The 55,300-nt window shown below is 50.9% G+C and overlaps 2 protein-coding genes across 2 annotated transcripts; one reads left to right on the top strand and one right to left on the bottom strand.

Annotated features, from left to right (window-relative positions):
• Window positions 1-23,707: 23,707 nt before the first annotated feature.
• Window positions 23,708-31,189, top strand: EIF2S2 (eukaryotic translation initiation factor 2 subunit beta). Its single transcript, XM_075571912.1, has 9 exons — window positions 23,708-23,889; window positions 26,234-26,414; window positions 27,445-27,545; window positions 28,051-28,189; window positions 28,288-28,391; window positions 28,900-29,048; window positions 29,530-29,586; window positions 29,984-30,069; window positions 30,706-31,189. Exons 1-9 carry the CDS (start codon window positions 23,875-23,877, stop codon window positions 30,879-30,881), a joined length of 1,008 nt encoding a protein of 335 aa, XP_075428027.1. The 5' UTR covers window positions 23,708-23,874; the 3' UTR covers window positions 30,882-31,189.
• A 5,121-nt stretch (window positions 31,190-36,310) lies between these two features.
• RALY (RALY heterogeneous nuclear ribonucleoprotein) lies at window positions 36,311-50,725 on the bottom strand. Its single transcript, XM_075571911.1, has 6 exons — window positions 50,657-50,725; window positions 45,404-45,451; window positions 41,585-41,745; window positions 40,807-40,920; window positions 39,559-39,704; window positions 36,311-36,805 (listed from the first exon to the last, which is right to left on the bottom strand). The coding sequence occupies exons 1-6, from the start codon at window positions 50,719-50,721 to the stop codon at window positions 36,764-36,766; spliced, it is 576 nt and encodes a 191-aa protein (XP_075428026.1). The 5' UTR covers window positions 50,722-50,725; the 3' UTR covers window positions 36,311-36,763.
• Between the last annotated feature and the right edge of the window lie 4,575 nt (window positions 50,726-55,300).

Below are 55,300 nucleotides of genomic sequence, written 5' to 3'. Positions count from 1 at the left end.
ACACAAGACCACCGTATTTTTCTTCTCCGACCGCTGCCAAAACAAAAACTGACCGACAAGACTTACAAGACTGACAGAAGACGGGGACACGGGGGAAATTGAGGAGGGGAGGGGAAGTGGGATAGGAGGGAGCGACAACGCCGGAGGCAGCTGCTGTTCCAACCGCCTGCTTTTCCAGTATGTGCTGGAGTTTCATTGTAATTGTAATGATACCGGCCTATGTCTCTACCTCTCAGAGGGACCACGTTATCTGTGGTTTCTAGCCTACCGTCCGTCGTATGAGACCCCTACCGTCCAAGATCCGTTTAGTCACTGGAGAACGCGTCTTCTCACTATGATTGCAGTATAGAGGTACTGTCCACTCCCGGGATGTCTGTCTGCGCCAACCATGGTGACCAGACTTTTACAAAATTTGTTTCCTGGAGTCGTTGACCAGACTCGTCAACCGTTCCATCCGGCAAACAAACCAAATTCTGTTTCTGATTTTGGGTATAATTGAAATATCTTGTTGCTTCCACTCCTAGCTGATTTTATTGATCTTTCCTCATCCAATCAGCTCCAAATGAAAGTGTAAACAGGCCAGAAGTTATGAGAAGCCTTGTTAGCGGTCTCAGATTCTTACAGTGAAACTGTTTCTCGTACTAATATGCCATGTGGCAGAACAGACACATCATATTTAACCCCATAATGATTTTTAGCTTACGTACATTTATCCAGTATTATTATGTAGTACAAGATTGTCATTTTAGTTGACGCACACTCACATCATTTGTTATGTATTACAAACTTACATCAGTTTTAATATTGTTATGTATTACAAAATGATGTCATATTCTGCGACGCGCAAGCCCCCCCCCCCCATAAATGTATCTCATACCGTATTATCTGAGAGAGAGAGCTTTTTGTTTTGAAGCTGTCTCCGTTGTGTGCACCTGAAATAAACTTATTTGATAACTGAATTTTTGTTGGAACATTTTGACAGCTTTAACATAGCAGACTGAAGAGAGGAAAGTATCATAAATGTATCAATTCGCACATGCACTGGGAGTTACAGATGCAGGGAAAGCATACAACCAAATGTAAAGGGCTGGCAGACAGAGCTGCAAAGGGGGGGTGGGGGTAACAGAAATTAACAAACCTGTTCCAGGACAGTCGTCCTCATTGAGTCTTAGTTGGGGTTCTGTGATGGTAGCTTTGAGCAGGTGCGGATTTCCCTTTAGGCCAGGGCCTAAGACGGCAACATTTTGGGGGCGGCACAATTTGGAGGCGGCATGCATGATTGGTGCTTGCTGGCTGCGCATGCGCGGCCGGCAACGTCACATGGCATCACGTTGCCATGGCAATGGGACTGTGCAGCGCTGGAAGAGGAGGGCGGCGCCAGGTAAGTGCCAAGGGCGCCATTTTTTCCCCCAACCTGCCACTACCTTTGAGGGCTTCCAGTGCTGGGTTGTCCGTCACAACCTGTGGAGTTCCATTCAGGGTTAGCGTTTCCTTGTACTGGAAGATATTCTCTGGGTATTTGTGTCGCACGTTCCATTATTCTGTCCATTTCTCCGGCATAGTGTCCTTGTTCGGAGTTTGTAGATATGTATCTCAGACTTGTTCATTAGAGCAGCGGTGCGCAAACTTGGGGGGGGGGCGGGATGATTTTTCTGGGGGTGCGCGGGCGATTGCAGAGGCCCCGGGCTCTTCGGGGATCGCGTGAGGCCCCTGCAACGCTATACTTGCCGAGGGTTCAGGCGCTCTGTGACGCGTCGCCACGGCAACGCGGCATCAAATGACGCAGCGGCGTCATGTGACGTCACATGACCTCGCAGCGTCATTTGACGCAGGTCTGCGGTAGGGAGAGGGGGGTGCGAGCATCGAGGCAGGGAAGGCAGGGGGGGCGCAGCAGAAAAAGGTTTGCGCTCCCCTGCATTAGGCATACCCTGTGGTATCGAGATGCCTGGCTGTATAGGACAGAGTTTTTCATGTGTCTGGGGTGGTTGCCGGATTTATTGCTGAAGAGCAGGCCGACCTGTTTAGCCGTTCCAACATCCGTGTGTACAGCCCAGGAGTTAGCCGGGGAACCCCTTCCCACCGCTCTCATTAGTCAGGGTGTAGAGCTACATCCCAGACAAGGAGCGGAGTTTATAGCTCCTGGAGCCTCACACACACTCAGCCTCTGGGGCCAGAGGGTGAGATTTACAAACTACGAAATAATACATTGCTTTATGAGTATTTTAACGCCCAGGAAGTTGAAAGGTTTTCCACATGTGTTGCGTTACACCACCTCTGTCTCTTTTTTAACGACTCTCTTCCACAGTACTTCATCTTCCTGAAGGCACATATATTACAGGGGAATGGTGGGGGGGGGGGGGGGGAACGTGTGATGCTCGTCTCTATACTCACATCGCCCTCTTTTTCTACTTTCTCGCTGAAAAAAGTACCCTTAACCCAATGCGAGACAGCGGAAGATGAAAGATCGCCGACATTTTTATTAACTAGATGCAGTTACAAATGTGTTTCACGAGGACCAGTGCGTATAGCTAGGGCGCGGTTATAAGGGGTAATAGGAGGAGTTATAGGGAGCAGTTATATGGGGTAATAGGAGGAGTTATAGGGAGGGGTTATATGGTGCAATAGGAGGAGTTATAGGGAGTAGTTATATGGGGTAATAGGAGGAGTTATAGGGAGCGGTTATAGGGGAAGTTATAGGGAGCGGTTATATGGGGTAATAGGAGGAGTAATAGGGAGCGGTTATAAGGGGTAATAGGAGGAGTTATAGGGAGCAGTTATATGGGGTAATAGGAGGAGTTATAGGGAGAGGTTATATGGTGCAATAGGAGTTGTAGGGAGCGGTTATATGGGGCAATAGGAGGAGTTATAGGGAGCGCTTATATGGGGTAATAGGAGGAGTTATAGGAAGCGCTTATATTGGGTAATAGGAGGAGTTATAGAGAGAGGTTATATGGGGTAATATAAGGAGTTATATGCAGCGGTTATATGTGGTAATAGGAGGAGTTATATGGCGTGGTTATATGGGGCAATAGGAGGAGTTATAGGGAGCAGTTATATGGGGTAATAGGAGGAGTTATAGGGAGAGGTTATATGGTGCAATAGGAGGAGTTATAGGGAGTAGTTAAATGGGGTAATAGGAGGAGTTATAGGGAGCGGTTATATGGGGTAATAGGAGGAGTTATAGGGGGGGTTACATGGCGCAATAGGAGGAGTTATAGGGAGCAGTTATATATGGGGAAATAGGAGGAGTTATAGGGAGCGGTTATATGAGGCAATAGGAGGAGTTATAGGGGTTGGTTATATGGGGTAATAGGAGGAGTTAGTAATTTGTTATACAGCACACGTAATATATAATGGGATGTATACAATTCTGTATCTTTCATTTCGTCCCTTCCCGGAAGGAGATGGTGCTTCATGGTCGGAGAGAAGGGACACTGGGCTGTTTATTGGGGGAATAGAAACCACACATGGAGTTACATTCTGCATAGCCTCACAGGCCCAAGGGAACTATGGGTAAGTTGAGTTTAGTGATACTCCGTCTCATCATACAGATGTGGAGCGATGCGTTGTTGCAGACGCCTCTGGCAGTAAATGGGTTAAGTATAGCTGTTTTCCCAAATCCTTCATAATCTGAGAGCCATACAAGAGGGGTCCGTGACCTTTAACCCGGTTAATATCCTGCCTCTGATCCCATTCCAGCCTCTGGGCAGTGTGCAAGGCCAGTATTTCATTCTTGACACTTTCTTTCTAATTGGCCAGTCCCTCTGAGGATCAAAGTGAACTGATGGACGTGCCATGTGCCATGAGTTAAATGGAGGCCATCGTCACCATTGGAATCGAAGTGTTTGATATGTCCTTGATGTGACACCGCTTTCTAATGAAAGACACACAGTCCATGTATGCGATGCTGCCGCTCGGTGAGTGTGGCCGCCATTCGGTGACTGAGATTATCTTTCATTGCGCGAGACCAGCATCCAAGGAGAGAGACTGCCTCCCAAGGAGAGAGACTGCCTCCCAAGGAGAGAGACTGCCTCCCAAGGAGAGAGACTGCCTCCCAATGAGAGAGACTGCCTCCTAATAAGAGAGACGAGTGAGACTGTCAACCAATGAGTGAGACTGCCTCCTAATGAGAGAGACTGCCTCCCTAGGAGAGAGACTGCCTCCCAAGGAGAGAGACTGCCTCCCAAGGAGAGAGACTGCCTCCCAAGGAGAGAGACTGCCTCCCAAGGAGAGAGACTGCCTCCCAAGGAGAGAGACTGTCTTTCAATGAGAGACTGTCTCCCAATAAGAGAGATGAGTGAGACTGGCTACCAGTGAGTGAGACTGCCTACCAATGAGTGAGACTGCCTCCCAATGAGTGAGACTGCCTCCCAATGATCAAGAATGTCTGCCAATGAGCAAGACTGCCTCCCAATAAGATAGACTGCCTCCCAATGAGCTAGACTGCCTCCCAATGAGCTAGACTGCCTCCCAATGAGCTAGACTGCCTCCCAATGATCGAGACTGCCTCCCAATGATCGAGACTGCCTCCCAATGATCGAGACTGCCTCCCAATGATCGAGACTGCCTCCCAATGATCGAGACTGCCTCCCAATGATCGAGACTGCCTCCCAATGATCGAGACTGCCTCCCAATGATCGAGACTGCCTCCCAATGATCGAGACTGCCTCCCAATGATCGAGACTGCCTCCCAATGAGTGAGACTGCCTCCCAATGAGTATCTGTCTGCCAATGAGCAAGGCTGCCTGCCAATGAATGAGACTGCCTCCCAATGAGGGAGACTGGCTGCCAATGAGTGAGACTGCCTTCCAATGAGTGGGACTGCCTCCCAAGAGCTAGACCATCTACCATTGAGCAAGGCTGCCTGCCAATGAGTGAGACTGCATCCCATTGAGTATCTGTCTGCCAATGAGCAAGGCTGCCTGCCAATGAATGAGACTGCCTCCCAATGAGCATGGCTGCCTGCCAATGAATGAGACTGCCTCCCAATGAGTGAGACTGCCTCCCAATGAGTGAGACTGCCTCCCAATGAGTGAGACTGCCTGCCAATGAGTGAGACCGCCTCCCAATGAGTGAGACCGCCTCCCAATGAGTGAGACTGCCTCCCAATGAGTGAGTGAGACTACCTTGCATTAAGTCAAAGAAGTCCAAAATTTAAAAGAGGCCACCTCAAGCCTCCCCCTTTTGGCTCTCAAATGTATGTTGCACAAAACATTTGTTGATGGGTGTAATTGTTTTTCTTAAAAGCCCAAGGAAATACGTTTGGGATAATTTAAATTGTCCATAAATTACATTCCAATTCATATCATGGAATGTTGGGAGAATTAATACCCTAATGACCAAAAAGAACATACTGTAGTAATCCACCTCAAAGGACGTGGGGCAGATTTATCCAAGAAATACACCTGAAACGAGGCCCCCACGTGAGAGCAGACAGACCTGTTTAGTTATCTACAGCCCAGGAGTTAGCCGGGGATCCCTTCCCACCGCTCTCATTAGTCCGGTGGTAGAGATACATCCCAGACAAAGAGCAGAGTTTATAGCTCTTGAGCCTCACACACACTCAGCCTCTGGGGCCAAGGGATGCGATTTACAAACTGAATCCTTAATAATACATGGCTTTATGATTGATTTAGTACTCAAGAAAGTTGAAAGGCCGTCCACATGCTTTGTGTTACCTCACCCCTGTGTCTGGAAGACGGTACTTCTCTTTGAACTACTCTCTTTCACCATCGTTTCATCTTCCTGAAGGTACATTCGCATACGCTGCTCCTCGCCACACTGACCGACTCTCCCTTTTTCTTCTCCTTTCTCCCTGAAAAAAGTTCCCGTGACCCAAAAGCGAGGCAGCAGAGGCTGAAGGATCGCCGCATAAAAGTTTCACAGTAACCGGTGCTTATGTCCGGTGTGAAATGCTTCATGGCCCGGGAGGGAACTGGTTAGGAGTTAGGTTAAAAAATCTCAACGCACTGATACACCCAGTGTTACATCCCAAATCCAAGATGGAGGCTTCCTTGTCTCATACACGTACGTACAAAGCATAGGTGGATGGTGCTCAAGTGCTTGGTCTATTATAGTCCTTATAAAATATAAACGGAAGATCATTTGTGGTGTCCATAAACAATCATCCTTATTGTCCAGAAAAATCAATATTGAACCCTGAAGGGGTAGGATGTAATAACCCTCCTCCTCTCCTCAATGGGATAGCCCCTCCAGAGAAGCAAAAATAAAGCAGTAGGTACTCACAGTAATTTCACCACGAGGGTCTTCCAGTGTGCAGCCATCAATGTCCAGAGAGTTCCAAAAGAAGAAGGGATAAGCGCTGTGCACTTATCCCTTTCTGCTTTTATTATACACTCTGTTCTGCCCCATAATCCTCCTCTCTCATAACCTCCTTCCACTCTTGTCTGAACACAACCTGGAGAACTGTTTGGCTTGTATCACCTGACTTCCTCCCACCTGTCACACCTTTACAGATCCAATTTAAAGACTCCATTCTTCAAACAAAGCCATTGTTACATCACCCTTCCTTTTAGATTGTAAGCTCCTTGTAGTAGTCCTTTGTACCTTCTGCACCCTGTATATACCCTCACACTCAGTATACACCAAGCACCTTTCCCTCCCCACCTTTAAGTCAACCCTTACAATTCACCTTTTACATGAAGCATTTCAACAGCCTGGACTCGTGGCTACTGTTCCCCACTCAGTCACTCCTACCAACCATCAAGTCCAGGCACTGCCATCTACTGCACCTACACATCTAGGCCAGTCACTGCCATCTAATGCACCTATCCAACATCAAGGCCAGGCACTGCCATCTACTGCACTTACCCACCATCAAGGCCAAGCACTGCCATCTACTGCACCTACCCACCATCAAAGCCAGGCACTGCCATCTACTGCTCCTACCCACCATCAAGGCCATGCACTGCCATCTACTGCACCTACCCACCATCAAGGCCAGGCACTACCATCTACTGCACCTACCCATCAAGGCCAGGCACTGCCATCTACTGCACCTACCACCATCAAGGCCAGGCACTACCATCTACTGCACCTACCCATCAAGGCCAGTCACTGCCATCTAATGCACCTATCCACCATAAAGGCCAGGCACTGCCATCTACTGCACTTACCCACCATCAAGGCCAAGCACTGCCATCTACTGCACCTACCCATCAAGGCCAGTCACTGCTATCTACTAGACCTATCCACCACCAAGGCCAAGCACTGCCATCTACTGCACCTATCCACCACCAAGGCCAAGCACTGCCATCTACTGCACCTACCCACCATCAAAGCCAAGCACTGCCATCTACTGCACCTACCCATCAAGGCCAGTCACTGCCATCTAATGCACCTATCCACCATAAAGGCCAGGCACTGCCATCTACTGCACTTACCCACCATCAAGGCCAGGCATTGCCATCTACTGCACCTACCCATCAAGGCCAGTCACTGCCATCTAATGCACCTATCCACCATAAAGGCCAGGCACTGCCATCTACTGCACTTACCCACCATCAAGGCCAAGCACTGCCATCTACTGCACCTATCCACCACCAAGGCCAGTCACTGCCATCTACTGCACCTACCCACCATCAAGGCCAGGCACTGCCATCTACTGCACCTACCCACCATCAAAGCCAAGCACTGCCATCTACTGCACCTACCCATCAAGGCCAGTCACTGCCATCTAATGCACCTATCCACCATAAAGGCCCGGCACTGCCATCTACTGCACTTACCCACCATCAAGGCCAAGCACTGCCATCTACTGCACTTACCCACCATCAAGGCCAAGCACTGCCATCTACTGCACTTACCCACCATCAAGGCCAGGCACTGCCATCTACTGCACTTATTCCCTCACCCGCTGTATCTATAAATCTCCCTTGTAAGCTTGTAAGCTCTGCGGGGCAGGGATTTCCTTTCTTATTGTCTGAGTTTGTCGCCATTATGGTATTATAATTCCCTGCACTGTATGCTCTCTCTTGTAAAGCGCTGAGTACACCGTGGGCGCTGTATAAATGAAAGCTACACATACATATAGTGACATACATCCACGGCATCCTTAATTTGCCTTCATGCCCTCCGTGTACTGCACTGCGGCATATGTTGGCCCCTTAAATTATGAATTCAATCTACACGAGAAAAGGAGAAATGTCCACAAAAAAAAAATAAAAGAAAGGAGGAGGATTGAACCACTGAACAGACATCTTTTGGGGAATGTTGAATTACTCCGAGCCAATGCTTTAGTCAGTTCATAAATCACAAAGGTATTTTAATTTGATCCACGTGTAACATACTTGAAAGCAAACGTCCCTTTCCCGTTAATTCTCAATGTCTTCCAGAGGTTAACCGTTCCTGCCGGTGTTACATGCCCCATGCACACCCCGCTGTCCACACCCACCTGACTTAAACGGACCCTCTTATTCCTGACTTAAGTTGCCAGCATGGTAATAAATATCATGGAGTGAGTGATCAATCCGTTGGCTTAAAATGCTGAATCCCATTTGATGTTGCGCTCAGACAAGCCTAAAGTGTCTGGCTTTGTAAGAGACATGTGCAGAGGTAGAACCAGGGAGGCGGATTTGTTGGAAATTAAACCATGGCTTTATTCAGCCCGTCACTTTAACCAATGCAGAAACCACAAAAAGAAATAAACAGCCCGTCCCTGTGTAAGGCTGAGGCCCCGGTCTCTCCGCTGTAACGCGTGCCCGCGCTTTTGGCGGCGCGTTCAGCCGATTCCCCGGTCTGCAGCTCACTGCAGGAAGAGAGACCGGGGGGGCGTGACGGGGGCGCGGCCATGACGTCACCCGGCAGGTTCGCCCTCATTGGCTGAACCGCCGGGGGGGCGTGCCTAATCGCTCGACGCGAGTCCTGCTCTCAATTCTATTGAGAGCAGGAATAGCTCTCGCGCGAGCGCTGCGGCCCCCCCTCGCAGCGGGCCCGGCGCCATTGCGGGGAGGGCTCTCGTGCGCGCAGCGTCCGCAACAGTGGACGCTGTAGTAGGCAGCGGGGGCAAGGCCTTAGGGATAACTCGCTTCCCCAGTCTGTATCTGCAGGGCTGGGAGAAAAAGCCTCTTACCAACCTATCACCCCAAAGTCTAAAGAGGTACCTGTAAGCTGGGGCTCTCTGTGTCAGGCTCTGAATCTGGTTGGTGTCCGTTGAGGGATCAGCTTCTGGCGAGTTCTAGGATCTGCTGCGCCATGGAATAGAGAGGTCTGGTTCCTGGAGCTCTCTGTGTCAGGCTCTGAGTCTGGTTGGTGTCCGTTGAGGGATCAGCTTCTGGCGAGTTCTAGGATCTGCTGCGCCGTGGAATAGAGAGGTCTGGTTCCTGGAGCTCTCTGTGTCAGGCTCAGAATCTGGTTGGTGTCCGTTGAGGGATCAGCTTCTGGCGAGTTCTAGGATCTGCTGCGCCCTGGAATAGAGAGGTCTGGTTCCTGGGGATCTTGATGTCCGCACACTGTCCTTCTGTGTGCTCAAGGCAATCATCTCCTTCTGGCAGCACAATTGTGACTCAGGAGTCTCTCAAAGCAGTTTCCAGCAGGAGGCTTTTCTACAGGTATCATTAGCCAGGTGAAGACTGGTTAATGGTCTTTAGCTTCAATTAACCAGCTCCCTGCTGGATTCTGTTGATCGAATTCCAGGGGAGCGTCGCGGATACCCAAAAAAGAAAATGATGGATAGTGTAATACAGTAACAATGTGTCAATAAATTATAAGGGGTTGCCAAATTACTACTCACAAGCGAAGTAGAATTAAGAGCATTGAATCTGTCTGGAACTGTGAATCATCCCAGTCAGGTGCAGTATAAACGGTCAGCAATCTCAGGAAAAAGAGAATACAGCCATGGTGCAGATAGAATAACAATATTTATAAATAAAGGTCACAAATGGAGGCTCGTTAGCCATCTTAGAGGAGGAAGAGAAGCAGAGGGATTCTTGGTGGTGTCCTCCGTTCCGGCGAGCTGTGACGACACGATCCGGAAGTGACGTCGCGGTGTCCAGACGCACGCGAGAGCTGTGAGCAGTGTGTACCGGGCGGTGAGAGCTTGCGACACACTAAAGACCCAGCTGTATACTGCCTTCACTTTTAAGACCTATGTAAGCCTCCATTTGTGACCTTTATTTATAAATGTTGTTATTCTATCTGCACCATGGCTGTATTCTCTTTTTCCTGAGATTGCTGACCGTTTATACCGCACCTGACTGGGATGATTCACAGTTCCAGACAGATTCAATGCTCTTAATTCTACTTCGCTTGTGAGTAGTAATTTGGCAACCCCTTATAATTTATTGACACATTGTTACTGTATTACACTATCCATAATTTTATTTTTTGGGTATCCGCGACGCTCCCCTGGAATTCGATCAACAGTGCACCTTCAGACTCTTGAAACAGTCTTTTCTGCAGGGTCGAGTGATAAGTGGGTTTTCCCTTTATATTCACTGTTTATTGTTGTTTACACTCACTGAATTTGTATCATTATTGATTTATTTATTCACTTCACTGTTTTATTGATATATTCACTTCACTGTTTTATTGGGTTTAGTAGAGCGCCATCTAGCATTTGTTTTAAATTCCCTGCTGGATTCATCAGACTACTACAGGCTTATATTAAAGACTTATTTAGACAGGGGTTAAGTCCTTGTTACAGGCTTCAAATAGAATGGCAGCCTTTCAGGCCCTCCCCGTTCACACCTGTATTTCTCTCCCCCCTCTGTCTCCCACTCTTCCCCCCCTCTTCCTCACTCCCTCTCCACCTCCCTCTCTTTTATCCTCTCTTTTCTCTCTCTACCCCCCCGCCCCCTCCGCTATCATTTCCCCAACTCCCCTGGCCACACACTAACACAATTCCCCCAATACCCATACAACTCCCCCATGCACACACAATACCCCTTCCCAATACAAAATGACCCCCCCAAAATACAGACACCACCCACCCAGATACAGATACCACTTCACCCCCCACAAGTATACTTACCACCCCCACATAATACACTTACCACCCCTCACACACACTTCATACTCCCCCCAAATACACTTCCCACCCTCCACAAATACGCTTACCAGCACCACCCCTCCACTACAACACTACAAATACAATTACACCCCCCCACACACAAATACACTTATACTTCCCCCTCCCCCACAAATACATCTACCTCTTGTTGCTGCCGCTGGGCCCAGGTTCTCCCCAGCTGCTGCCTCGTCCCACGCCGGGCCCCTCTCTCCCACCAGTGCGCGCCGGAAGCTGAGCTTGACTTCCGGGTGCACACAGGTTGGAGAGAGAGAGGCCCGGTGTGGGAAGAGGCACCAGCTGAGAGCCGGGGCCACGAGGTGGCCACCAGAGACCTGACCGTCCGGCAGCTGGACGCAGAAGGCCGGATCCAACTTTCAGCGCAGGCCGGACCCTCCGCAGCCACCGGGCCCGGACACTTGTCCCGACTCTCCCCCCCTGTTGGCGGCCCTGACAACCATACACATTACAAGGACCAGCCTCTTAAAAATGAGGCTGGCCCTCTAAACAGACGTCTTGTCCTCAATACTATTCAGTGGAATTAACCTCTTAAATGTCAGAAGAACACTCTTACGTAGATCTGTTACTCAAAATACTTCCATGGGATCACCCCCTTTCACACATATCTGTTACGCTATACACGTGTAGCCATACATTTCAATGGTCTGCAGTTGTCTCTCCTGCTGGCAGCAAAGCCTGGTAAGTTACAGGAATGCCAGCAGTAATCATGGAGGTTTGCCCTCACACCCTGGTGAGGTGCCCTATGTATGGATGGGAGTGGCTACATGCTCTGAGTCCACAGTTAGTGACATCAGAGATGTGCCTGCCTCCTGAGGTATATAAGGCACAGCACTGCCCAAAGTTAGTGTTGATGCTTCGAGGTGAAATGCGAAGCAGTAAGTTCTGAGAGAGAGTTATGAGGATGGTGGTGGAATCCATGTGCCCACTAGTGCAGTAACTAGTGGCACTGTTCTATACCCAGTAGTATCCAGCCAGAGAAGGCCAACTGTGTCCAGGGACCTGGCACAGGGGTGATCTCCCTGCGAGGGAAAGGGGATCCCACTCCATTGGGAGGGCGTACCTTTTAAAGGGGACACGGAGAGATGTGCGGCTGAGCTGCTAGCTGTGAGGGGCAGCTGGCCCATACCATCATGCCAATAAAGATGCCCTGTTTCACAACAACCCCCATGTGTGAGTGTGAAGTTACTCCACAGAGGAAGTCACCACAGAGGAGTTCTTCATCAGAACCATCCCCATGCGGACGCAGGGATCCTGATGAGGTGGAGGCGCTGCACTGGATATAGGTAGGACTCGCAACCACTACCTCAGCTACCTGTCTGGGTTGACAATCCCCGAATGCCATCATGCGGGAGACTCAGGAGTCCTGTTGCCTACAGGTGCACCACCAGACACGACCACGTAATGGGGGCTGGTTAGACCACAGGGGCCAATATGAGATTGGGGGGTCAGACTAGTAGGGAATACCCGTTACACACGTTAATGGGATCACCCTCTTTCACACATATCTGTTACCCTACACACGTTAATGGGATCACCGTCTTTCACACATATCTGTTACCCTATACACGTTAATGGGATCACCCCCTTTCACACATATCTGTTACCCTATACACGTTAATGGGATCACTGTCTTTCACACATATCCGTTACCCTATACACGTTAATGGGATCACCCCCTTTCACACATATCCGTTACCCTATACACGGCTTTTCCCAGGGTCCATAACTAGTCTGCCCCGGGGCGCCAGGATGTTTGGTGTGGAAGAGGGGTGTGGGGTCTAGTTTGCCAAGGTGACTTTGGGGTGCTGTGCCATATACTATGTCAAAGTAAAGGATTCCTGTTGCTGCCACTGTTTGCTGATATCTAGATACAAAGGATGAAGGTTAGTTGTATTCTGGGACATGACCAATCAGCTGACATATGATTATTGTGGTTAATGTCTGACTGCTAAACAAAAACAACCTAAAAACTTCCTTTTAATGAATTCATTTTATTATTAATAAAAAAATTTCACGGGACATAGTTGGTTAAAATGACGCCTGCGCATGGCGGCTGAGACCCACCCTGCTGATTTAGCTCTCTTTACGTTTTATGTGCCTGAAAAAGAATGACGAGATGTACTCTTCAGTCAACTGAGGACGGCAGCGCAGCGCCGAAGTGAGGAATCTAACCACCAGGCAGACAGCTGGTATCCAGGACACCATAAACATCAACACAGACCGTGGACAAACGTTTCCGGGATCGCGATGACGTCGGACGCACCCCGTGGAGGACAGCTGGTAACCCTGACGACCGGATAAACAACGAGAAGACTGCGCAAATTTGTTTTGGTATAGTAATCGCTTAATTGGGAGTGAACACATTGTACCATGATTTTGGATAGGATTGGGAGAAGAGAGATCGGCCTGTAGTTTGAGACAGTGTTTTTGTCCCCATTTTTGAAGCGACAACTCTGGCAGTTTTCCAGGTCTTAGGGATATGGCCTGCAGACAGAATAGAGTTGACTATTGAAGCAAGCGGTTTGGCAATGGCTGGGGCACCAAGTCTTAGGAACTGAGATTGCAGTAGGTCAGGTTCACATTGGCTGCTTAGTTTTACTTTAAAGAGCGCTTGTGTAATTTCCCCGCCAGATACTGGGACAAATTGAAAGTTGTGGGCAGTGTTGGGAGGGGGTGGGGCTATAGGGGTACTCCCAAATTGAGCTTCATGTTTGTAGTTCAGGTTGCGTTTCGCTAATAAGTTAGTGGCACACCCCACAAAGTAATCATTGAATGCATTTGCAATGTCAGTGGGATTTGTCAGAGTAATATCCCCCTTAGTGATATTACTTGGATGTTGATGGTTAGGAGGCTGGAGTATGTTGTTGATAACCTTCCAGAAGTTTCCCGGATTTGATGTATTTTGGTGGATATTGTCAGAGTAATATTGTGCTTTTGCGTGCCTTGTTTGCCTTGTGCACATGTTCCGCAGGCATCTGTAGTTATTAAGATCCTTGCTGGGGCCAGTTACTTTGTAGTTTTTTCACAAGGCATCCCTGAATTGTAGAGCGCAATAAGGTCAGTTGTAACCCACAGAATGTGGGCCCCCGTACTGTACACTTATTCTGCGTATTTGGGGCATGGGTATCACAGAGTTTTAAGAACTCTGATTGGAAATAGGCGAACGCACAATCGGGTCGGGTATTAAGTCGATTCTGTGCCATGGGCAGTTGATAAGATCAGCCAGAAATTGCTGTGGGTTAAAGTTTCTAAATGTTCTAGTGATCAGAACTTTAGGGCTTGATTGGGTGGTTTAATTTTCCTTACACAGTACACTATTGCCTGGTCACTGAAAATGTCAGGAAGGATGCCAGAGGATTGGATTCTGCTGGGACTAGAGAATAGAATCCAGTCTGGCAAGGATTGGTTGTGAGATTTTAGGTTTGTCCGTGTGGGGTGGGAAATTCGTTGGGTTCGATTTGGTGACCTGAGTTGTTTGTCTGGATTTTGTTGTTTTTATGGTCAAGCCAGTTGTAGTTGAAATCCGCACGAACTAACAGCTCACTCTTCCCGTTCAGAGAGGAAATTGAGCCAAGAAACTGGGTGATATCAGTCAGGGACAGTAGAGGGGCTTTAGGGGGACGATAGACGTCAGCAATAAGAACAGGCTTATAAAAGGGGAGGCAGATTTTGCCAACTAGGATTTCAAAAGAGGGTGGGCTTGGGGGGCTATTTAACAGCATAAATTGTAAGGTGTCTTCAATATAAAGTAACACCCCTACTCCTCTCTTTTATCTATCTTTCTTAGAAATGGAGTATCCCTGAATGGCGATATTTGCATCGAGGGTTTTAGGATTTAGCCATGTTTCTGTGAGAATGATGGGTTTGGGTTTATGCATAAGGCACCATGCCCTTAGTTCATCCAGTTTGGACAACAGGCTCCGGATATTTATATGGGCGACAGAAAGCCCTTTTTGGAATGTGAAAGGTGTATTCTCGGAGGTATGGGACAGAGTTGAAAAGGGATTGTCTGGGTTAAGTTCAATATCACCTGCTAAAGAGAGTAACAGTATAAATATACATTTCAGTAGTTGTTTGAAAGTTGTAAATGTTTAATGTTTGCCATTAGAGTGAGTAATAGTTGGTATACTGGTTTTCAGAGTTCTCCACCAACATTCAGTTGCTAATGCAAGGCTTTCGAGTAGTCCAGGGTGTATGATGATACTGGGTGTGGGCCAGGAGGGAGGAGTTTGTAGTGGATAGAGTGAGTGACATCTCCACGAGACCACAGTAAATAGCAGACTTGAGGTAAGTAAGTTAATTATCACAAAGGTAGGTAACTTTGCATGAAGCTGTGGTTAGCCAATGAGTGTGCGCATAGAGCATACAGATCCGTGCCTTTTACTTGCCACTGAAAGTGTGCCGCATTTAGTGGTGTTTGGGTCTGTTAAGGGATTGCAGAGGGAATTGGTAGAGGCAGTTGTGTGCAGACAAGTGTTGGGAGAGGCTGCAGTAAGTAAAGTGTACAGAGGGGTTCATTGTGCAGGCTAACAAGCATGGGATAATAGTGTGGTCAGAAAAGCTCACCGTTTGTTGCCAGGTGTAGATGAATTTGCAGTAGGATCCAGTCCCCATTCCAACTACAGTCTAACTACATATTCACTTAAAGATTGTTACTACTGTCTAACTACATATTAATTTAAAGATTGTTACTACTGTCTAACTACATATTCACTTAACGATTGTTACTACTGTCTAACTACATATTCACTTAAAGATTGTTACTACTGTCTAACTACATATTCACTTAAAGATTGTTACTACTGTCTAACTACATATCCACTTAAAGATTGTTACTACTGTCTAACTACATATTCACTTAAAGATTGTTACTACTGTCTAACTACATATTCACTTAAAGATTGTTACTACTGTCTAACTACATATTCACTTAAAGATTGTTACTACTGTCTAACTACATATTCACTTAACGATTGTCACTTTAAGAGGCAATGCTCAGCCCTGCAATGCTTCCCTTAATTGCTTTCAAGTGTATACATCTAAACAGTCACATGACCTCCCCCAATAAATCTGCCCGTTACAAGCCGGACAATTAGCAGGACACAATTAACAAATCAAGTGTCCTAATCTAACCTACTCATGAAAAAGGGGATCCAACGCGCTACGGATTTTATCAAACTAATTTATTGCGCCACACAACGTTTCGACCTAAATAGCTAGTCACTTGAGAAAGACCTATTTAGGTCGAAACGGTGTGAAGCGCAATAATTAGTTTGATAAAATCCGTAGAGCGTTGGATCCCCTTTTTCCTGTGAATTGGAATATTTTTGACACGTACTCCTTGAACCAGCAGCACCGGTAAACTGTATGCATTTTATTTGGTGTGCAGCATATCCCTTTGTTTACACTAATTTAACCTACCACAGATCAAATATAGGCATGGCGGGGGCGATTCTTCTAGACAGGGGGGTAACAGGAGATTCAGTGGGTTAAACATACCTGTGGGTGAAGAGACAATGCAATTAGTTCCATAACTCATCAGCTGAAATTATATTTTGCATGGAGAACAATAAATATATATATATATGCGAAAATATATATAAAAAAAAAAATGAAATAAACACTGATTTTACAAAAAGATAAACACCAAAAATCGTAACCCCTATCTAACCCCTAATGTTAACCTTAACCCCTAACATTAAACTCTAACCCTAGATTAACCCTTAATGCCTAACGTTAACCCTAACCTTTACCTTAACTCCTAACCCTAATCTTAACCCCTAACCTTAACTGCCAACTTTAAACCCTAACCCCTAACCTTAAACCCTAACCCTAAACTTAACCCCTAAAAAGCTTATAAGTACATCTGTTGCCCCAATGGCGGACAGCCTGATGGGGCTCCCCAAGAGATGTTCCCCCCCTGCACAGGACCAGCATGCTAAGGGTTACCATTTGCTTGTACTTTGTGAAACGTCAACCCCACCCACTGGAATGTTAATGAGCCATGAGGACACAGAAGTTTTTGTTCACAGGTACATTGAAAATCGACCACCCCAGTGTACATCTGCGTTGCCCCAAAGGCGGACAGCCTTTGGCGCAGTCGAAGGGCAACCAAAGGGTGTGAGCTGTTTGCTGATGTTAAAGCTTCTCTATTTCAATCTGAAACTCACCAGCCCTTTTTTCCACTGTACCCAATTTTCCAACTCTAACTGTCCATGAAATGTCTGTGAATTCACTGTATAACCTCTGTTCTTTTAATGTAACCATGTACTGTTATAACTCAGTGCCCAGGACATATGTGAAAACAAGAGGTAACTCTCAATGCTTTACTTCCTGGTAACACATTTTTATAAATACATTTATAAATAAAACCCTGCAGTGAAACGGCCGCGGTGAATTGTCCCATTCCTGTCAGCTGATGCCCGGATGCCGGAAACCGAAGTGAAGACTTCATCTCACCTTCCTTTGGGATCGTGCTGGTCACTCCGCCTGAGAGCTCAACCCAATCTGCCACTTACAAAACAAGCAAGTGACCCCAACGTACCAGATAAAGGCACTCCAGTGGTTAACATTCTGCGGCCGGGGGGGGGGGAGCAGTCATACAAAGGTGGTCCCCCTTCACCCACAAAAGGGTTAACAAAAGAGAGACACATTATTTCTGTGTCAGGTTGTGTGTACATGGGGTCCGAAGATTCACTGCTCCCCCTGCTGCCCCTACGCTGCAATTACAGCCAGTGTGTATGAGCAGGCAGGGCAGCTACTTACAGATCTGCTGATAAGTGCAACTTACACTTTTCCTTTCACAGGTAAAAAAGGAGTTTTATCGCCGGTTCTATATAAAATATATCCCAATAAAATACAAAAGTTCTGTGTTATACTACCTCCATAGTCAGCTCTTGTATTCCTGCACTGATGGGGGAACTAGCATGGCTTTTATCGTTTGTATTTAGGGAGGTTTAGTTCATAACAAACTAGCTGATATACCCGGCGTTGCCCGGGATGTAATTTTGGGTGGGCGGGCGACAGGGTTGGGCTCCCCCCCCCTTGACAGCGAGGTGGGTGACTGAGTTGACTGAGTGTGTGGTTGACTGAGTGGGTGGATGGGTGAATGGGTGACTGAGTGGGTGGGTGACACTCGACTGAGTGGGTTCAGTGACTGGGTGGGTGACTTTGGGTCGGTGGGTGACTTTGGGTCGGTGACAGGGTGACTTTTCGGGTCGGTGAGTGGGTGGGTGAGTGGGTTTTGGTCAGTCAGTGAGTGGGTGGGTCGGTCGGTCAGTGTGTGGGTGGGGTCGGTGAGTGGGGTCGGTGAGTGGGTAGGTGGGGTCGGTGAGTGGGTGGGTGGGGTCGGTGAGTGGGTAGGTGGGGTCGGTGAGTGGGTGGGGTCGGTGAGTGGGGTCAGTGAGTGGGTGGATGGGGTCGTTGAGTGACTGAATGGGTGGGTGGTTTTGGGTGACTGACTGGGTGGGTGACTGACTGGGTGTGTGACTGACTGGGTGTGTGACTGGGTGGGTGTGTGACTGTGTGTGTGTGACTGGGTGGGTGTGTGTGTGACTGGGTGGGTGTGTGGGTGACTGACTGGGTGTGTGGGTGACTGACTGGGTGTGTGGGTGACTGGGTGACTGACTGTGGGTGAGCAGGTTGACTGAGTGGGTGACTGAGTGAGTGGGTGACTGAGTGAGTGGGTGACTGAGTGAGTGAGTGGGTGAGTGAGCGAGTGGGTGACTGAGCGAGTGGGTGACTGAGCGAGTGGGTGACTGAGCGAGTGGGTGACTGAGCGAGTGGGTGACTGAGCGAGTGGGTGACTGAGCGAGTGGGTGACTGAGCGAGTGGGTGACTGAGCGAGCGGTTGACTGAGCGAGCGGTTGACTGAGCGAGCGGGTGGGTGACTGAGCGAGCGGGTGGGTGACTGAGCGAGCGGGTGGGTGACTGAGCGAGCAAGTGGGTGACTGAGCGAGCGAGTGGGTGACTGAGCGAGCGGGTGGGTGACTGAGCGAGCGGGTGGGTGACTGAGCGAGCAAGTGGGTGACTGAGCGAGCGAGTGGGTGACTGAGTGAGCAAGTGGGTGACTGAGTGAGCGAGTGGGTGACTGAGTGAGCAAGTGGGTGACTGAGTGAGCAAGTGGGTGACTGAGTGAGCGAGTGGGTGACTGAGTGAGCAAGTGGGTGACTGAGTGAGCGAGTGGGTGACTGAGTGAGCAAGTGGGTGACTGAGTGAGCAAGTGGGTGACTGAGTGAGCGAGTGGGTGACTGAGTGAGCAAGTGGGTGACTGAGTGAGCGAGTGGGTGACTGAGTGAGCGAGTGAGTGACTGAGTGACTGAGCGAGTGGGTGACTGAGTGACTGAGCGAGTGGGTGACTGAGCGAGTGGGTGACTGGGTGGGTGAGTGAGTGACTGGGTGGGTGAGTGACTGGGTGAGTGACTGGGTGGGTGAGTGACTGGGTGGGTGAGTGACTGGGTGGGTGAGTGACTGGGTGGGTGAGTGAGTGACTGGGTGGGTGAGTGACTGGGAGAGTGACTGGGTGGGTGAGTGAGTGACTGGGTGGGTGAGTGACTGGGTGTGTGTGGGTGACTGGGTGTGTGACTGGGTGGGTGTGTGGGTGGGTGGTTGACTTTGACTGGGTGACAGTGGGTGGGTGGGAGACGGTGGGTGACAGTGGGTGGGTGGGAGACGCTGGGTGACAGTGGGTGGGTGGGAGATGCTGGGTGACAGTGGGTGGGTGGAAGACAGTGTGTGACTTACCTTGAGTGAGTGGTGGTTCCTGGCGGCAGACGGTTCCCCTCCTGGCACTGATATCCCCGTGGCATCTGGCTGGGGCAGGTGGGTTTGGGAAGTTGGCGGGGGGCAAGACTGGCAGGCTGGGGCAGGAGACCCGCGCCGCGCTTCCCCTCCGTTCCTCGTTGGGAGCGAGGGGGAAGGAGCCTGGAGTTGGCACAGGAGGGCCGCGCCGCGCTTCCCCTCCGTCCGGGAGCCGGTGCAGGGCGGCGCACGTGAGGGTGAGTGCAGGAGGCCCGCGCCGCGCTTCCGCTCCGTTCCTCGTTGGGAGCGAGGGGGAGGAGGCTGGAGTTTGCGGCTGGGGCAGGAGGGCCGCGCCGCACTTCCCCTCCGTCCGGCAGCCGGTGCAGGGCGGCGCACGTGACGGTGATGGTGCGGCTGGGGATGTTGCGGAGCGTCCGGGTTTGGGTGAGGCGGGGGGGGGGGGGGGGGGGAGTGTGTTGTGTCCGTGAATCCGGACACCAGGGGGGGTGTGTGGAAGGTGAGCTGCGGTCCGGCTGACGGGGGAGAGTGACGGGCACCGGGAGAGGGAGTGTGTGTGTGTGTGTGTGTCAGAGGCGCACGTGGTCACGGTGTGAGGAGAGTGTGCGTGTGTGTCTCTTCTCCCTGCCTGGCTCCTCCCTGCCTGGCTCCTCCCTGCCTGCCCGCAGGCCAATGAGCTGTCCAGCAGACATACACACACAAACATTATTTGAGACTTAAATATATAGATGATAATTATCAGGGTTGTGTTTTACCCTTTTACGGCCTTTAAAGTACATATCACAGTGTGCGTGGCTCTGTGTGTATCTGTGCACATGTGTGAGTGTGCTGATCTGTGTGTCTGTGTATGTATCAGTGTGTCTGTGTATGTATCAGTGTATCTGTGTATGTATCAGTGTGTCTGTATGTGTATCAGTGTGTCTGTGTGTATCAGTGTGTGTGTGTATGTATCAGTGTTTGTGTATGTATCAGTGTGTGTGTGTATGTATCAGTGTTTGTATGTGTATCAGTGTTTGTATGTGTATCAGTGTGTCTGTGAATGTATCAGTGTATGTGTATCAGTGTGTTTGTGAATGTATCAGTGTGTGTGTGTATGTATCAGTGTTTGTGTATGTATCAGTGGGTCTGTGTGTGTATGTATCAATGTCTGTGTGTGTATGAATCAGTGTTTGTGTATGTATCAGTGGGTCTGTGTGTATGTATCAGTGTCTGTGTGTGTATCAGTATGTCTGCATGTGTATCAGTGTTTGTGTGTGTGTATGTATCAGTATGTGTGTATAGGAGTGCATGTGTGTATCAGTGTGTGTTTTTATCAGTGTGTCTGTGTGTGTATGAGTACATGTGTGTATCAGTGTGTATATGAATGTGTCTGTGTGTGTATCAGTGTGTGTATGTATCAGTGTGTCTATGTGTGTATCAGTGTATGTATGTATCAGTGTGTCTGTGTGTGTATGAGTGCATGTGTGTATCAGTGTGTGTATGTATCAGTGTGTCTGTGTATGTATGAGTGCATGTGTGTATGAGTGCATGTGTGTATGAGTGCATGTGTGTATGAGTGTATGTATGTATCAGTGTGTATATGAATGTGTCTGTGTATGTATCAGTATTTCTGTGTGTATCATACACACACATACATATTGTGACAGTCAGTCTGTGTATGCCAGAGAGAGCTTGCAGGATGTACACTTTATGCCCAAACCTCCTTGCATTGAAACACTCAGAAGACAACCCCCCCCCCCCCCCCCACCCGTCATAAATCATGTACTTGGGAGACGTTTAAGACAAGAGAAAAAAACATTTTCTTCTGATGTATAAAAGCCTGACAGGATATAAAAACACGAATAACTTCATTTCCCGAATACTTAGACAGACGCCATCTTCACGGGTGCGTCTGTGCTCTCCACACGCACGCATCTAACTTGACAGCCTAATGTCTATTTTCACAGGAGAAACAGCTATCTGTCTTAGGCCCCACTTAGCCATGAAGAGTGGGGTATGACTTGATTCGTCTTATTGCAACGATGCCAAATATGTACCTGTTATTATTCAGAATAGATGTCATCGCATGATTGTGACGGGAGGGGCGCAGAGACCAGCATATTAAAGGTTAAGCCTCAGTCTCTGGCCCCTTTTCGTCTGATGGATATCCAGGACCACCCTGTGTATCCATCTACCTGTGGTTCATGTGGCCAGCATGTGATGAGTTAAATGTAATATATGCAGTGCAATGTTAAGTGCATTACTTGGTTCCTGGGCATGCTAGGCGGGTGATACGATTACCCAGTCTGCACGCCCAGGAACCCGGGTTGGGCTGGTTCCACCAGGAGATCGGAGACCATGGAGGATGGGGATGAGCAGTCCTCCTATCTGGGAGACGCTGGTCCGAAGAGCGGAGCCATTGTCTGCCCAGAGAGGCGCCCGCCTCCTCCGGAGATAGCGAGCAGGCACTGAGAGCAGGGGGAGGTAGGTGCTGCTCTCATTGGTCGGTTCATAATTCACGCCCTCCTTGCCTCGGCCTCCCCGTCAGACCCCCAGCCCGGATTGGCTCACACATACGAGCCCTCGCGCTGTGATTGGCTGCCCACACAGCTTCCACGCTGGGATTGGTCGCTGCCCCGAGCTCCATGATTTCCTATGGAGACCGGAAACCTGGAAAAGCAGCAGCCGATCTGAGTCCCACAGATCTCCCCGGGGCTGGCGGCAGATACACTAAGCGGGGGGCTCTGGGGGCGTGCCAGGGACACCCAAAGTCGAAGCTGCGTGTGTGCCGGGCGGGAGATTTGAACTTTCCTTGCTCTAACTTGCACCCAGCACTACCGGGAGACTCTGGATTTACTACAGCAGTGGAATCTCCTCTGGGAAAGTCATTTCGGTGGCGCCGGGCCCCTAAGCGATCGGGATTCCCTCTGTATTGTGCTGAAGTTTGGGAGTATAAGCTCTGTTGTGACTTTGTGATGTGTCTGTTTGCTCCGGCCCGAAATAAACAATAAAATATTTGATCTCTGTGTCCTGTCTGGTGCTTAATCCCGTTAAAGAGTTCTGGTCTCCCCGTGACAATGGTATCCTCATTTTTAATAAAGTCCTGCAACTAAGTCGTGACCTGTTTGTCACCTCTCTCTGGGATGCACAAGTGATAATTAAAAAATGTTACAGTTTCCTTTGAGGCTTACAGCCCAGGATCTGGCTATCGTCCCCAGCCTTCTAAACTACAGACGTGTCACTTTTACTGGGGACATCCGTGATACTCCCCCCCCCTGCCAGCCCCCCAATTAAGCCCTCGTAGATCAGCACAGACACAGACCTGTCAATAACACAATTTGTTGTATTTTTAAGACAAACTGTAGCCATATTAACCCCTGAAGCACCAGCTTGATTAAGATACTTAATATTCCCCGCCATTTTTATTACAATAACACTGATGATAATATAAACAATAATTATTAGAATAATAACAACAGTAACATTATTATTAACAATAACATTAACAATAATAACGACATTACTATTAATAACAACATTGATAATACTAATAATGATAATAATAATACTAATGATAATAATACTAATGATAAAAAGAATAATAATAACATTGATAATAGTAATAATGATGATAATAATAATAATAATAATAATAATTCTAATGATAAAAAGAATAATAATAACATTGATAATAGTAATAATGATAATAATAATAATAATAATAATGATAACAATAATTATAATAATAATAATATTGATAATAATGATAATATTAACAAAAAGAACATTGATAATAATGATGATAATAATAATAATAATAGAAACTGACATGATCCTCTGAAAACTACAACTCCCGTCATGCTTTGCAATGGGGAAGTAGTTGCGGGATCATTACGTATCCAGAAGGACGGAGTTGCGTCGCCGCGTGTGACGTGTTGTGCGCCTGCGCCTGAGGTGTTAGCTGATGTAACCGGAGCCCGAGCGGAGCCCAGGAGAGAGAGAGCGCGAGAGGCAACGGAAAGAGAGAAACAACCGGGTCCCCGACACACAGCGGCGGCCGTGGCAACAGCAGCAGCAACTACACAGCGAACATGTCCGGGGACGAAGTGAGGAGGCGGGAGGGGAGACACGAGGGAGGCGCCGCCGCCGCAGCCGCCATGTGCGCGAGGCCCGGAGTGTGCGCGCGGCCCGGAGTGCGTGCGCGAGGCCCGGGGTGTAGCAGTGACCTCCGGGAGGCCCCGGGCTTGCAGTGAGCTCTGCTCCAGGGGCTGAGGCCTCGCACCCTCCTCATCGCAGGGAGCCCTGTGTGACTCGGGGATGTGTGCAACGTTTCGGGCCTAACCTGGGATCTTCCTCAAGAACACACACACACACACACACACACATATATATATATATATATATATATATATATATATATATCTCCCTATACTTACTATATGTACACATATACACACCTAAAGGTGTGTTCCCTTGAGGAAGATCCCAAGTAACCATTAAACGTTTTCTAAGTAAATGTTCAAATCTGTGACTAAAGATGTGTAAGCGCCGGGTACTTTCACACTGGCACTATATATATATATATATATATATATATATATTTCTCTCACACACACACACACACTCTCTCTCTGCACTCACTAATGTACAAAAGAAAATACATCTGGGTGCTTACCGTCATGAAATAGGTAAAGGGACAAAAGTGGACAGACACTCCAAAGTATGTGAAAAAAGGGTGGCGTTTAGGTCGGAGGCACTCCGATAATAAGTGTATAGACCTGGTGCACAGAATAGTCCAACAGAAAAACAAAACTGGCACGCGTAGGATTTGCAAAAATGATGCAGATGCCAGTCTCGATATCTCTGGTACACAGCAAAGAAATGTATTCTGTTTTATACATAGTTCCAGCAGGCAGCCTCGTTTTCCTGCCAGTAGTTCTTGGTGTATGTTTTCATGAAGCCTTTGATGAGTCGGGTCTCTGTGAGGTTAGAGTCTCGGTCTCACATATATCTCCAGCTTCCCAGGACAGGGGCTGCATGTCAATGTCTGTGCACAGATAAAGGAAGTTGTATCTTGGAGAGAGAATCCCAGGAACCCCTGGGGCACACAGCAGCTCAACTAGCGAAGCCCCTGGCTGCTTTAAAGGTTCAGTCCCACTAAGCAGGGCGCCAACATATTTGTAAACAACATGGCGGTTTATTCACTAACGTCCGTTGTTGGTTAGCGCGCCTGATCCCACGTTGACTGCCATTGACTTGGACAGGGGCTCGAAAAGCAACCGACCTTGGTGAATTAAAAGTAGGGGGGGGGAACGTATAATTGTCCGATTTCATTAGCACAAATGTGGCAATCCACGACACGTACGGTATTAAACGGGAACAGTGTTATTCCGAAGGCTCTATAGAAGTACTTTGGGTATTACTAGGATATTACTTAGATATGTCCTTGTAAGATGCAGTCCTGCTCAGTAATTCTTAGTCATTGCACCGTGCATATTTTTGGGTAGTTGTAGTCTTTTATAGCGGGGAGCATTTAATATGGATGACATGTTGCGTGTAGTCTTAGTCATGGGCTCTTGTTACAGTCTTAGCCTGTCACAGGGACGCGTGAGTGTGTTTGATCCTGTATATAAGATTTATGTCTGATTATCGAGCGAGTGTACAATAGGTATATCCCGATGTCTGTTTAGCAACAAGTACCAGCTTCATGATGCACAAACTCATGAGTTGTAAACCAGCGCCCCCCAACCCTTATTACCCAGCGCTCCCACTGCTAAATATTAGCCCTCCGAAGCCCAAATAAATAAATCTTATCACCGACTCATCAGACTATCACAACTGTGTGAGCGATCCCAGGCAGTGTAGTGTCCTGAGCTCGTGGGGGGAACACACGCTTAATAATCCCCGAAACTGCCCCTCAGGGTGTGCAGGCAGCATGGGGGGTATCGCTGTCACTCACTGCGGGAGCTTCCAAAGTCACGCCCCACAATGCCTTGCTGCTGTGGGTGCAAAGCATAGTGGGAAGCTCCTGCTGTAAATGACAGCGATACCCCTCCCCCCACACTAAGGTGCAGTTTGGGGTTTGACTAAATGCGCAGCCCCCACACGGTCTCAGAACCCTGCTATACTGCCTGGGAGCCCTCAGTACTGATTATTTGAGGGTGAACCCCTTGGAGACACCTCACGGACCCCTTGCTGGGAATCACTGCCCTAAAGAATAAAATAGCTGTGTCTGAGCGGGTTCACTGACTCTGTACTTCTATGTCCTGGCTTTGCTGTAGAGTGCAGCAGGGAAATGCTGTAGGTATAATCACAGTGATCTCATTTGTATGCCTACCCAGAATCCTCTGCAGCTCAGCATGTGTGTGGCACAGGTTTTGGGGTCTGTGGGTGGCGTGCAGGTCAGGAGTAAGCTGAAGTGTAATTCTGCAAATGTCTTGGCTCGTGCAGATGATTTTCGACCCCAACATGTCCAAGAAGAAGAAGAAAAAGAAGAAGCCCTTCATGCTGGACGACGAGGGGGGAGAGCAGCAGCCGGAGGAGACCCAGGTACCAGAGACCAAAGAGGTGGAGCCGGAGCCATTCGAAGATAAGGACGTGGATGTGGACGATGAGACCTTCAGGAGGAAAGGTGAGTAACTGCTGAGCTTTGTGCTGTGACCAAGTCTCCGACGGCCGTTTCGCCAGTAAGGTAAGTCCTTTAATTGGGGTTAGTGTGTGGGTTTTTTAGGGGATTGGGGGAAAGTGTTGGGTTTTTAGGGTAGATGATTGGGGGAAGGGGTTAGGTTAGGAGATTGGGGGATGGGGTTGGGTTTTTAGGTAGGGGATTGGGGGATGGGGTTGGGTTTTTAGGTGGGGGATTGGGGGAAGGGGTTGGGTTTTTTAAGGTAGAGGATTGGTGTAAGGGGTTTGGTTTTTAGGGTAGGGGTAGCTTTTGGTATTGGGGGTTAACGGGATTTATTTTGGGTAAGGGGCTTACCTTGCCGGCGGAGAGATGTCCTTGAGGTGAGTTGCGGCTAAACGGCGTGCGCGATTTGCCGCTACCAAATGTCCCAGACCGACAATCTCGACCAGAAAACAAAGTTTTTCGTTAACGTCTTATTTCGCTTCCTATTGGGCCGCAGGACATTTAAATGCCGCCATTACGTTAGGCACGCAATCTCCCTGGCTGCAGATACCGGCGCCCCCTACGGCGGTAAGTATCTCTGGAAGCAGGGGGTCCCCGGAGCTGAAATTAAAAATTTTTAGCTCCGGAGACCCCCGTGCTTCAATCCTGTAATAAAAAATACCACGCCTGTATTGCTGCTGTAACAGTGCACCTCCCCCCTCTCACGTAACGTTAATAATCTGCATTGAGATTACTTTATTTATTTTCCCTAGCTGCTTTTGCTATTTAAATATTTAATTTAAAAGGGCCCAAAGCCGGCAGCGGTGTCCATAAGGCGACTCCTGCTGCGTATTTTCAGCGCCGCGCGGCTTCCCATGCAGGCTTATCCGAGATCCGGTGTGACCTCGAGCTCCTCCTGAAGACATTCTCTGCGACGTCACTAAATAATACACAATGACCTGCGCGGGAGGGGACTGCGCCGGTAATAGGCAGAGGCGGTTTCCGTGACGCGCGATCGCAGAATGTAATGTGCGCGCGCACTGTGTTTTCGCAGACGCGCCCGACGACCTGGACGATTTGAACTTCTTCAATCAGAAGAAGAAAAAGAAGAAAACGAAAAAGTGCGACTTGGAGGAAGCGGAGGAGGCCGTGAAGGTGAGGGGGGGGGGGGGTAGGGGAGCAGTGGGGGGGAGGGGAGGACAATAGGGAGAGGAGGAGGGGGGGGGGAGAAGGAGGCCGTGTGGGGGGGGGGGGTGGTTGGGGGAAGAGGCTGTGAAGGGGGGGGAGACCGTGAGAGGAGGAGGCTGTGAAAGTATGGGACGGGGGGGAGGGGAGGATAAGGTGGTGGAGGGGAGGATAAGGTGGTGGAGGAGAGGATAAGGTGGTGGAGGGGAGGATAGGGTGGTGGAGGGGAGGATAAGGTGGAGGGGAATGCCCTGATTGTGCGGGGGTAGGAGGCCCTGAAGGTGAGGGGGGGAGGAGGCTGTGGCAAGGAGGGTGAGCGGGGGGGTGTCTGTCATGGACCAGCCGCAATGGCTGCCCGTGCCCAGACGAGTTTAAATATCATAACGTCCGTGTCCCGTGCCTCGTCCCCTTCCTCACTTTCCGACGTGTGTCCCGTGCCTCGTCCCCCTCCTCACTTTCCGACGTGCGTCCCCAGACTCTGAAGATCGAGGTGGAGGTTCAGGAAGCGGCCACAGAATCGCAGGACGACGACCTGGACTTCATGCTGGGGAAGAAGAAGAAGAAAAAGAACGTGATCTTCCCGGAGGAGGACGACGACCTGGAGAAGGAGGACGGTGAGTGGCGACGAGCGATGTGTGGGAAACCGCGCCCCTTTCCCTGCCTGTCCGAGTCCGGCAGCGTGTTAAACACCCATCTCGCTTTCCACCCGTAGCCTTTGAGGAAGAAGAGGACTTCAAGAAAGACGATGGCATCTCCTTCCGCTCCCCGCTGGGTCCCGCGTGGGCTGGCTCGGAGAGGGACTATACTTACGATGAGGTGATGGGCTGTTACATTTACCGACCAAGTTACCGGGTTTCAATCTCCCGCAGGGGAATCGCAATGGCTGCCAAATCTCGGGCCAACAGGGAGCTGCGACATCGACAGCCATTTAAATCCCCTCTAACAACCAGGAAGTAATACCGGTAACTTCCTCGGCTCCCCGGAGCTGGAAATGGGGCGGGGGTGTCATTTTCAGGTTTGACCGACCCGGTATAAAGACTTCAGTAATCCATGACCTAACCCAGGGCTGGCCAACGCCAGTCCGCAACGGCCACCAAACAGGTCAGGTTTTCATGATATCCCAGCTTCAGCACAGGTGGTGCAGTTGAAGACTGAGCTACCTGTGCTGAAGCAGGGATATACTGAAGACCTGTTGGTGGCCCTTGAGGACTGGAGTTGCCCTCCCCTGATGTAAACCTAATCTGCGCTCCTCCTCCGTGACTGTAAGTGTAAGCTTGGTCCAGATATGGAGAGTTTCCACAACTTCTCCTTGTTCTTCTTCCAGCTGCTAAACCGCGTCTTTAACATTATGCGCGAGAAAAACCCAGACATGGTGGCAGGAGAGAAGCGGAAGTTTGTCATGAAGCCGCCTCAGGTCGTCCGAGTAGGAACCAAGAAAACCTCATTTGTTAACTTCACCGATATCTGCAAACTGTGAGTGTGACGGTCTGCTATATATATGTGTCTGCGAGTGTGACTGTCTGCTATATATGTGTCTGCGAGTGTGACGGTCTGCTATATATATGTGTCTGCGAGTGTGACTGTCTGCTATATATATGTGTCTGCGAGTGTGACTGTCTGCTATATATATGTGTCTGCGAGTGTGACTGTCTGCTATATGTGTCTGCGAGTGTGACTGTCTGCTATATATATGTGTCTGCGAGTGTGACTGCTATATATGTGTCTGCGAGTGTGACTGTCTGCTATATATGTGTCTGCGAGTGTGACGGTCTGCTATATTTGTGTCTGCGAGTGTGACGGTCTGCTGTGTGTGAGTGTGTGTGAGTGTGTGTGAGTGTGTGTGAGTGTGTGTGAGTGTGTGTGAGTGTGTGTGAGTGTGTGTGAGTGTGCCTGCGTCTCCCCTTCTCCCCCACCATTTCCCGCCTGCGCTGTGATAATCTTCTTTCATTTTCAGATTGCATCGTCAGCCAAAACATCTCCTGGCTTTCTTGTTAGCAGAGTTAGGTACCAGGTATGTCTCGTGTGCTGCGTTTATATATAAACATTAAGGGATAAAGATGGGTCCCTGTATTGGCAGAGACGCCGTATTGCAGTGAGGAGATTAAGCAGTAACACATTATGTATCGTGTTAAATTACCGCCAGGAGTCACTTTCTAGTTGTCCGTCTGCGCCCATCTCCCGCTGCCGCGTGCGTCCCTTCTGCGCCTCAATTTGGGGACAGATACATTAATCACTAAATGAAATCCTTGTGCTATATGGAGACACAAGTACTCCCCTCCTTTATACCGCGCCCCCCTAATGGATAATTGCTTGTGCTCTTATCAAGGACGCCTGCACATATGAAGCATTTTCTTGCCACCAACAGTGTGCTCAGTTCTCTCCCTTTTCTCTTTGGTGTTTCTACCCAGCGGCTCCATAGATGGTAACAACCAGCTGGTCATCAAAGGCCGCTTCCAGCAGAAGCAGATCGAGAACGTCCTGAGAAGATATATCAGTAAGTCCTGGGCCCTGCAGAGTAACAACGAGTAACGCGTAACCCGTGTAACATGTAACCCGTGTGCACAGGCTGCTGAGCCATGAATGTTGGTGTCCTGCGCACTGGAGCACCTGAGCTTTAGGTGCAGGGTTGGGCCAACTCCAGTCCTCAAGGGTCAGGTTTTCAGTATATCCCTGCTTCAGCACAGGTGGCTCAATCAGTCGCTGCTTCAGCTCGATTGAGCCACCTGTGCTGAAGCAGGGATATTCTGAAAACCTGGCCTGTTGGTGGCCCTTGAGGACTGGAGTTGGCCGCCCCTGGTTTTGGAGATTTATTGCAGAATGATACGCTGTGTGGAAGAAAGAGGCTTGCCAGTGATATTTAAAGCCGCAGTCTGTGCTGACGATATCCCAGCATCAGCACAGGTTGCCCAATCAGTCCCTGCTTCAGCACAGGTCGAAGACTGATCCTCTGAGTCACCTGTGCTGAAGCGGGGAAATGCTGAAAAACAGTCCTGTAGGGGAGGGGGGCGGGGGTTTGAGGACTGTAGCTGAGCACCCCTGCCGTTGTGACTTAGCACTGCCGCAGTGTGCCGGTCCCATTGTGCATACATGACGCGTAACCGCACGCACCTTGCCACGTTTTTTTTTGCAGAGGAGTACGTGACCTGCCACACGTGTCGGTCCCCAGACACCATCCTACAGAAGGACACGCGCCTGTACTTCCTGCAGTGCGAGACCTGCCACTCTCGCTGCTCCGTGGCCAGCATCAAAACCGGCTTCCAGGCCGTCACGGGCAAGAGAGCCCAGCTGCGGGCCAAAGCCAACTAGCCGGGGGCCCATCCGCCACGGGCGGGGACACGCAGTCTGGATACGTGCAGGAAGAGGTAACACTCTGTGTATACATCCGGTGGCGAACGTGGCAAGTAAACGTAGGCTTTTTCTTTTTCCGTGGCCTGCGCAAAGCGTTGTTAAAATCAGACGCCGAATCTGGATCGCTCTCAGCGCGCACGCCGCTTGCCGGAAACATTTTTACCAGCGGTCCGACGAGAGAAAGCGGGAAGGACGGGATATGTATTTTTAACCAGACTTCTGTTCAATGCAAAAATACATTAAAGTTATTACAACATTCACAGAAACCTTCGCGTCTGTTTGAGTTCTTTGGTCCTGATTTGTAAATAACATTTCCCACGTGTTGCCAGGTCTGCAACCTCTGTCCTTCCCCATTATCTCTTAGCATACACTGCTTCCACGGCCAGGGATTCTGGGTAATGACAGGCAAATGAGCACTTGGCGTGTCACTCTTTACTTTACAAACATGGTAGCCCTGGTAAAGAGTCCGCCTGCCGCGTTAGGGCGCGTACGTACTGCGCACGATGCGGACAGGAAGCCGTACCTCTGAGGCCGGCCATACAGCGCACGCAGACAAGGACCAGGTCACGTGAGCGGTTCAGCCAATGAGGCCTCGCTGACGCTCACGGGCCACAGATGTCACGCACCGGCCGAGCTGCCATGAGTGCCTGCTATATCCGCGGCCTGCGCTGCTTTTGGAGCACCGTCTGGGTTAAAGAAGTGCAGAGCCTCTAACCCTACGCGCAGACAGCTAGGTTGTCCTTTTAGCTCCCGTCAGTGTGAGGTCCTGATTATTAACACGCGCCCCCTTTCCTCAAACCTTTCTTGAAATTGAATGTTTTTGTGCTTTTGAGCTGAATACAGGTTTTTTATTATACAAAAATAACAGTCAGGTGGGAAACGCCACTCCTCAAGGGCCACCACCAGGGCAGGGTTTCAGGATATCCCTGCTTCAGCACAGGTGGCTCAGTCGAAGCATGAGCCACCTGTGCTGAAGTGGGGATATCCTGACAACCTGACCTGTTGGTGGCCCTTGAGGACCTGCTGTTGCCCCACCCCTGGATGTCTTCCCGTGGTCCTACCTGGGTAGGAAGCAGGGGGTCCCCGGTGCCGAATCCTGGTTAATCATTCCTAGTTACGGAGATTCCCCCGCACCCTCGCAGGCCCTGTAGGAAGTCGTGGTATTCCTGTCAGCCCGCGCAACTCGGGAGGTTTAAACCGCCGTTACAAGTAAGTATGTCGGGGGGGCTGCATACGCAAATTAACTGTTTAATTTGGGGAAACCCCCAGCTTCCTACAGAGGGGGAGGGTAAAAAAAAAGCAATTATCTTGAACACCCCATTCAAAACGGGGTACACGCCCCTCCTTCACCCTCCCAGTCAAGGGTAGTAGTTGTACCCCCTTTTTTCATTCCCTCTTTAACCATCTCTAATATCCAGGTAGAAGCCAGGGTGCTTAAAATGTCTTTTATTTAACCCTTTGAGTGCCGGTGTGACCAGTGTCCCAAGTGCAATGTAGTAATAGAACAGGATGTAATTTCTCCAGAAGGACTTGGGGAGACTGGAAACGTGGGCAGGTAAATGGCAGATGATGTTTAATACAGATAAATGTAAGGTTATGCATTTGGGAAACAAGAATAAACTGGCGACTTACAAATTAAATGGGGATAAAAGAGGGGAATCCTTGATGGAGAAGGATTTAGGAGTGCGTGTAGACAGCAGGCTTAGCAATAGTGCCCAAAGTCATACAGTAGCTGCAAAGGCAAATAAGATCTTATCTTTCATTAAACGGGCAATGCATGGACGGGAAGTTAACCGAATTATGCCCCTTTATAAAGCATTAGTAAGACTGCACCTTGAATATAGAGTTCAAATTTGGGCATCACTCCTTAGAAAAGATATTATGGAACTAGAGAGAGTGCAGAGAAGAGCCACCCAATTAATAAAGGGAATGGATAATCTGATTTGCAGTTCGCGAAATTAGATTTGTTTACATTAGGAAAGAGGAATCTAAGAAGAGATATAACGATATACAAATATATCTGGGGACAATTCAAGGAGCTTTCGAAAGAACTATTCATCCCACGGGCAGTACAAAGGACTCGGGCCATCCCTTAAGGTTGGAGGAAAGGAAATTTCACCAGCAACAAAGGAAAGGGTTCTTTACAGTAAGGGCAGTTACAGTGTGGGATTCATTACCCATGGAGACTGTGATGGCAGATACAATAGATTTGTTAAAAAAAAAAAGTTGGACATCTTTTAGAAAGGAAAGGTATACAGGGATATACCAAATAAGTAAACATGGGAAGGATGTTGATCCAGGGAGAAATCCGATTGCTAATATTTGGAGTCGGGAAGGAACTTATTTTCCCCTTATGAGATATCATTAGATAATGTGTCACTGGGGTTTTTTGTTTGCCTTCCCCTGTATCAATATACTGTAAGTACGGATATAGGATAAAGTATCTGTCGTCTAAATTTAGCACAGGTTGAACTTGATGGGCACATGTCTTCAACCTCATCTGGGGGGTCCCGGTATTGTGGACTGGGGTACATTTTATTGGCGCTACTGTAAACGTACGTATAGCTATATAAAGACCACACGTTGCATGTAACCTAACGACAGATTTAATGTGGGGGTACTTTAAAAGCAGTTTCACCTTTCCACCCCCTCCATTTTTTTCCTTTTATATTGGGTGGAAGCGGGAGGGGAGGGGTCTCCAGCTGCTGGATCTTGTGTTTATTTCTGCATCTGGGGGGTCCCCCTACAGACCCATATGGTGGTGCTGGTTACGTCCTGAATGTTTAACACCTTGAGTGCCCCGTTGGTGAACATGTACATCATAAAGTGCCCACTATGGGCAGGGGTCCTCAAGGGCCACCAACAGGCCAGGTTTGCCCTAGAGGCCCTTGTAACATACGCTACATGTCGTGGCCTCTCCCTCGTTGCGCTGATTGGTGACCCTTCACCTCCGGGCGAGCCGCTGGAACTCGGAGCAGTGTTACCAGTGGGCACAAGGGTGGCAGGACCGTCTGGCACCGCAGGGGTTAAATACCCATGGATAGTTAGTGTTTAAATCTCCCTCCAGGAGGGGGGGAAGTGGCGGCCTGGTCCCTGGCCAATAGGAAGCTGCAGCATCGGGTGTGGCTTCCTATTGGACGGCGATTTAAATGCCCCTTTAAACTCCTGGGAGTAATGCAGCTAACTTCACCAGTATGTATCTCGGGGGGGGTGGTTCCCCGGGGCTGGAAATAGAGCAGATCATCGCGGCAAGACAACTTGGTTCCTATAGCCCACTTGGCAGCTGCAGCTGTCATCGCTTCAGCGCCAGAAGTGCTGTGCAGTCACCTGAAGGCGGTCATTTCACCGCACTTTATGATCCCAAGCGACCTGCCCGATGTCTTCACCCAAACCCACCCAAAACAATGGCTTGTAGGTTGGAGACCCCCCCCCCCCCTCCTCGCTGGTTTCAATCTCGCCCATCCCACCTTTTAAATGGCGGGTTTTGTTACACACCTGTGACTGACCTGTCTATTAAGCCCGTTCTCCCTGCATTAGAGAGGTCAGGAGAGCTTTTTGCGGGCGCAGTCGGGACTTGGCGAGGTTTGCCGGCTTGAAATGCGTCGGCTAAAGAATTGAACTAAATGACCCCGGCGTACGCAAAGAAAAAATGCGTTTAACTGTATGATTTGGATGTAGCAGTGAGGCGGTTTGTCTTTTTATGTTACATTTCTCCACCTCCCACACAAATATCAAAACATACAGCAAATGTACGTTCCAGGCATTTATTTTACATACTTCTTTTATTTACAGGACCAAATCGCACACAGTGTTACCTTTCCAGGGGGGTAGACACAATATATATTTATTTACACGCACACACGCGTATATGTAAAAGGTCAGTGTGATCGGGACTTTCTCCTCTCTGCTCGAGCCTGGTTAAAGGCAAAGACCCCCGAACGGAAAGGGAAAGCGTCACTGTAGAAAGCTTTAGAACAAGAAAATAGCCACATCCACCAATCTCACGCGCCAGGGAGGGCTCTGATTTATTCACATAAATTAGCGTCGTGTTATCTCATCGGGGCAGATGAGGGCGCCCGGCTGTAAACACGGGAGAGCTCATTAAGGGCGAAGAAAGCGGCTTTTAAAAAAAAAATAGAAATAAGGGTGGTTTTTATTTATACCTGGTTATAAGTGTTATAATGCGGCTAGTACAATATAGAATTTCTGACAGATCAGAGGCGGTTTTAGCCAGGGGGGGGCTCATCCTTCAACAGGTCAGGTTTTCAGGAGACCCCCTGCTTCAAACCTGCAATAATTTATTTTTATAATAATGTAAAACGCAATGCAGCTTGTTCTAAAGAAGCAGAACGTGTAGGATTTTGACTGTAAGTTTAATACATTAACTGGGGTTCTCAACTCCAGTCCTCAAGACCCTCCCAACAGGTCAGGTTTCCAGGGTATCCCAGCTTCAGCACAGGTGGCTCAATTAGTCCCTGCTTCAGCACAGGTGGCTCAATCAGAGGCCCAGTCTTCGACTGAGCCTCTGATTGAGCCAGCTGGGATATCTTGAAAACCTGACCTGTTTGGGGGGAGGGGTGCTGGAGAATGAGCCCCCCCTGGCTAAAACCGCCTCTGATCTGTCAGAAATTCTATATTGTACTCCCCGCATTATAATACTTATAACCAGGTATAAATAAAAACCACCCTTATTTCTATTTTTTTTAAAAGCCGCTTTCTTCGCTCTTAATGAGCTGTCCCGTGTTTACAGCCGGGCACCCGCGCCTGCCCCGATGAGATAACACGACGCTAATTTATGTGAATAAATCTGAGCGCTCCCTGGCGCGTGCGATAGCCGCGTTCCTACAGGTCTCCATTTCATATTTTATTTATTTTTAAGATGCTATTTGTGGATGTGGCTATTTTCTTGTTCTAAAGCTTTCTACAGTGATGCTTGCCTATCCGTTTTGGTGTGTGTGTGGGGGGGAGGGGGATAAGTAACCCCTTAGCTGCCATAGGTGTGAGAAATGCATCTGCTGTGTGTGTGCGCGCGCGTGTGCGTGTCAGAATGTGTGTGTGTGTGTGTGTATCAGTATTTCTATGTGTATGTATATATATGTATGTGTCACGCACACACAATAAACATTGAGGGATTTCTCCTTTACTGGTGTGGGAGGCAGCCATCTTAAAAGCTCCCGGTCACCAAACCCCTTGTTACACGCCCACTATTTGCAGTCTCACGTGTCGATCTGTTCCACAGTGTTCTCTGGCCGCAGGTGAGTTATCGAAGCGTTATCTCCCGACCCTCCTCCTCTCCCCCCCCCCCCCCCCCCCCAAAGTCCTCAGCAGGGCCTGCCGGTCCCCTCTTGGCAGCTAAGGGGTTAAGCAGCGGGAACCGTAGCCCTCGTCAGTTGGAAAGTTGCCCTTCTTCATCCCCCCCCCAACCCCCCAAAGGCGTCGACGTCGCCGCTCCCACGTTTCCAAGCGCCGCCGGTTTCCGGATCAGTAGAGGCGTCGTGGTTCACATCGCACAGGTAACCGGGTCTCTGGTTTTGGCAAGCGATGGATTCATTAAAAGGTGTTGGAAAGATGGGATTCCTGTGTCTTCATGGCAGGGGACGGACGGACGGACGGACGGACGGACCCTCGCCCCTCTCCTCAGGCTGCTTTGTGTAATTAAATCTCCCCCCCCCCATCACCAAATAAATAAAGGGTGTGTACATTGTTTTGCGTGATGTCAGACTGTTCTTTAGCAACTTCCTGGGTGCAGAGGTCGAGGGGACATTTTCTGGGGTTGTTAGAAGCAGTCACATGATCTTCTCGGGTGTCATTTACAGAAAGAAAGTCTTGGACGTACCACGTTAGTGCAGCGAAGAGTCCAGATCTGTGTAGAGGCTGGTCTCCTGCGGGACAGAGTCAGGGCGACATGTTAAAGTCGGGCAGGCTTATCTACGCTCTGATCTCTCTGTGCCCCTGCTCGTCTCCTGCGCTCTGCCCATAACTGTCTCCTCTCCAGCCCTTTCACCTCTACAGCTCTCTCACCTTAAACCTTTTCCCTCACTGCCCCTTACCTGTGGGACTCCCTCACACTCAGTATACACCAAGCAGCTTCTCTCCCCACCTTTAATACAAACCTTAAACCTCACCTCTTACATGAAGCGTTTACACAGCCTGGACCCGTGGCGACTGTCCCACACCCAGTCACTCCTACCAACCATCGTGGACAAGCACTGCCATCTACTGCACCTACCCACATTCAAGGCCAGGCACTCCCATCTACCCACCATCAAGGCCAGGCACTGCCATCTACTGCACTCACCCACCATCAAGGCCAGGCACTGCCATCTACTGCACTCACCCACCATCAAGACCAGACAGTGCCATCTACCCACCATCAAGGCCAGGCACAGCCATCTACTGCACTTATCCACCATCAAGGCCAGACACTGCCATCTGCTGCACTTGCCCACCATCGTGGCCAAGCACTGCCATCTACTGCACTCACCCACCATCGTGGCCAGGCACTCCCATCTACCCACCATCAAGGCCAGGCACTCCCATCTACTGCACTCACCCACCATCAAGGCCAGGCACTGCCATCTACAGCACTCACCCACCATCAAGACCAGACACTGCCATCTACCCACCATCAAGGCCAGGCACAGCCATCTACTGCACTTATCCACCATCAAGGCCAGACACTGCCATCTACTGCACTCACCCACCATCGTGGCCAAGCACTGCCATCTACTGCACTCACCCACCATCAAGGCCGGGCACTCCCATCAACCCACCATCAAGGCCAGACACTCCCATCTACTGCACCTACCCACCATCAATGCCAGGCACTCCCATCTACCCACCATCAAGGCCAGGCACTGCATGTACTCACCGTCAAGGCCAGACACAGCCATCTGCTGCACTTGCCCACCATCAAGGCCAGTCACTACCATCTACTGCACTTACCCACCATCAAGGCCAGTCACTGCCATCTGCTGCACTTACCCACCATCAAGGCCTGGCACTGCCATCTACTGCACCTACCCACCATCAAGGATAGCCACTGCCATCTGCTGCACTTACCCACCATCAAGGCCAGTCACTGCCATCTGCTGCACTTACCCACCATCAAGGCCTGGCACTGCCATCTACTGCACCTACCCACCATCAAGGATAGCCACTGCCATCTGCTGCACTTACCCACCATCAAGGCCAGTCACTGCCATCTGCTGCACTTACCCACCATCAAGGCCAGGCACAGCCATCTGCTGCACTTGCCCACCATCAAGGCCAGGCACTGCGCTTATTCCCTCACCTGCTGTCTGTAAGTCTGCGTCTATACTCACACAGACGGAGCCGAGCGGAGGGGAGGTGCACCCACGCTGCGATACTCTTGCTAAAGCCTGAGCTTTTTCGTGGCTTTGCAGGGTATGCAGCGGGCGCGATTTGGGGGCGTGGCAATAAAATTTCGGCGCGGACGTCCCTTTCCTACTTCACATCCCGATCCACGGGCATTTTTTCAGATTCAGCATCTGAAGCACTGTGCAGACAAGTTCACTTTCCCCCCGGTATGGAAATGAACTTTAATTTTGTGTGTGTTGTTTGTGTTGTGTGAGTTTACCGGCATACAAAAAAAAAAAAATGGCGTCACTTTGAAAATGTAATTTCACTTTGATTGGAGGAGACAGGTCACGTGATCATGCCATCGCGCAAAAAATCGCTTGGCCCTGTCTCCTTCAATTTCGCGCCTTTGCCAGCTGTCTGCCGTGCGCGCTGGCGCCATCTATAGGCATCCTCAAAGAGGACCATAGATGTGAACGCACAGCGTGTGCGCGCCTCCCCTCCGTCCCGCTCCGTCTGCTATAGTATAGACGCAGCCTAAGTCTCCCATCATACCACGTGGATTGTAAACTCTCCGGGGCAGGGATCTCCTCTATTCTCATGTGTTGCACTTATTCTAGTATAATTCCCTGTACTGTATTGTCTCTCTTGTAAAGTGCCGAGTACACTGTGAGGTGGTTCAGGGCAAGTACAGTCCGGTCTTGTACAAAAGCAGTAACCTACACAGGCTTTTTTTGGGGGGGGAGAGCTCTTGACCTCTGGGGACCCCTAGGTTTCAGAATCTCTCTCCTTTATTCCAAATATGAAATAACGACATTCTCATCTTTCGTGGTCGTTACTGCTTTTATATTGGGACTTTCAAATGGGGGTTTGTAGGGCAACATTTGGGGCAATTCTGGTGCCAAAAAAAAAAAGGCCCCAGATTTATCAAAGAGGAACAAATCCCAAAGCTTTCAATGGGATTTGCAAGCTACTGGATATATGGGAGGGTTTAATGCAGGGCTGCCCAACCCGTCCTCAAGGGCCAACAACAGGCTAGATATTAGGGATATCCCTGCTTCAGCACAGATGGCGCAACCAGCGGCTCAGTCGTTGGCCAACCCCAGTCCTCAATGGCCATCAGGTTTTCAGGATATCCGTGCTTCAGCACAGGTGGCTCAGTCTTTGACTGCACCACCTGTGCTGAAGCAGGGATATCCCTAATACCTGACCTGCTGGCGGCCCTTCAGGACTGGAGTTGGCCACCTCCCGGTGTAATGCCGGTTGAACCATCTCTCGCCTCGCTCTGTCCCCGCGGCGCAGCTCATGTTCGTACCAGGTCTGTGCAGTCGTCCCGCGTCAGGTCGTCCCCGTCGTCCCCGTTAAGCGGCTCGTCTGTGTTCGTGTCCCCGGCCTCCGACGCGCTGTCGTCCTGGGAAAACTCGCTCCTGGTGTAGTCTGGTTTCTTCCGGATTGCTATGGCTGGGAGACGGCAAAGACCCAAAGGTCAAACCATACTGGGGTTATAACCAACAAACCGACGTTACCGCGACTGCTCCCCCTGCTCCTGCTCTGTGTCGTCATTGTCATCATCTTTCACAATGCTTGTAAGTAAGGTTGCCATGTAACATACACAGCTATCTGTCCCGGCTCGGGACCTGCCTGTGGTGCCCGGGCTCAGGACCTTCTTGTGGCGCCCGGGCTCGGGACCTGCTTGCGGTAACGGTCTTGGGACCTGCTTGTGGCACCTAGCTCGGGACATGCTCGGGGCCGGCTGTAGCGCCCAGTACGGGACATGGATGTGGCGTCCGGCTCGGGAACTGCTTGTGGCGTTCGGCTTGGGACCTGCTTGTGGCGCCTGGCTTGGGACCTGCTTGTGGCACCTAACTCGGGACCTGCTCGGGGCCGGCTGTGGCGCCCAGTACGGGACATGGATGTGGCGTCCGGCTCGGGACCTGCTTGTGGCGCCCGGCTTGGGACCTGCTTGTGGCACCTAACTCGGGACCTGCTCGGGGCCGGCTGTAGCGCCCAGTACGGGACATGGATGTGGCGCCCGGCTCGGGACCTGCTTGTGGCGTTCGGCTCGGGACCTACTTGTGGCGCCCGGGCTCTGGACCTGCTTGTGGCGCCCGGGCTCTGGACCTGCTTGTGGCGCCCGGGCTCTGGACCTTGAGTCTTTGGACTCTCTCCTCCTGCTAATTTCATACTAGTTTCTTAGGCAGCTACGTGCAGTTTCCCCGTGCTGAAATGTGTAATTTAAAGCAGCAGCACAGGAAGCAGACGGTCTCCGTGTCTGGGGACCCCCTGCTACCTGATATTCCTCCTGGGGAAGGTGCCCCCAGGTATTTCATAGAAGTTTAAAACCTCTGCAGGTGGGTCCCTGAGATGAAATTAACATGGTTCAGGCCCGGGTACCCCACATGCTTTCTATACATATAAGAGGGGGGCTGCTCCTTTAAGGTCATGTAAATACTTATGGTACACGTGTTATAAATACTTCCTACACGCTTCCTGATCTGGCGCCTAGTAGAAGACACTCTCCCTATGACCCGGACAGGTAAATCCCTGCCCCTTCCGCACCCACCTGCACATGGCTTGTGTTCCCCGGTGATCTGCTCCAGCCGCCCCAGCAGGGCGTCGATGTTCGACTTGATCTGCGTCAGCTCCGTTTTAATGGTCTGGATCTCGTTGCTCCTCACTGGGAAGAGAAGAACAGAGGAGGTCCTGCTGTGAGGATGGTCATCTCCTCGGGGCAGGGCCCGCCTTCCTATTGTCCTCCCTCCCACCTTGTACAGCGCTGCGGCATATGCTGGCGCCATGCAAGTAAAAGCTAACAATACGAAGCGGTGCCAATGCACAAGACACCTTCCAGCCAATTGAAAGTGAATGGGCCAAGGTGTCTTCTGGAATAACACAGCTTTGCCAATGTTGCCCCAAAGTGAAACAGGAAGTCCCCGTGTTGTCACTTTGATTGTTTTATACGGTGCAGGAAGTTCCCGGTGACATCAGAGTGATGTCACAAAATGTTCAGCTCCCCCCCCCCAGGGGGGTACAATGACACCAAATGACCCAGTAGCAGAGATACTTCTAACACTGGGGACACACATCGCTGCTAAAGAAACTCCCTCTGACATGAGACCTCCATTTTAAAATCCCGCTCTGCAAACAGACCCCTCCTGCTGTCTCCAAACGGTCCATGTCACCGGCAGAGCCAGGAGTGACCTCACCGGACGGCAGAGTGACACAGGACGCTGAACATATACTTACAATGCTGTCTACGCCGTTGAACCCCCCACCCCCCTCCGAACCTCAGGTGTGTCTGTGTTTACCTGTGGATGAGTTGGGCTCACGGTAACACTTACGTTTGAGTCTGGCCGAGTTGCCCGCGAGCGCCGCCGATCTGGCGAGCAGCTTGACCGGCAGCGCCGATTTCACCCGTCGCACCAACGGCATGGACACGCGCTGGCGTTTCACAGGGACCGTCCGGGGGGCTGGGGACACCCTCCCCCGATACTCGAAGAGCCTGAGAGACAGAGTGTGGTTATCTGCGGCGGTGCAGGCAGTAGCCATGTTTTACTTATTTGACCATTACGCTCCAGGCTTCTACTGAGCTGGAGGAAGTGGTTTTGTTTCCCGTGTAGCGCTGACAGTGTACGTAGCGCTGTACATAGAATTTTGGGAACCACAAGTCCCTGCCCCGCAGAGCTTACAATCTATTTGTTGGGTGCCTGACGCACAGGGAGATAAAGTGACTTGCCCAAGGTCACAAGGAGCCGACACTGGGAATTGGACCAGGCTCCCCTGCCTTTTTTTTTGTAATCCTACCCGAAACGGCAGGTCGCGCCAAATTCATCGGTAGTCCCCAGAAGTCCGGGAGCTAACTGTCCTGGCAGCAATATTAATAACCCAAAATTGCCGGGTCGACGCCCCCACCCCAGTGTGACAGTGTGAACAGGCTTTCAAGAACATGAGTGTGAGATCCTATGCGTGCCATAGTTCCCAATATGGGATCCTGGGGACAGTTCCAATGGTTATTGTTCTGAGGCGAAGCTCCCTGCGCAGGCGCCGTAGAGAAGCTGGTTACAGAGCGGGGAGTCTGCAGCATACTGTACGTCATGGTAGCTAGGGGGCTTCTAATTCTAACATGTACCTCCGAGCTACTTCTTATACCCCCTTTCTGGCTGCCAGACACATGTCCTTAGTCATTAATGTTAGAACAATGTTTCTTTGCATTGTTATCTTGTTATTAATCTTTGCTCTGATTTACCAAAACTCCCCTTGTTCTATTACTGATTAACTGCCTTCTAATCCAGGGGCGGCCAGCTCCAGGCCTCAATGGCCACCAACAGGTCAGGCTTTAAAGATACCCCTGCTTCAGCACAGGTGGCTCAATCGAAGACTGAGCCACCTGTGCTGAAGAAGGGATATCTGCAATACAGGGGGCGGCCAACTCCAGTCTTCAAGGGCCACAAACAGTTCAGAGTTTCAGGATATCCCTGCTTCAGCACAGGCGGCTCAATGATAACCTGACCCGTTGGTGGCCCATAAGGACTGGAGTGGCCACCCATGTTGTAATCTATAGCATCCGTAATCTCCAAACCCGATCTTTAATATACTGCGCCACGTTCCATGATTTTATACAATTAAACTCAGCAAATCTGAGAAATACCAGTTTTATAATAAAAAAATAAAAATAATGGAAGTTAACAGGATAACATGGAGTCCGGCGCCCGTGTAATAATGTTACCCCCCGTTAATCTCTGCGGACCCCCGTTAATCTCTGCGGGACCCCCCGTTAATCTCTGCGGGACCCCCCGTTAATCTCTGCGGCACCCCCCGTTAATCTCTGCGGCACCCCCGTTAATCTCTGCGGCACCCCCCGTTAATCTCTGCGGGACCCCCCGTTAATCTCTGCGGGACCCCCGTTAATCTCTGCGGGACCCCCGTTAATCTCTGCGGGACCCCCTTTGCTTCCGGAGAAGCAGATCCAAAACGCAGCAGCAGGGGGAGCTGTGCTGCCGCGCAAGTCCACATTCTGCTGCCGTAACGCGTGGCGGGGTGACGTAACGCGTGGCGGGGTGACGCTGTGCAGCCTGCCTGGGCTGGGAAGGGGTTACGGACGTAATCCTAAAGCAGAGACCCCCCCCCCTCCTCCTCCCCCCTCCTCCTCCTCCCCCCTCTCTCCAAATGAGATATAGAGCTACATTCACGCCTTAGTTACCCCGTTTAATTATCCCCCGAAGCACGCAGGTGCCCTTCCCCAGCAGTGCCCCGACCTCTGCTCGGTGACCCCTGCAGGGGGTGTAGGTTACTTGGACCCCTCGGTGGGCTTTGCAGTGCGGGAGACTCTGCCCACCGAGGGGTTACAATGCCAGCACTCCCGCCCAGAGATATAAAACCCTCGGTGCAGGCACACGCGCGGTTACCGGGGGGGGGGGGGGAGGGGGGGATTCTGGGTCCCCGGGTCCCCGGGTCCCCGAGCGTTATTTCCCCGGGTAAATTTATTTTGGAAATAGATATCGTTTTTTGGGGGGGTGGGGGCTCGGTCTGACTCCCCAGCTCTCTCCCCCAATGTGTCTCTTTCTCTCTCCCTCCCATCCTGTATCCCCACCCCTCTCTCTCCTCTTGTATCTCTACCCCTCTCTCCTCTTGTATCTCTCTCTCCCCTCCTGTATGCATCTCTCTCTCCCTCCCCTCCTGTATGCATCTCTCTCTCCTCCCCTCCTGTATCCCCACCCCTCTCTCTTCCTGTATCGCTCTCTCTCCCCTCATTTATCTGGCTCTCTCCCTCCTGTATCTGTCCTGTATGCATCTCTCTCCCTCCCTCCTGTATCCCCACCTCTCTCCCCTCCTGTATCCCACCTCTCTCCCCTCCTGTATCCCCACCTCTCTCCCCTCCTGTATCCCCACCTCTCTCCCCTCCTGTATCTGCCTCTCTCTCCCTTCATGCATAGCTCCTCCTGTATCTCTCCTATATCTCTTGCCACCTCCTGTGTGTCTCTCTCTAATCCTGTGTGTCTCTCTCTAGTCCTGTGTGTCTCTCTCTAGTCCTGTGTGTCTCTCTCTAGTCCTGTGTGTGTCTCTCTCTCCTGTGTCTCTCTCCTGTGTGTGTGTGTCTCTCTCTCTCTCGTGTGTCTCTCTCTCTGTGTCTCTCTCCTGTGTGTGTCTCTCTCTCTCCTGTGTGTGTCTCTCTCTCCTGTGTGTCTCTCTCTCCTGTGTGTCTATCTCTCTCTCCTGTGTGTGTCTCTCTCTCCTCCTGTGTGTGTCTCTCTCCTCCTGTGTGTGTCTCTCTCTCCTCCTGTGTGTGTCTCTCTCTCCTCCTGTGTGTGTCTCTCTCTCTCCTCCTGTGTGTGTCTCTCTCTCTCCTCCTGTGTGTGTCTCTCTCTCTCCTCCTGTGTGTGTCTCTCTCTCTCCTCCTGTGTGTGTGTCTCTCTCTCTCCTCCTGTGTGTGTCTCTCTCCTCCTGTGTGTCTCTCTCCTCCTGTGTGTGTGTCTCTCTCTCCTCCTGTGTGTCGCTCCCTCTCTCCCCCCCTTCCTCTCCCCCCCCTTCCTCTCCCCCCCCTTCCTCTCCCCCCCTTCCTCTCCCCCCCCCCTCCTCTCCCCCCCCCCTCCTCTCCCCCCCCCTCCTCTCCCCCCCCCCCCCTCCTCTCCCCCCCCCCTTCCTCTCCCCCCCCCTTCCTCTCCCCCCCCCTTCCTCTCCCCCCCCCTTCCTCTCCCCCCCCTTCCTCTCCCCCCCCCTTCCTCTCCCCCCCCCTTCCTCTCCCCCCTCCTTCCTCTCCCCCTCCTTCCTCTCCCCCCCCACCCCTCCCCCCCACCTCACCTCCACCCCTCCCCCCCACCTCACCTCACCCCTCCCCCCCACCTCACCTCTCCCCTCCACCTCACCTCTCCCCTCCACCCCTCCCCCCCACCTCACCTCTCCCCTCCACCCCTCCCCCCACCTCACCTCTCCCCTCCACCCCTCCCCCCCACCTCACCTCTCCCCTCCACCCCTCCCCCCCACCTCACCTCTCCCCTCCACCTCACCTCTCCCCTCTAATTCACAGGTCAGACCTCCCCCCGCAGAGCACTGTGACCACATGAAGATGCGTTCCCACGCCGCCGCTATCTCTCCCGCACACTGACACACATATAAAAGAATACAGGGGCCAGAGACCGCGCCCGCCGCGCCGTTTCATTTACCTCTCGTAGAAGTCATCTCTGTAGTAATCAAAGTCGACATCGTAACTGCTGCAAAAAGAATAAAGGGACAGATTGGATCGTTAGCTCTTGAGGTCAAATCTCCCCTCTCATGTTCTCCCCACCAATGGGAACACACCACAGCCTCCCCTAGGACCAAAATGTATCCCTGCACCTCCCCTCAGGCATTTAAGGGGGTTATAGATGGGGGAATTTTAGGGTTGCCAGGTGTCCAGTATAGAACCGGACTGTCCTGTATTAGGACGCTCTGACCAGTAAAAAATGAGGTAATACTGGACATGTATGTGTATACCGGTATTACCTCTCTGGGCGTGTGTGTGTATACCGGTATTACCTCTCTGGGCGTGTATGTGTATACCGGTATTACCTCTCTGGGCGTGTATGTGTATACCAGTATTACCTCTCTGGGCGTGTATGTGTATACCGGTATTACCTCTCTGGGCGTGTATGTGTATACCGGTATTACCTCTCTGGGCGTGTATGTGTATTACCTCTCTGGGCGTGTATGTGTATACCGGTATTACCTCTCTGGGCGTGTATGTATACCGGTATTACCTCTCTGGGCGTGTATGTGTATACCGGTATTACCTCTCTGGGCGTGTATGTGTATTACCTCTCTGGGCGTGTATGTGTATACCGGTATTACCTCTCTGGGCGTGTATGTGTATTATCTCTCTGGGCGTGTATGTGTATACCGGTATTACCTCTCTGGGCGTGTATGTGTATTACCTCTCTGGGCGTGTATGTGTATACCGGTATTACCTCTCTGGGCGTGTATGTGTATTACCTCTCTGGGCGTGTATGTGTATACCGGTATTACCTCTCTGGGCGTGTATGTGTATTACCTCTCTGGGCGTGTATGTGTATACGCGTATTACCTCTCTGGGCGTGTATGTGTATACTGGTATTACCTCTCTGGGCATGCGTATACTGGTATTACCTCTCTGGGGCGTGTATGTGTATACCGTATTACCTCTCTGGGCGTGTATGTGTATACCGGTATTACCTCTCTGGGCGTGTATGTGTATACCGGTATTACCTCTCTGGGCGTGTATGTGTATACCGGTATTACCTCTCTGGGCGTGTATGTGTATTATCTCTCTGGGCGTGTATGTGTATACCGGTATTACCTCTCTGGGCGTGTATGTGTATTACCTCTCTGGGCGTGTATGTGTATACCGGTATTACCTCTCTGGGCGTGTATGTGTATTACCTCTCTGGGCGTGTATGTGTATACCGGTATTACCTCTCTGGGCGTGTATGTGTATTACCTCTCTGGGCGTGTATGTGTATACCGGTATTACCTCTCTGGGCGTGTATGTGTATACTGGTATTACCTCTCTGGGCATGCGTATACAGGTATTACCTCTCTGGGCGTGTATGTGTATACCGGTATTACCTCTCTGGCGTGTATGTGTATACCGGTATTACCTCTCTGGGCGTGTATGTGTATACCGGTATTACCTCTCTGGGCGTGTATGTGTATACCGGTATTACCTCTCTGGGCGTGTATGTGCATACCGGTATTACCTCTCTGGGCGTGTATGTGCACACCGGTATTACCTCTCTGGGCGTGTATGTGTATACCGGTATTACCTCTCTGGGCGTAGTACGTGTATGTGTATACCGGTATTACCTCTCTGGGCGTGTATGTGTATACCGGTATTACCTCTCTGGGCGGGTATGTGTATACCGGTATTACCTCTCTGGGCGTGTATGTGTATACCGGTATTACCTCTCTGGGCGTGTATGTGTATACCGGTATTACCTCTCTGGGCGTGTATGTGTATACCGGTATTACCTCTCTGGGCGTGTATGTGTATACCGGTATTACCTCTCTGGGCGTGTATGTGTATACCGGTATCACCTCTCTGGGCGTGTGTGTGTGTATACCGGTATTACCTCTCTGGGCGTGTATGTGTATACCGGTATTACCTCTCTGGGGGTGTATGTGTATACCGGTATTACCTCTCTGGGCGTGTATGTGTATACCGGTATCACCTCTCTGGGCGTGTGTGTGTATACCGGTATTACCTCTCTGGGCGTGTGTGTGTGTATACCGGTATTACCTCTCTGGGCGTGTGTGTGTGTATACCGGTATTACCTCTCTGGGCGTGTGTGTGTGTATACCGGTATTACCTCTCTGGGCGTGTGTGTGTGTATACCGGTATTACCTCTCTGGGCGTGTGTGTGTGTATACCGGTATTACCTCTCTGGGCGTGTGTGTGTGTATACCGGTATTACCTCTCTGGGCGTGTGTGTGTATACCGGTATTACCTCTCTGGGCGTGTGTGTATACCGGTATTACCTCTCTGGACGTGTATGTGTATACCGGTATTACCTCTCTGGGCGTGTATGTGTATACCGGTATTACTTCTCTGGGCGTGTATGTGTATACCGGTATTACTTCTCTGGGCGTGTGTGTGTATACCGGTATTACCTCTCTGGGCGTGTGTGTGTATACCGGTATTACCTCTCTGGGCGTGTGTGTGTATACCGGTATTACCTCTTTGGGCGTGTGTGTGTATACCGGTATTACCTCTCTGGGCATGTATACCGGTATTACCTCTCTGAGCGTGTGTGTGTATACCGGTATTACCTCTCTGGGCGTGTATGTGTATACCGGTATTACCTCTTTGGGCGTGTATGTGTATACCGGTATTACCTCTCTGGACGTGTATGTATATACCGGTATTACCTCTCTGGGCGTGTATGTGTATGCCGGTATTACCTCTCTGGACATAGTGACCTGACCGGCTTGGGGGGGGCCGCAGGATTTCCCCGAGCAGGGAGAGAGCAGGGCTGCTGCTAGGGGGCTGGGCAGCTTCCTCCATCCTGATTGGCTGCTGCTGGGTAATGCAGCCAGTCAGGAGGAGGTGTAAGGAGCCTGGGGGTGGGGCCAAGGAGAGGAGGAAACAGCATGGAGCAGATAGGGTTGTGTGTGTGTCTCGAGCACATCACACCTTTCACCATTGTGTCCAGTATATTTGGAGAAGTCGCCTGGCAACCCTAGTGAATTTTCCCCAAAATACAAATTCAGACCCAAAAATTTTGTGTTTGTTTCTGATCGAATGTTCGAGAATTTGTTCGTTTGGGGGCAAAAAATGGCACCCATTTGTTTGTTTTAAAGGAGCAATCCACTGAATATCCTGCGTGTGTGTATTTGCAAATGCCATTTTTAATGAGTTTTAATATACTGAGCATCATTTGGTTTCTACAGCAGGATTTAGCCCACCTCTCCAGCAGTGCAAGATCTTTGCAACACTTTCCTTCTTTGGGATCATGTGTTACCAATGTTCTCAGCAGTTAGAGCTGCAAACTGTAACAATAGATAATGTTGCCTTAGTAATAGCAGGTTACATTGTAGCTGCTGAGTTACACTGCCTGAAGGATTGATAGCAATTGAAAGGCGGCCATTTAGTGAACCCCGGGAAGCAGGGTTTTGCTGATCGCTCCCGGGAGAACGAATCTAACAGCAGCTTCGGTAATTCGTTTTCAATAAACGGTAATCAACGGTATTAAAATGAAAAAGAAAAAAAAATGTATATATATATTTTTAACATTTTATATGTTTAAGCTCGGGCTGCCTCTTCAAACAAACGTGAATACTTGAAAACGAACATTTTGCACATTTTCGCCATTTCAAATAACCAAACACATTTGGCCCATTTTTAGAATGAAAAATCAAAACACCAATTTTCGACAACCGCGTCCAACGAGCGGCGGACGCGTTGTCCGTGGCGGGTAATCTTGCGAAGATATTGCCGAGCTGTTAAACCAAACGCCGTCTCCGCTCGGTAGTGATTAACACCCAACGCCGCGACGCTTTACGACTTAATGGGGGTTTTTTTTTTTTTTGAAGGGCGCCCGTGATAAATCCCTAATATGAAAAATCCAATAATTATTTTAATTGCTTCTGAAATTGCTGAACGCCGGTAACGATTTCTTTTATACCCTTTTTTATTTTTCTTTGGGGGGGGGGGGGGGGGCTGCTAATTGCTTTTAAAGCCAATTAAGGGATTTGTCTGCTTAATTCTTTGTGTTTTAGTGCAGGGGCGGCCAACTCCTGTCCTCAAGGGCCACCAACAGGTCAGGTTTTCAGGGTATCCCTGCTTCGGCACAGGCGGTGCAATCAGCTGAGCCGCTGATTGCGCCACCGGTGCTGAAGCAGGGATATCCTAAAACCCTGATCTGTTGGTGGCACTTGAGGACTGGAGTTGGTCAACGACTGAGCCACCTGTGCTGAAGCAGGGATATCCTGAAAACCTGACCTGTTGGTGGCCCCTGCGGACTGGAGGTGGCTACCCCTGTTTTAATGTCTTTACCCAGAAAAGGCTCCTGAAGTCATACTCGGTTCCGCTTTATAAAACGAGCTGAAAACAATGTTTTAAAGGTGAAATTCATACTCATCTTATTGACATTAGCAAATATATATAGATATATATTGGTTTTTTTTGTTACCTTATTTAAAACAAGGGGTCCCCTGAAATAGAACCCTAATACGGACCCCCCCCGTCTCTCTCCCCTCCTTTATCTGTCCTGTATGTATCTCTCTCCCTCCCGCTCTCCCCCCCCTCCCGCTCTCCCCCCCCTCCCCCACTCCCGCTCTCCCCCCCCCTCCCGCTCTCCCCCCCCCCCCCACTCCCGCTCTCCCCCCTCCCCCCCCACTCCCGCTCTCCCCCCTCCCCCCTTGCTTCCTGGGATATTTAATTTGGAAATTCCCTTTACAAGAATTCTTGTCTGGGAGGAACAAAAATGGCGACTGAGGTCAGCCTGAATCTGGTGGCCAATAGAAATCCGTGACATCATTGTGATTCTGATTGGGCGACCTAAATATCTTTTGGCTTGGCGTGCCAATGTTCACCTCCTGGCACGCTGTAACGGAAAATCATTTCTGCAGCAGCCTTTTAAAAATGGCCGAGTGTTCAAAGAAATGTCCGAATCGCTTCAGCTTGGGAATCGCTGGAGCGTCCAGCCCCTAATCAGCCTTCTTAGCCGTGGCGTTGGCGGATATCCCGTGGGTTTCTGGATTTATTTTTATTGGCGGGGATTTAAAATGGAATCCTGAATGATGAAGCAAACATTAACCCCTTCCGCGCTAGGTAGCCGAGTGCTCTCCCGGTATACGTTGATCAAGTGTCTCGGAGTTCATGCAACATGGTGGACGTGCGCCCACCGTCTCTACGCCGGTAATAGGGCGGTCCAGTCCCACGGTGTAGTGGTTTAAGTACCTACCTGTAGAGTGCAGCAGCCGCTCGTTTTAACCCCTTGGGCCGGTCGGGCTTGGGCTCTCCCGCCATGTTGATGTCTGCGGGGGGAGGGAGAAGAGACTATGATGTAAATAAACAAGTGAGGTGAGGGGGGGGGGGGTCAGCGTGATGGTGAGAGGGGGGTGGGTCATTGTGAGGGGGGTCATTGTGATGGTGAGGGGGGGTAGTGTTATGGTGAGAGGGGGGTCAGTGTGATGGTGAGGGGGGGGTCAGTGTGATGGTGAGAGGGGGGCCAGTGTGATGGTGAGGGGGGGTCAGTGTGATGGTGAGGGGGTCAGTGTGACGGTGAGAGGGGGGTCAGTGGGACGTGAGAGGGGGGGTCAGTGTGATGGTGAGGGGGGGTCAGTGTGATGGTGAGAGGGGGTCTGTGATGGTGAGAGGGGAGTCAGTGTGATGGTGAGAGGGGGGTCAGTGTGATGGTGAGAGGGGGGTCAGTGTGATGGTGAGAGGGGGGTCAGTGTGATGGTGAGAGGGGTCAGTGTGATGGTGAGAGAGTGGATCAGTGTGACGGTGAGAGGGGGGTCAGTGTGACGGTGAGAGGGGGGGGGGTCAGTGTGACAGTGAGAGGGGGTCAGTGTGATGGTGAGGGGGGGGGGTCAGTGTGATGGTGAGAGGGGTCAGTGTGATGGTGAGAGAGTGGGTCAGTGTGACGGTGAGAGGGGGGTCAGTGTGACGGTGAGAGGGGGGGTCAGTGTGACAGTGAGAGGGGGTCAGTGTGACGGTGAGAGGGGGTCAGTGTGATGGTGAGAGGGGGGTCAGTGTGATGGTGAGGGGGTCAGTGTGATGGTGAGAGGGGGGGGGTCAGTGTGATGGTGAGAGGGGGGGTTAGTGTGATGGTGAGAGGGGGGTCAGTGTGATGGTGAGAGGGGGGTCAGTGTGATGGTGAGAGGGGGGTCAGTGTGATGGTGAGAGGGGGGTCAGTGTGATGGTGAGAGGGGGTCAGTGTGATGGTGAGAGGGGGGTCAGTGTGACGGTGAGAGGGGGGGTCAGTGTGACAGTGAGAGGGGGGGTCAGTGTGATGGTGAGAGGGGGTCAGTGTGATGGTGAGAGGGGGTCAGTGTGATGGTGAGGGGGACAGTGTGATGGTGAGAGGGGGGTCAGTGTGATGGTGAGAGGGGGGTCAGTGTGATGGTGAGGGGGGGTCAGTGAGAGGGGGGGGGTCCGTGTGATGGTGAGAGGGGGGGGTCCGTGTGATGGTGAGAGGGGGGGTCAGTGTGATGGTGAGAGGGGGTCAGTGTGATGGTGATAGGGGGGGGGCAGTGTGATGGTGAGAGGGGGGGTCAGTGTGATGGTGAGAGGGGGGGTCAGTGTGATGGTGAGAGGGGGGGTCAGTGTGATGGTGAGAGGGGGGTCAGTGTGATGGTGAGAGGGGGGTCAGTGTGATGGTGAGAGGGGGGTCAGTGTGATGGTGAGAGGGGGGGTCAGTGTGATGGTGAGGGGGTGGTCAGTGTGACGGTGAGAGGGGGTCAGTGTGATGGTGAGAGGGGGGTCAGTGTGATGGTGAGGGGGTGGTCAGTGTGACGGTGAGAGGGGGGTCAGTGTGATGGTTAGAGGGGTTCAGTGTAATGGTGAGGGGGGGGTCAGTGTGACGGTGAGAGGGGGTCAGTGTGATGGTGAGAGTGGGGTCAGTGTGACGGTGAGAGGGGGGGTCAGTGTGACGGTGAGAGGGGTCAGTGTGATGGTGAGAGGGGGGTCAGTGTGATGGTGAGAGGGGGGGGTCAGTGTGACGGTGAGAGGGTGTCAGTGTGACGGTGAGAGGGGGGTCAATGTGACGGTAAGAGGGGGGGTCAATGTGACGGTGAGAGGGGGGGTCAGTGTGACGGTGAGAGGGGGGGTCAGTGTGACGGGGAGAGGGGGTCAATGGGACGGTGAGAGGGGGTCAGTGTGAAGGTGAGAGGAGGGGTCAGTGTGACGGTGAGAGGGGGGGTCAGTGTGATGGTTAGAGGGGGGTCAGTGTGATGGTGAGAGGGGGGTCAGTGTGATGGTGAGAGGGGGGTCAGTGTGATGGTGAGAGGGGGGGTCAGTGTGATGGTGAGAGGGGGGGTCAGTGTGATGGTGAGGGGGGGTCAGTGTGATGGTGAGGGGGGTCAGTGAGAGGGGGGGGTCCGTGTGATGGTGAGAGGGGGGTCAGTGTGATGGTGAGAGGGGGTCAGTGTGATGGTGAGAGGGGGGTCAGTGTGATGGTGAGAGGGGGGTCAGTGTGATGGTGAGAGGGGGGTCAGTGTGATGGTGAGAGGGGGGGTCAGTGTGATGGTGAGAGGGGGGGTCAGTGTGACGGTGAGAGGGGGTCAGTGTGACGGTGAGAGGGGGGTCAATGTGACGGTAAGAGGGGGGGTCAATGTGACGGTGAGAGGGGGGGTCAGTGTGACGGTGAGAGGGGGGTCAGTGTGACGGGGAGAGGGGGTCAATGGACGGTGAGAGGGGGTCAGTGTGAAGGTGAGAGGAGGGGTCAGTGTGACGGTGAGAGGGGGGTCAGTGTGATGGTTAGAGGGGGGTCAGTGTGATGGTGAGAGGGGGGTCAGTGTGATGGTGAGAGGGGGGTCAGTGTGATGGTGAGAGGGGTGGTCAGTGTGATGGTGAGAGGGGGGGTCAGTGTGATGGTGAGAGGGGATCAGTGTGATGGTGAGGAGGGGGTCAGTGTGATGGAGAGAGGGGGTCAATGTGACGGTGAGAGGGGGGTCAATGTGATGGTGAGAGGGGGGGTCAATGTGACGGTGAGAGGGGGTCAGTGTGACGGTGAGAGGGGGTCAGTGTGATGCTGAGAGGGTGGTCAGTGTGACGGTGAGAGGGGGGGTCAGTGTGATGGTGAGAGGGGGTCAGTGTGACGGTGAGAGGGGGGGTCAGTGTGACGGTGAGAGGGATCAGTGTAACGGTGAGAGGGGATCAGTGTAATGGTGAGAGGGGGGGTCAATGTGACGGTGAGAGGGGGTCAGTGTGATGGTGAGGGGGGGGTCAGTGTGATGGTGAGGGGGGGGTCAGTGTGATGGTGAGAGGGGGGGTCAGTGTGATGGTGAGAGGGGGGTCAGTGTGATGGTGAGAGGGGGGGTCAGTGTGATGGTGAGAGGGGGGGTCAGTGTGATGGTGAGAGGGGGGGTCAGTGTGATGGTGAGAGGGGATCAGTGTGATGGTGAGAGGGGGGGTCAGTGTGATGGTGAGAGGGGGGGTCAGTGTGATGGTGAGAGGGGATCAGTGTGATGGTGAGAGGGGGGTCAGTGTGATGGTGAGAGGGGGTCAGTGTGATGGTGAGAGGGGGGGTCAGTGTGATGGTGAGAGGGGGGGTCAGTGTGATGGTGAGGGGGGGGTCAGTGTGATGGTGAGAGGGGGGGGTCAGTGTGATGGTGAGAGGGGGGGTCAGTGTGATGGTGAGAGGGGATCAGTGTGATAGTGAGGGGGGGGGGGTCAGTGTGATGGTGAGAGAGGGGATCAGTGTGATGGTGAGGGGGGTGTCCGTGTGATGGTGAGGGGATCAGTGTGATGGTGAGGGGGGTGTCAGTGTGATGGTGAGGGGGGGGGGTCAGTGTGATGGTGAGAGAGGGGATCAGTGTGATGGTGAGGGGGGTGTCCGTGTGATGGTGAGAGGGGGGGGGCAGTATATGTATATATATGTATATATTAGTGTATATGTATCTGATTTAACCCATGAAGCATTTCCCTGACTGTAAGCGGCACTGCGTCTCTGGCCTGGAGTAACTCCCGGCAGATATAAATTGCTGCGGCCTCTGTTGGTTTTGAAGGCTTCTCTCTCACTGACCTTCACGCTGCCTCCCTGATATACAGCCAACAGCCCGACTAATCTAGTGACCACACAAATCATGGCTGGGAGCTGACAAGCGCCTGATCGCCACTAATCTCTGCACCGCGCTCCCTGCCAAGGCCCGGATAATACCGGCTGTATATTACACACGCTTCAAAGCCCTGTACATGTGAAGAAGAGACCTGTGAGGTTTGGGAAGCTGTGTACATGTGAAGAAGAGACCTGTGAGGTTTGGAATGTTCTGTACATGTGAAGAAAAGACCTGTGAGGTTTGGGAAAGCTCTGTACATGTGAAGAAGAGACCTGTGAGGTTTGTGAAGCTCTGTACATGTGAAGAAGAGACCTGTGAGGTTGGGAAAGCTCTGTACATGTGAAGAAGAGACCTGTGAGGTTTGGAATGTTCTGTACATGTGAAGAAGAGACCTGTGAGGTTTGTGAAGCTCTGTACATGTGAAGAAGAGACCTGTGAGGTTTGTGAAGCTCTGCACATATAAAGAAAAGACCTGTGAGGTTAGCAAAGCTCTGTACATGTGAAGAAGAGACCTGTGAGGGTTGGAAAGCACTGTACTTGTGAAGAAGAGACCTTTGAGGTTTGGAAAGCTCTGTACATGTGAAGGAGAGACCTGTGAGGTTTGGAAAGCTCTGTACATGTGAAGAAGAGACCTGTGAGGTTTGGGAAAGCTCTGTACATGTGAAGAAGAGACCTGTGAGGTTGCAAAGCTCTGTATATGTGAAGAAGAGACCTGTGAGGTTTGTCTGATTCATACAAGATTCAATCCTCTTTACAGTTAAAATGTTCACATATTTGCATACAAATGAATATGTTTCTAGTTCTTTCTCCTTATAATTATCTAT

This window comes from Ascaphus truei, chromosome 15, assembly GCF_040206685.1.
Source record: "Ascaphus truei isolate aAscTru1 chromosome 15, aAscTru1.hap1, whole genome shotgun sequence".
Lineage (NCBI taxonomy): Eukaryota > Metazoa > Chordata > Amphibia > Anura > Ascaphidae > Ascaphus > Ascaphus truei.
The sequence above is the reverse complement of the archived record's forward strand: the minus strand, read 5'-3'. Positions and strand labels throughout refer to the sequence as shown.

Coding starts and splice junctions, on each gene's coding strand:
- RALY (XM_075571911.1), bottom strand. CDS start 50,721: ATGGCGGGAGAGCCCAAGCCCGACCGGCCCAAGGGGTTAAAACGAGCG. Junction 45,452..50,656: donor GCGGCTGCTGCACTCTACAG/GTAGGTACTTAA, acceptor TTCTTTTTGCAG/CAGTTACGATGTCGACTTTG. Junction 36,806..39,558: donor GGGACGACTGCACAGACCTG/GTACGAACATGA, acceptor TCTGTCCCGCAG/GAGACCAGCCTCTACACAGA.
- EIF2S2 (XM_075571912.1), top strand. Junction 27,546..28,050: donor AAGCGGAGGAGGCCGTGAAG/GTGAGGGGGGGG, acceptor GTGCGTCCCCAG/ACTCTGAAGATCGAGGTGGA. Junction 29,049..29,529: donor TTCACCGATATCTGCAAACT/GTGAGTGTGACG, acceptor TTTCATTTTCAG/ATTGCATCGTCAGCCAAAAC.